General features: G+C 45.4%; 3 protein-coding genes and 1 pseudogene across 5 annotated transcripts in view; 3 read left to right on the forward strand and 1 right to left on the reverse strand.

Moving 5' to 3' along the window:
* LOC136538484 (uncharacterized) overlaps positions 1–521 on the forward strand; it is a 3,491-nt gene extending 2,970 nt beyond the window's left edge. Inside the window, exon 10 of the mRNA XM_066530477.1 lies at positions 1–521. This exon is cut by the window's left edge and continues 40 nt beyond it. Coding sequence (XP_066386574.1) covers positions 1–344 — 344 coding nt within the window. The 3' untranslated portion in view covers positions 345–521.
* Positions 522–2,177: 1,656 nt separating this feature from the next.
* LOC136538385 (phosphatidylinositol 4-phosphate 5-kinase 1-like) lies at positions 2,178–15,120 on the reverse strand (annotated as a pseudogene).
* A 23,442-nt stretch (positions 15,121–38,562) lies between these two features.
* Positions 38,563–48,124, forward strand: LOC136538585 (probable ethylene response sensor 1). Its single transcript, XM_066530564.1, has 6 exons — positions 38,563–38,770; positions 39,166–40,111; positions 40,729–41,097; positions 41,427–41,693; positions 47,419–47,546; positions 47,748–48,124. The coding sequence occupies exons 2-6, from the start codon at positions 39,206–39,208 to the stop codon at positions 47,989–47,991; spliced, it is 1,914 nt and encodes a 637-aa protein (XP_066386661.1). The 5' UTR covers positions 38,563–38,770; positions 39,166–39,205; the 3' UTR covers positions 47,992–48,124.
* Positions 48,125–49,062: 938 nt separating this feature from the next.
* On the forward strand, positions 49,063–53,566 carry LOC136472240 (uncharacterized). Of its 3 annotated transcripts, none has more exons than XM_066469984.1 (7): positions 49,063–49,521; positions 49,941–50,055; positions 50,187–50,392; positions 50,497–50,524; positions 51,186–51,294; positions 51,681–51,802; positions 52,601–53,566. In XM_066469984.1, exons 1-6 carry the CDS (start codon positions 49,231–49,233, stop codon positions 51,760–51,762), a joined length of 831 nt encoding a protein of 276 aa, XP_066326081.1. In that variant the 5' UTR covers positions 49,063–49,230; the 3' UTR covers positions 51,763–51,802; positions 52,601–53,566. The 3 variants fall into 3 exon arrangements, with proteins under 3 accessions (XP_066326081.1, XP_066326075.1, XP_066326069.1); XM_066469978.1 differs by lacking the exon at positions 52,601–53,566 and adding an exon at positions 51,942–52,107; XM_066469972.1 differs by lacking the exon at positions 52,601–53,566 and having other exon boundaries at positions 49,064–49,521; positions 51,681–52,107.
* The last annotated feature ends 18,349 nt before the right edge of the window (positions 53,567–71,915 follow it).

Here is a 71,915-nt window from a genome sequence, read left to right on the forward strand (position 1 = left end):
CTCAGTTCCAAAAGCAAGTTGAGGAGCAATATCTCTCAAATGTAGAGAGGCAGTTGGAGAGGATCCAGAATGCCCGGAATGCTCGGAAGGCGAACGGGCCTGCTAACTTGCAAGAAATGGACAAGGAGCTGGACACACACAGGGCAGAGCATGGTCCGAAGACTCGGCGAGTTCCTGAGGAGGGCGGCAATGACGATGACGAAGATGCAGAGGATATGGCTGCGGAAGACGAGCTGATGGATGAAGTTCTGGGCATCAACGATGGAATCAATGAGGACCCATCCAAGCGGTCCGAAGAAGCCACTACTGAAGGCGGTGAGCCTGCACTCGAGGAAGCACAATAGGATTCTTTGTTCACACAAGCTAGGCACACATAGGCGTACCATTCCGTATGCTTAGTTGCCGTCTTGTTGGGAACTGCTTGTACGTGTATTTTTGTTAGACGTTCCCCACTGGTTAGGTTATGTGTTTTAATATTGCTGTTTTGGCTTTTTGATGTTGAGATCATACAACTTTCGATTATTATCGGTTTTGGCTTTTTTATGTTGAGATCATACAACTTTCGATTATTATTATCTTATAGTTGTTGTAAACATACTATAATTGTTACCATGATTTGGTCGTTGCTGGCGTCAGACGTTTATTGCCAACAGGATCTGTTCTTCACTACCCCGTGCTGCTGCCACTGTTGCTAGCGCAGCTGCACGTTTTCTCTTGTGAATCTATCTGTCGTTCTTCACCCTTTTGTGCGAATTAGGGGTGAAAATGATATGGATATTTTTCGACCATATTCGAGACCGAATCCGTTTAGAGGGTTCAGATATGTCTGTATCCGAGTCTGGATATTCAACATCCAATACCGTATTCGTATCTAAATACTTAAATCGTATATTTATGATGTTGATATCCATTCGTATACTATCCGGCATGGTTGACACTATTCATATTTAAATCCGAATTCAGATAGAAATATGAAAACAAATGTAATATCAGTGATATCCGTCCGTATTCGATCGTCAGATACTCAGATGGGCAATCCTCCAACAATAATGCAAAAACTGGCCCCCGCACCGACTGCAAAACTCGCCCCCGCATCGACTGCACCGAATCACTGCGAGAATTCTGGATCCATTTATGTTAGCACCCGCCTCCCCCCACCACTTGTTGGTAAGAGCCGTTTTTCTCTCTCCTCCCCAAATAAACGTGGACCTTGTTGGTAAGAGTTGTTTTTCCTCTCTTTTCCTCAAATAAATGTGAAGAAGAGAAGCCATGATTTACGGCTCGGTTCCGACTTACGACTTTTCCAGGACTATAGCGCAGAGGACTCCTTCGGTATTGCAGCGCGGAGCCAGAGTACTGCAGCGCGGACTCCTCTGGTACTGTAGCATGGAACCGCAGTGAGTCCATACATTATTAAATCTTCTCCGAACACTAAGAGCAACTTCAGCAGACTACCTTTGTCCTCAATTTAGGTAGCGGGAGAAAAAAAAACTAAATTTCTCCTCCCACTACTCATGTTGGGCTAACATACGCTACCTATTTTCTCTTTCGCTTGTTTCTTCCCCGCGAGTCTTCCCTCCGCCTGAGCCCAATGCAGGAAGCCCGACGTCGGCGCAGGACGTCCGACGCACCACAGGGTAGCCCGACGCCACGGCTGCCGGCCCTTCTCCGTCAGATCTGGAGGCTAGATAGTATTGCTGGAATTAGGAGCAAAGTATAGGTAGTATAAAATACCCAAATAGACATTTAGGTAGTCTGACTTAGGTAGTACTCCTGTGGATGCTCTAACCCTCATGTAACCTGCCTTATTCTTCTCTGTTAATCTACCATCGACCGTAAACTCTTCTCTCTGTTGAATCCACATCGATCAACTCTTAATATTCAGTTGTCTGTTATTTAGGCGCCAATTGAGAGTACGTGTCGTACATGAATCATGAATGCTGGATGTGTGGTCATAAGTGGTAACTGAAACACCACATTTATGGCCATTCTAAAATTATGTGCGATCAATTTGCAATGTTTTGCCGTGCAGAGGTGGACCACCGCTTGACAACTAGCACTAGATTATATATACTATGTATCTAGATTAGCGTATATGTAAGTGCAAAGCAAAAAATATATCTAGAAAAGCCAAAATATCATATAATTCGAATGGAGTAACAAATAACACTTGGAGGTGCATAGAAGCCGTCGTGAATAATTGAGAACATGTTAACTTTTTACATGATACAATGAGCACAGAAGTGCTACTCAGTCTTGTTCAGGAAAAACACTCTCAAGGAATTTTACAAATCGTTTTGAGTACGAATTCGGATCAACAGCTGATATTGAAAGGGGATCGAACTTGAGTGATTTGACTGCGTGTTCGACCCTTTTTGACATATTGTACTCCTGTAATATGTCTATAATACCAAGGTAAAGAACAACATCGTACTCCTCAATGGTATTTGGGTTTTCAATTTCCGTGTTCATGTCCTCATGCACTTTCCGAGCTCGAGCTGGCATATTCACCCCTAACTGCACACGAAACCTGAAAGCACAGTACAGAATACGTACACATGAATCAGCAACATAATTCATCTTGTGTAACTTTAAGGTGCAAGAATGCAGAATTCATCTTCCTTAGGGCTAATAACTACCCAAGTATATTTGACCATCATGTTTTTCATTTAAATCAGCCATTACATTTTAGAGTTAACGGACTTCTGAGTTCCGGCTGGCTAGTGGAAAGTTTCTCCCCTCGCCAGTAAACCCCAGGAGACTCCCTAATTTAATATAGTAGTACGTGTTCTAGTACTGCATTGCAGCATCTAGTGTGAAGCTGGATCATCAAATGTTTTGGCAAAACTGAAGAAAATGTACCGTCCGGTGCCTGGCAAAACAAGATCAACTTCTTCATAACCAGCTTCCGATGCTCTAACCATGCTTCCTCTTATGTGGGAACCACCAACTGTAGTGCCTGGCTCATGAGCAACAAGCAAAAATCCCTTCCACGAACTTTTTTCCTCATATTGCAACAGTTCACTATCTGGTCAAGGCAAAAAGAAGCAGTTTATTACTAGGTAACACAGTCAAAAGCTGAAGGTAAGCAACCAGTTATTCAATGCCCAATTGCTGATAGAATAGAACTCACAACATAGAATGTAAAGGAACATAGCATAAATAGAAGGGAAAATTTGTTTATAGCGCTTGGGTGAACCAGTTTTCCTTGGCAATTCTGCTCTATATTTCACTCTAACATTACCTATATTTTTGTTGTGACCCTTTTTTGCCATTTTGGATCAGCTGCGTAAGTTGGCTGTGATACCATTTTCAAAATATCGAGTAAGATTTTTAGTAGTGTGAATAGCAGTATAGCACTGATACTTAAGGTGGTCCTTTTGTTTTTTAAAAGGATATCATGGTCATAGCAATAGTGTTTTGTCATGATTTGTTCAGTTATAAGAGAAAAGTACAAAAAAAAAAATGAAACCAGCTTAAGGTTGGGTTCATGCAATGTTACAATTACAATGAATACTATACCTGGAATTCCGCATCTTTCAAGACTGCTCTGATGTGATGAAGATGTCTTCAGGTGATAGGGAGCTCTAAAATGGATCCCCAAGAGCATGCTATAATCGATGATAGACTGGGATTCCAAGAACATACAATCAAGTGATATTTGCCTGAAAATGGTCCGCAGAAACGATTAGAAGTTACCACTTATCAAACCATATGAGAGTATAAAACATTTGATAGGCACTGATCTTGGCCTAAAGTAGAAATCTATCATAAGTATATTACTTTCTACAGTTTGTATTTATCATTATTTTTACTTTCTTGTATTTTTTATTGTGAGAGTACTTGTGACTTCATAAATAATGTCAGATACTTTCTGTAAAAAAGGGTCAGACACTGAAGACTAGTAGAAATACAAGTATATACTACCAGAAAAAGGTGTTTAGAAAAACAAAAGGAGCAGTTGATCATTAGCTTACCTGAAAAGGGCGTCCCGCCATGGTTTATCCACATGAAAAACATATGAAAGGTCAAGGTCCTTCAGTGTTGTGTTCTCATTATATTTTGCTTTTTTGTTGATCGGCCTTGTGTTGAACCCTTCAAGTCATACTTACGATGAATTCGCAGCTCAGTGCAGAACATATTTCCCATCACAACAAAGCGAACCTGTACAAAACCATAAAAAAACCAAAACATATGACATGCATTTACAGACTAAATAAGAATAATGCAACAAGAATGTGATTGTGCACCTTTCTGCCGCCTTTCAGAGTAATCCAGTGCACGCCAAAAAAATTTGTAATGAGCGTATTATCATAAGCTCTGACATGACTGTAATATTTTGGAAGCATCTTCAACAGTATCTGCAGCATGTATTACATCAAACCAATCTGCAGTAGGCATAACTTATCACTCAACAACGGTATAAATTATTTTCATCCTATGATTTTTTTTGTATTACATAAAACCAATCTGCAGTAGGCATAACTTATCACTCAACAACGGTATAAATTATTTTTATCCTATGATTTTTTTCCATATAAATGTTAACTAATATTAAGACCATAAATCTTATGTGCAACAAATTTTTCCTGGCTGTAAATATATCAACAACTCATCCACAGACTAAGAACAAGTAAAACATCGCTTAAAAAAAAAGAACAAGTAAAACACAACACACTCTCATAGAAAGCCTTCGAGGTGATACCTTCAGCTCAGCTTTTCTCAAGGTTTTTATGACAAAACGTTCATCCTGTGAAAAATAGAAAATACTGCCACTTTTCCCAGGTGAAGAAAGCTCTTTCAGACTGTCATCACCACATATGGACATCATGTAATCTGCAGCATCAATGTGGAACATTTCTCGAAGATTCCTGAAATCAATGAGTCAATTAGCTATGACAAAAAGATGAATTGAAGAATCTGTAGAAAAATCCAAGCCAGTGGGAATTCCTCTATAATATGTATGATCTCTTATTAATTGTTGAACTATAACCAATTAAACAATATTTAAATAGGAGAACATAGTAAAAACAGAGAAACATGACTTTCAGGAAAAAAAAAATTCAAGTTGAGGCTTTGAGCGATGCTATGATGGTTATGGCAGACTCATTCTAAATCAGACAAACTGATTCAGAGGTGATCATAAGATTCTTGCTAGTTTGTAATTTATTCTGAGATACAATCTTCTGCAAGTAAAAACATAGGCAATCTAACCAACACATTACCTACTCTTTTATTAAACAAATCAGCAACGTCGCATTCGTTCAGTTGATACTTGATATCTTCTATAGTTAATTAGATGGGTGAATCATAATAGACCAACATAGTTAATTAGATATAGATGAACCATAGTTTAAATATCACAATCAACAATACCCCCCCCCCCCCCCCCCCCCAAAAAAAAAAAGTGTCACATTCAGCACTAACAGAACAATATGCATTCGAGAAAAAACAACAGAAAAGTATGAAACGCTAAATTCTTATACAATTAGCAATCAGGAAAGAGACATACCGGAAAACCATAGGGCAATAATCCTTCCAAAAGAAATTGACAGAGTGGTGTGGAGGCGTATACTGCGAGCCTTCAGTAGGGAAGTACATTCTTATCCGTGCTCGAGGTCCAAAATCATTTGAACGGACTTCACGCAAAGGCACAGGGGTGATTTTACCTACTGTATACCTGGATAGCAATATCACGGGGTGGTTAGAAAGGACTGTGCATAGCTGAATAGCAATAGGGAACTAGTTACCGAAGTGTGGACATTCACTAGATTAACTTACTGAGGTACACCATGTTTGAATTTAGTATAGTCATACAATTCCCTAAATAGATTTTTTTTTAAAGCAATGGCAAGAGCTCTGCATTTCAATTAAGTAGAATGGAATTGACTGGTTTATAAGGGAAACCGGGCCTGAAAACCATACGGACGCGCGGTTTATCAGATGGAAAACCGGCAAAAACCCCACCACAACAGCCCAGACGACAATCCCTAGGCAACCCACTTACACAACAATGACACCTGACGAAGCCCACCACACGTCATCGTTGCCGAGCTTACCACAAGCAGCAGTAAGCAGCTCTGACTTCCCACGGTGAACATCAGCCAAGGACCTAACACACCCGACAGAGCCCACCACACGTCATCGTTGCCGAGCTTACTACAAGCAGCAATAAGCAGCTCCGACTTCCCACAGTGAACATCAGCCAGGGACGCTGACACGCCGCCACATACTTGCAACAAGCCCTGACCTCCCAAGAAGTGAACGCGGCGTGTCATCGTTGAAGAGCTTCGTTGCACCCAAAACAAAAAAGCTCTGAGATATCACAGGCACAAACAAACAATATAGTAAATTTAGGAGATATAAGGGTGTGTGTGCAACCCATGACCCAAAGAGGGGCTAAGGATCATTAGTCACTCAAAACCATGATGTATACCATTGCAGGCAGAGGATCTAAGAATTGGTTTGGTGGGGAAAGAAAAGTTTCTGACTCCAAAGCAATCCAGGATTTAGCTCCAAGAGAATAAGCAAAGCAAAAGTAGCACCTCTGTGTCATGCTGGCACATGATAAATGGGGCAGAGTGTTATTGTTACGGACCAGGGACCGGAGAGCGTAAGAATGCGAGGTGGAAGGTCGAGGCTTGAAGGATCGGCGACGAACTGGCGGAGCCGTCGTCACCAGATGGGTTTGGACGGGGAAGAGGAGTCGCTAGGAAGCAAAGGGAGATTAAATCTCAACCCTGGCTTATCTCTTTCGTTAAAGATTTGCAGTACTTATACAACCCAATCCTAACAAACTCAATAACAACTAAACCCAAATATCTTTCCTAAACTCTAGGACTCTGATAACTGATTGGCAGTAACAGCGCACTGGCCCTTGGCCGACTCAGCCACGGTGCCTGCGCTGGTACACATTGCCGGTCATGACATCTCTTCCCTCCTTGGGAAACAGCTCGTCCTCGAGCTGAAACGAGGGAAAGCGAGCGCGGAAGTCGTCGACGGCCTCCCAAGTTGCGTCGTCTTCAGGCAGCCCTTCCCACTGGATAAGCATGTGCCAGACACCGCGACGAAGCTGACCACGGAGCGCCCGCACAGGTCGGTGAAGAACTCGGCCATTGTGCATAGGTGGCAGAGCAGGTGTCGCTATCGGAGGAGGGCCCCGGAATGGCTTCAAGACGCCCACAGGGAATACATCATGGATGCGGGCGCCTTCGGGCAGCCGGAGGCGGTAAGCTGCTGCACCCACGCGCTCCACCACCTGGAAGGGTCCAGCATAACGCGGACTGAGCTTGCCGCGGAAACCCGGAACGAGCGACTGTGCTGGCCGATGAAGGATGCGGAGCAGCACTCAATCGTCGACCTGAAACTCCAGCAGCCGGTGATGTGCATCATAATGTTTCTTGGCATACTCCTGGGTCTGCAACAGACGGTCGCGCACCTCTGCCAGGAACTCGTCGCGGTGGCGCAAGTGGCCGTCCACAATCTCCGTGCGTGCAGTCCCTGTTGTATATGGCAGCAGTGCCGGTGGAAGTCTGCCATACACGACCTGAAATGGTGTCGTCCCCAGCGAAGTATGGTAAGAAGTGTTGTAACAAAATTCCGCCCAAGGAAGCCAATCCAGCCATGAACGAGGGCGATCACCACTGAAGCAGCGAAGATACATCGCAATAGTGCGGTTGACGACTTCGGATTGCCCATCGGTTTGTGGATGGAAGGCGGTGCTCATCCGCAATTTGACCCCTGCTAACCGGAACAGATCACGCCACACATTCCCAGTGAATACCGGATCGCGATCACTGACAATCGAAGATGGAAATCCATGCAGACGAACAATGCCCTCGAAAAAAGCCTTGGCCACCGAGGCTGCTGTATACGGGTGACTGAGAGCCAAGAAATGAGCCTGCTTCGAGAAGCGATCAACCACTGTCAAAATAACACTTTTGCCATGGACACGGGGCAGACCTTCGACAAAATCCATTGCAATGTCGGACCACACTTGAGTAGGCACATCGAGGGGCTGCAATAATCCTGTTGGGTGCAAGTGTTCAGTCTTGTTACGCTGGCATGTGACACAAGAATTGACGAAGTCACACACCAAGCGACGGTCATGATCCACCACAAAATCCTGACGAAGGCGATGCAAGGTTTTCTGAATGCCTTCATGTCCTGCCGTGTGAGCCAGCTCAATCACCGTGGGCAGTGCAGCCGATGTGGGTGGCACATAGACTTGTGAGCCACGCATGATGAGGCCATCGGTGATGTGCCATGGCTCCCCGCGGTCTGCCACCACGGAGTCACGAAGGGCGCGGAGTGTGGCGTCCTGCTGGAGTTCCTGACGTATTTCGTCGAAGAGTCGGAAAGACGGCCCAGAGAGAGCGTTGAGGTGGGCAAGCTGACCCTCACTGTCCCTCTTTCTGGACAGGGCATCCGCCACCACATTGAGACGTCCGGGCCGATATTCCACAGCAAAATCATATCCAAAGAGTTTACTGACCCACTGGTGCTGAGGGACCGTTGATAGCCGCTGATCGAGTAAAAATTTGAGGGCATAATGATCTGTCCGCACCAAAAACTGTCTTCCCCAAAGATAAGGCCGCCAATGGCGAACAGCCTGCACTAACCCGATCAACTCCCTTTCATAAGCTGCTAACTTGAGATGGCAAGCTGCAAAAGGCCTGCTGAAAAATGCCAGAGCGCCTTGGCCTTGATGAAGAACCGCACCAAACCCTGTCCCCGAGGCATCACAATCAACCACGAAAGTGTTATCAAAGTTGGGAAGCTGAAGCACTGGAGCTGTCGAGAGAGCCTTCTTGAGAGTTTCAAAAGCCTCGGTAGCTTCTGGTGACCATACGAACGCCGCCTTTCGGAGCAGCGCGGTCAGCGGCGCCGCAATAGTTCCGTAGTTCTGGATAAAACGGCGATAGTAGCCGGCGAGCCCCAGGAACCCCCTGAGGCCCCACGGTGACTGAGGCTGCGGCCACGACGAGACAACTTCCACTTTGTCCTGATCCATGGCCACACCGTGGGCCGTAATGACATGGCCCAAGTAACTGACTGAAGAAGTGGCGAAGGAACATTTGGAGCGTTTCAACTTAAGCTGATTGTCGCGCAGTGCAGAGAGGACCATGTTGATATGTTGCAAGTGCTGTGACCACGAGGGGCTATATATCAAGATATCATCAAAAAACACGAGGACAAACTTACGCAAAAACGGCTGCAGGACGACGTTCATCAAGCTTTGAAAAGTTGCCGGCGCGTTTGTAAGCCCGAAGGGCATAACCAAGAACTAAAAATGACCTTCATGTGTGCGAAAGGTTGTCTTCTCAATGTCATCAACATGCATCCGCACCTGGTGATAACCGGAACGCAGATCAAGTTTGGTGAAAAAGCGGGCGCCTTCCAACTCATCCAACAGCTCCTCGACGACCGGAATTGGAAATTTATCTTTCACTGTTTGCTGATTCAGGGCACGGTAATCTACACAAAAGCGCCATGTGTCGTCATGCTTCTTAACCAACAGGACAGGGGCCGAGAAGGCTGAGGTGCTGTAGCGGATGACGCCCTGCTGTAACATAGAGGCGCACTGGGACTCAAGTTCATCTTTCTGAAGCTGCAGGTAACGGTATGGCCTTACTGCCACTGGGGCTTTATTGGGTAGCAAATGGATCCGATGGTCGCACGGTCTCGCCGGCAGTAGCCCTTGCGGCGTGGCAAAGACGTCCTCAAAGGATTGCAGTAGTGTGTCCAAGAGGGTCGGCACCTTGCTGATGGTATTAAGACGGCGGGTGGACTGAACATCATACCGTGTTGAACCAATGCCGCGCCAGAAGACGCGACGCGCCCCGCGCGTGAAAGCCATGCATAGATCATCAAAATCCCAGAGGATCGGGCCCAAAGTGCGGAGAAATTTGATGCCAAGCACCATGTCCCACTTGTCCAGAGGTAGGGAATAATAGTCCACTGAAAAGACTTCGTCGGCAATGCGAATGCCAACATCGTGCGCTAATCCGCGGCACTCGACGCGGTCACCGTTGGCAACTATGACTCCAGCGCCAGGGCACGGGGAGAAGTGAAGACCAACCCGGCGTGCGACGTCCCCGCGTATAAAATTATGAGTAGAGCCGGAGTCCAAGAGCGCAACACACTGCTCATTGCCAATCTGGACGTACACCTGCATGGTGTCCTCCGTGCAGATGCCGACAATGGCGGCCAAGGAGATCTTAGGGGATGTTGTATCATCGGCTGCAGGCTGCTCTTCATCATCGGAGTCGCTTGGCTCTTCCACCAGATAATTTGATACTTCCAGATAGAACAGCCGGGCGCACTTGTGGCCTTGCACGTACGACTCATCACAATTGTAGCATAATCCCATCTTGCGGCGTTCACTCATCTCGGCCGGAGTGAGCCGCTTGAACAGACGGCCCGGAGATGAAGACGAAGATGCCGTTGAAGAGCCCGAGGACGCCGTGGATGAACTTGCCGCTCCTGGGGCCGGCAGGGCTGAGTAGCCCAGGTTGCCGTGACGCGGCCCCCGGTTCGGAGGTGCTGGTAAAGCAGGCGGCGCATTCCGGCGTTCATAGGCGCGCGCCAAGCGCATGGCGTGGTGAAGATCCTGCGGGTCATGCAGCTCAACATCGACCCGGATGGAATTGGGGAGACCGCCGGTAAACAATTGTGCCTGCTGCAACGGATCCAGCCTGCCCGCATGAGCGAGCCGCGCCTGGAACGCGGCCATGTAGGCGTCGACGTTGGAGGAGAATGGCAGCCAGGCGAGGTCGGCCAGGTGATTGGTGGACAACGCCGGTCCGAAGCGCTGATGGCAGAGTAGACGGAAGGCGTCCCACGACGGCTGCCCGGCGTCACGCTCCAGCACGTGGTACCACTGCTGGGCGACGCCTGTCATGTGGAAGGAAGCCAGCCACACTTTGTCAGCCTCCTGGGTGAGTTGGCCGCGGAAGGACTCGCAGCGATTCAACCACCCCAGCGAATCCTCCATGTCGTCATAAGTCAGAAAAGAGAGCTTGTGGAAGCGAGGGACCCCTGAACTGTCCTGTTGTTGTGGCAGATGGTGGCGGGGTGGTGGCGCGTGCACCACAGTCGAGGACAACATGAGCAGAGCCTTCATGATGGACGAGAGCGACGGGACCGGTGACGGCGAGTGGGGAAACGGGATACTCTGGATGGGTAACCCCGTGATCGGCTGGAAGGACACCTGCCCGCCGGCCGAAGTGGCAGTCAAGGACACCGGCGGCGAAGACTGCACCTCGGAGATTACCGGGGACGATGCCGGAATGCCACCAAAGCCCGGCATGCCGCAGGTCAGGAGCAGCGCCTCCGAATACGGCAGTGGAGCCGGTGATGACGATCCAGGACGGCCCTCAAGGGCGGAGACGCGCAGGTCCTGGGTGGAGACGCGCAGCGACAGGTCGCCGACTTGGCGCTGCAACCCCTGGATGGCGGTCAGGATCAGGTTGAGCGGGTCGGACGATGCAGGGTGTGGTGGGGGGGCGGCGGGATTGACAATGGGTGCGGTGGTGGCAGGCAGAGTATCGTCGGTGGCGGTGGTGGGGACTCCCGATGAAGCCATGGTCTCTGATACCAGATTGTTACGGACCAGGGACCGGAGAGCGTAAGAATGCGAGGTGGAAGGTCGAGGCTTGAAGGATCGGCGACGAACTGGCGGAGCCGTCGTCGCCAGATGGGTTTGGACGGGGAAGAGGAGTCGCTAGGAAGCAAAGGGAGATTAAATCTCAACCCTGACTTATCTCTTTCATTAAAGATTTGCAGTACTTAAACAAGCCAATCCTAACAAACTCAATAACAACTAAACCCAAATATCTTTCCTAAACTCTAGGACTCTGATAACTGATTGGCAGTAACCGCGCACTGGCCCTTGGCCGACTCAGCCACGGTGCCTGCGCTGGTACACATTGCCGGTCATGACAGTTATTGTGAGGAAACCTATTACTTGATTTAGTATGGGAACCATCGTTCACTTTTCTGAGAGGAGCTACGGATTCACCAAATTTTGCTAAGCTTGGGTTTACTACTGGAGACTTCCTACATGGCCTTTTAGATCTGGAACCGCGTACATGCCCTAAGAGTTTGGAGTACAATTAGTACAGGCAGCGCCAGAAATATGCCATGGCAACTATTTCTGTATGTAGATAGTGGCACATGATATCGAACATCACAAATTTTCATCCTAAAGAAAGAAAATCATAGTTTTAGCATATCAAAATTATTCTTGAAAAGAGACTTTCACTTGTCATTCAAATAATGGGAGGTTTCAAAACTACTTTTTTTATGCAGTAGGTTAAACACAATTTTCCCTACCCACTGCTAATAAGTCTTACATAAGTAATACTTTGCTCATAAATAATGTGAGTTCTGTGTCTGAAAGCTATGCATATGCTTCTTTCAGATGTAGCATATCTGTGTGGAGAGTAGAACTGTCCTAAATAGATACACAGTATAAATGTAATGATACAGAAAAAGAAAACAACTACAAGAATCTATTCTTGACAAAAATGAATTAAGATGACACATAATCGAAGACATCATTACAATTAAGCACTTACCTAATGCCAAGTTGCAAATTAAGCATTAGGTAATAGCTCCTGTGGCCTTTGAAAATAGTCTCCATGGGCCCTCCAGATTGCTTTTGCCAGGTATGCTCCTGTGTTTTACCGCTATCCAGCATTCCGGAATCATGGCATTTTGGCTTTTCCGAGATAAGTACTCCTTGTACATATTCTCTTTCATAGACCAATACTTTATCAACTCCACTATCTTGGACACAATTATCAGTTGCCAAGGGCTCAGTAGATGAATCTTGTGACAAATTGTTTCCAGAATTATCATCAAAAACTGGTGTGGTGCCATTTGAAATACGTCTGGGCCAATGGAAAAGGCTGCGTAGTCTCCATGCGTTGCAAAGTTCTTGGAATAAAAATAATAAGCCACTATTGATATTTTCATTACCAGAGCTCGAAGAACTTGAAATATCGTGATCTGTTACACACTCAGACACTTCAAGATTACAAGGCATTTTACTTCCTGGTTGATAAAACATACCATGTCCATCCTTGAGTCCCCTGTCCCATGTACCAATGTAACATGCTCCTGATGTATATTTACAAAAACCATTTCCATGAGCCAGTCCATTAAGCCAATTACAGTCAAGAGTATCGCCATTTGTCCATTGCGTCACTCCTCTGCCATTCATTTTACCAGATTTCCAGCCTCCAATGTAGATGTTGCCATCAACCCATGTATATTTACCAAATCCATCTGGCAAGCCCTCGTTCCATAAACCTTCGTAAGTATCACCGTTGGCATAAACCATTGTGCCCATTCCATGTTTTTTGTTCATCCTCCAAGAACCTTTATAAACAGATCCATCAACTCCTTTGAAAGTGCATGTTCCATCAATGAAACCTCCACAGAGATCTCCATCATATGAAGTACCTGAAGGCCACTGAATTACTCCTCTGCCAGTCATCTTGCTTGTATCCCACTCGCCATAATAAAGAGTTCCATCTGTCCACATATACTTTCCAAATCCATGAGGAACTAAACCAGCAAAGTTGCCAACATAGATGTCACCATTTGGAAGGGTATTCCCCCTAAACAGAAAGACAAGATAAGGCTACCAGCACTCACAATTTATACTAGAATGCCTATATAGTAGTGCTTCCAAGATTTCTGACAACCAAATTGCAAAATATATTTTTTATAAGAATCTTGAAGTAGCACAGTTAGCAGTGTTTAGTTGTTGTTGTTTTTTCTTTTTTTTTTTTCTTTTGAAAAAACACTGCATAGCCTTCCATTAGACATTAGAACTAAAACAAAAGAAAAGGCATGTTTCACGGTAAAGATGAGATAAGCACACCTCTGGGCTGCACTTGTCTCGGCCATGCCAAGGTTTACCAGGACGGCTCAAAAACCACAAAATTCATTCAGCAAGATCTGAAACAAGATCAAAGGTTGTTATACACGATGGACCGAAAATAAACACTCACTGAAAGGAAATACAGACTTGATCCCAACGAGATCCACTCCTGATGGATTTCCACTGGAATTAACCCTCGTGCTAGATTACTCCACTGAATCATTACCATGAAAGTAACTTCAAATATATTATAGTTCATATTATACAAATAGAAGAAGGGCGGACCTGGCGCAAGCGGTTGAGTCTTACCCTCGCATTGCCCAGGCGAGGGTAAGGCTTCCACTGACACCCTTCACCACACAGAGCGGGAGCTCTGGTACGTCCTTTTTCTTTATAATACAAATAGAAAAGCATGGCCTTGAGCACAGAATTTCAGCGAGCATGGCACGTGGTGGGTCTCCCTTCAGTAGAAACTGACAACTCATGAACTAAAAAACATTATCTCTACGTGGAAAAGATGCTTTTGAAAAAAAACACTTTAATCACATAGCTTGGAAACTTGTAAGAACTGCTCGAATTCCACCAATCCTATCCTAGGTGCTTGAGTTTCCGCGCAACTGGTTGCCCAGGCAAGAGCATCTCTAAGCCAAGCGAAGCAAGCAACCATGGACAGGTCTCGCAAGCATCATACCTCATAAGCAGCAGCAGCAGCAGCAGCCGGAGCTCATCGCCACCGAAGGAGATGGCGCGGAGCCAACCACGTATCCATCCAACGCCCGCGCCTCAGGAAGAGGATCACAGCTCCAGGTAGAGAACAGAAGAGAGAGAGGAGGGAGGGAGCCGGAGAGGAGGGGAAAGGGAGCAGGAGATCGAGGGGGACAGACAGGCAGGGCGAAGGGGACTGGGGCCCGGTGGGGGAGGGAAGGGGAGAAGGACGGCAACCGCCACCACCTTGCCCCCCGCTAGTGGCCGAGCTGGCGCCGACCAATCCCAGCGCGCGCCACGCCCCCACCCGGCCCCGAGATTTTTTTCTCTCCTCCGTTTCCCTCGTTCCCCCGTCGCCTGACGCCGAAACTCCCCGCCATTGGGGTAAATTCCCTCGGTCTCTCGGCCTTTCGGCGGCGGCGTCGATGATGGAAAGCGACGGGACGGATGCGCGGGCGGCTCGATCCGCCTGCCAGGTGGGGAAAGTGTTGGCAGCGCGGGCGCGCAGTGCCGAGCGGCCGTGCGGCGTGAGCCGTGCGCAGACGAGAGGATTTCCCGTCCCGTGCTTTTACTGTATCCGGGGCTCCGGCAGGGCGCACGTGGGCGGTCGCGGCAGCGCGGGGCGGATGGCGATTTTTTTTTTAATTTTAACTCTTTTTTAATTAAAGATATGAAGACACGCCCAATCGGCGGCCTTCTAAGATGTCCACGTAAGTCTTTTGTATTTGGTGCGTTAGATCGAAATTCCACGGCTCACATGAAACGCGTCTCAACCGGCTAGGTGAGGCAGTAGCAGGTGACATGCATGGCCGGTGCCTAATGCGTACATGCATGCTGCTGGGGCCGTCATCGCTTTGCATGCATGCATCACTTGTAGATTTGTGTACTGAAGCCATCTACTAGGCTGTAAGCGGTCATGTCACTAATTTCTACCCCCACCGTCCACCGTCCACCAGCCACTGACATTGAATGGAGCAAGTGGACAGACAAATGAACAATAGGTATTTACATGTAGAAATTTACTACCAGTAAATTTGAAAATAAGACGCCACGTCCAGAACATGCAATGCCCTTTTCCCATTACATACAAGAATTGACTATCAGCCTTTTCTCTTTACATACAAGAATTTACTATCAGTAAATAAGTGCATACATAAATGAACAGAAGGTATTCACATCCAGAACTTCACTCAGTAAATTTGAAAACATATCGCCACGTCCAGGACCATAGTATTAACAACACATGTGGATAGATCAATGGACAACAGGTATTTACATACAGAAATTCACTACCAGTAAATTTGGAGACATGACGCCACATGCAGAACCATAGTATTAGCAACACATGTAATGCCTTATTCTCTTTATATACAAGAGTTTACTATCAGTAAGCAAGTGGACAGATAAATGAACAAAAGGTATTTACATGCAAAAATTCACTCAGTAAATTTGTGAGCACATTTAATGCCTCTCCTCCTTACTATCATCACATCAAAACAAGTTGGGCAAGTGAGCACATTTAATGCCTCTCGTCCTTACTACTCTCTCCATGTATGGACGGTGCACATTTCTCTATCCAAAAACAATTCGCCACTTCCAGGACCATGCATGGACGGTGGACATTTGTACTTGCACATAAAAAACTTCCAAAGTGTTGCTTCAGACAAGAATTCGATTAAAAAACTTCACATGCGCCGCGTAGGTCAAAAGTAGGTGGACGCATTTAGTGTCTCTCCTAGATGAAAAATAGCTCCCACTTCGAGGAACATGCATGGTCATTTGTACTCTCACATGCATCCATGCGTGCAGGATGCTTAGGTTGGGCCCCATTGCCATTAATGAGCTCCTTGCACCCGGTGGTGGCAGAGGCGCCCATGCCTCCTTAAGTCTCCAGCTCTTGCCTATATAACCATGTGGTGTGCCATCCATTGCTTCATCGCCCTCCTCTCGGTGCTTGCTTGCATGTGCCCTCGTTTTAGTTCCTCCAATATATATCCTTATGTGGTTGCGGTCACCTTCCTGGGTGAAGTAAGGCCCATGTATAGGTGGTTTGCTTATATAGTTTTTATGCAGAACTATTCTTGGCAAGAGATCAAGGTCTGCTCGCAAGGAACTATTCTCTAGGCAGAAAGACAGGGCAAGGTAGCTCCTTCGTTCTTTTACAATTTTATTGTCTGGGTTCCATCAGTTGGGTGACAAAGTATTTCCACCTTGCAGTTGCAGTGGCGAGTAAGCCTACATCTGTGGTCTCCACCATCAAAACTACCTATCGCTACACAGCTTCATCCAATAGATCTGATGCTATTCTATGCGCCACATGTTGGTGCCATAACCGGTGTTCCAGTTTTAAGTCTGTCAAGTAGTGAGTAGTGCACCGTTGTGCTATATCCTTGGCCTATGAGTCCTTGCTTGTGTTGGCCTTTGGGGGTCCCTGGGCTATTGTATCCACGAGTCCACTTTGCCAGCTTAGTAGATATAAGGATCTTTATGCCTTACTTGTGTTGCCCTTTGGAGGTCTCTGGCCTTTGGAGGTTCCTAGCCTTTGGAGGTCGGCCAGAGTGGCTTAGCAGTGTGTTGGTACCAGCCATCTAAGTTACTGAACTCAAAGAAATAATTTGTAGGCCCCTGTTTGTTTTTGCCCCTGTGTATTCTTTCCTCAGTTTGCTTAAAGTGTTTCATCTAATTTCCTTCCACGTAGGCATATCCAGTGCCCTGTACAATACGTGAATATCTATGTGATGCGTGCACTTCCAATTTGACTCCTATGTGGTAATAAGTTTGTGCAATTTGGTTCACTTGAGAATTGTAGTGCTGTGATGCGTGCACTCCCAACTTGACTCCTATGTGGTAATAAGTTTGTGTGATTTGGTTTGCGTGAGAATTGTAGCGCTTGTCTGTGTAGAGTCTGGTTGGAGAATGCCAAAAAATGCAAAACAACAGAGTGCCGCCATGGAGATTGTGGAAACCAGGATGATGCAGTAGGGGGCGCAAATGCTGACCTGATTGCTTTCCTACTTCTCCCGTTCAGCAGTTTGCATGAACCAATACCCCAACATTGGATACAAGTTGGGTTCCTGAAAAAAAATATACTGCCGTTAGCCTACCAGAATGCGTGGCCAAGACCGACAGATTGGAGGAATCAAGAGGATGCACTGACCATATGCCGTTGTCACTTTATCAGGATAACAGGTTGTGTCATGTGGACTCTTAGGTTGGAAGAATCAACAGGATGAACTAATCTGGTTGACTGCCTCCGCCTCGCACCACTGCAGCCCATGTTGTTTGCCTCCCTTGGCCACGCAGGATATAGTAGCATCATGCTTCTGTCCACCTGACCCGCACAAGACACGTGCACAGCGCTGGCCTAGCTTAGCATCGCCGGTGCCGCTTCCAATTCAAACATCGTGAGTGGCGGACCCATGATTCGATCATGACTATGGCCTGCACTTGGCACTGAGAACTGTCAATTGTGTTTTTACTTATTGTAGAAAACGACCCATTACCGTCAAACCAAAAATTAATTAAAATGAAGGTGAAATGTCTAATCAATATGATGATTGCACATTACTCACCTCCAACAGAAATCGCCCCATATGGTAGTAGCCAAGACCTGCCCAACATCTCATTCACCTCCTGTAGCAGCATCAAACCATGAATCAGGACCTTCATTAAAATTTAACCCCTACAAAATTTCAGGGTCAAAGACTGAATTAATGAAAATATGCAGCGTTAAACTAATTTTGTTTGGGATGCCAAGCTCAATAGAAAGATTGAATTAAGCGTTAATCCATGTGCTTGTGCACAGCCAGTCTCTATTTATGCAAAACAGTGCCACACTCTTGAAGCAACAAGTCAGCCATTAATGAACTAACAAAGCAGGCAATGAGTGCCATAGCAATAGAACATATAGCAGCTACTCACTTAGTAGTTCTTAGTACACATACCAAAGTAGCATTTCTTTTCCCCATTAAGAGAGAGTTACAGATTAGTACAAAAACAATTAACTTGTGGTGCTGGACTAGTGTAAAGAAAACTGAACTTAGTAATAAATCAGATTAAGAATGTGTAGAGAACTAGCATGGCCAAGTAACAGTTAACTTGTGGTTTCTTTAGTAGTGTACTTCTGAAACTAATCTAACTCCTTACAAGCACATTATGAGAGGCATCAGCATGTCCGTTCCAGTTGACGTAGATGGAAATTCATTGTAAAGTCCCTAATGCCATTGTACCATGTAGCAGCAAGAAAATGGACATTAGTCGGAGCTTTGCACGGAAAGTTTTGAGCATAACCTAGAACCAAACTCTAAAATATGGAGTACGTGCTAACATTCTAGGTGCAAACACAAAGAGAGGAGGGCAGGGAACCTTACATATTGGAATATGCATTCGACAGAATCATTGCCACTCCAAACTCTAGCAGGACAACAAATTATGAGATTAGCTTTTCAATTACCTAAATATCTCTGAGCACCTGAAGTCCTATTCACGTTTATTGACCTTGAGAGCAAGGCTTGCAGTGCTGCAGGTGACCAGTCCCTCCAGTTTGTTCTGCACAAGCGTAGAGTAGAATCAGACAAAAGCCCATAGCTAATTGAAGTTTTTTAGTAATAGTACAACACGAAGAGAGTTATGTATCATGTCCATATGTTTTGTTTTTAGAGATACTGCAATGAGTAAGAGAAGTGCATTCCTATAGTTACTGTAAATTTCAATTGATGATCACTGAGACAAATTGAATTCTGCTATGTAGACATGCTAATGAAGTAATGCAAGTATCACGAAATATCAAAGGAGATTGAGTTCCAAAAAAGGCACTTGTATCCACTCATTTGGAGGCAAAGAAACTGAATATTAGGACAAAGAAATAAGTCAAGGAGCTTCTCCTACAACCAGTAATAATTTGCAATGATCACTCAGATGAGTAGTGGGCATATTATATCCCTGTAATATCAATCAGCCTCTTCTAGCATGGCAGGACATCAAACAACATTTGTCAATTACGATCAAACTTGCATATCTTCATGGTCCCACAATCAAAACTCCTAGAAACATATATGGAAAAGGTTCAAAGGTATAGAAATAATTAGCAAGCACTATATGATTGCTCAATCAGAAGATAACATAAAGAACAGAAAATCAGAACTATGCATCTGTTGTGTCTTTTGGTTTTGTAAAATTGGAACATTAGAGAATAGGAGAAATTTTCATAACTGCAGAAATAATTTTCTTGTGACTGCTTTAAAATTGATTCCGTTGTTAAATTTTCAAATGTCACCGGTGGACAAAATCGCGTGCCGTGTAGAGATATCGCCATGTAGCTTTGCATCAATTTTTTATGCTTTGAATCTGTTACAAAGCTTTGTAGACCATGAACATGTTTATAGTTCAGGCATATTGGGTATTGTGGTCCGACATTTTTCCCGAAAAATATAATGTTACTCAAATCAAACTTCATAGAATTAAATGAAGTATCAGTAATACAAATATGCTAAAGAATAACAACCTCAAGTCAAGGTGAATTACTTGACAGAAATACGATATGCGATAAAAATTCTAAACAAAGTTTATATATTTTTTATCATATCAGATCAAAAATGGATGTGATCAAATTCGAAGACATGACCCACATTCTTCCTCATTGGGACCTAAATAATGTTTCAAACAACCTGCTGATGTGATATAAAACACTGAGAGATCAGTAATGCTCTGTATGCATCTACAACTCTTCACATATGCAACCGAATGAAGTCCAGTTCCTTGTTCCTGACACTTGCTTTGCTTTATTCTGCATGTGAATGGTTAAATGCATGGAAAATAGAAGTTTTTGTCCCTGGTCAGTTTAACCCTATCAAGACATACTAACCGAATCCCAAAGGAAGCACCCCACAAAATTGGACCTTTTTAGCCAATCACCACAGAAGGAACATAATCACAGAGAGGATGGAGATATTCTTACCCCACGCTAAGGCCAGTGGGGCCAATAGATGTCTGAAACATAAGATTGAACGGGTAGGGATCAGAAAGCGGATTCTTTGTATCAGGGGCAACAATGCCGTATTCCTTAATCTTTGCACCAAGTTCCTCTGCCGAGAAGTCATCCAAAATGGCAAGAATACGCTTAAATTCATCAGCCTTCTCTTGGGGCAAGGCAAGGTCTTTCTCAAGCTTCTCCTTGCAAAAATCTTTCAACAAGTGGTCAGCACTGGTACCATGTGCCTGTCTTCTCGTCTTTAACCATGAGGTCAGTAAACTTCTCGACATGGCCTGATGCCTTCAAGACAACCTCAGGCGTCACACAGGGGCAGTCCACCTCCAACATGTTCTCTTCCAAAACGAAGTGCTGGGAGAGAAATTAAGAATCTTGGTAATCTTAGCAAAGAAGAAGTAGAACAAAATGAATCATCAAATACAAGAAATAACTATACTGTAGGCAGTTCCAATACAAACTAGTAATTCATATCTTAAACCTAGAACCAAAACTAACAACACAAAGTACACAAGGAAGGCTAAAAATTCTAATTTTTCATAGCGCATTTTTCAATTAGTAAATTGACATGAAAAGGTTATGATAAGATTACAGTCATCAATGTACAACTAAACCATGGAAAAAATTATCAACTGGACCAATGCAACACTCCTGTCCTAACAGAAAATCGTTGTCATAATCCAGATTATAGATACAAACCCCCAGGGGAAAACAAAATTCTATACATCAGTTAATTAATGCTTAAAACAAACCATTTTCCCGCATCTGAAGGCCACACATGTCACAATCGTTGACACGCAGCAACCACGCACATCAGCTAAGACGAAACTAAAGGGCGTACCAGTGCAGAGAGCTCCCTCTCTGTGCGGGGTCTGGGGAAGGGTGTCAGTGGCAAGCCTTACCCTCGCCTGTGCAATGCGAGGAGACCGCGACTCGAACCCGGGACCTTCCGGTCACAGGCGGTCATAGGCGATAAGACTACCGCTTGCATCAGCTAAGACGAAACTACAGGCAAAAAAAATCTAAAGCATTCAGAGACAAATCGCGGCGTCACCTAGCGCCAGAAGGAAAGCACGTTGGCCTTGACGCGGCACCCGGGCGGACCGTAGTCGTAGAGCCCCACGACACCACGGTAGATCTTGAAGGAGGGTATGTAGAACAGCTTCCGCTCCAGCGTGTTCACCACCGCCTGCCGCAGCTCCTCCCTCACAGCGCCACCCGCGCCCGCCCCGAGCGCCTGCTGCAGCCGGCGCGCGGCGGCGCCGGCCTCGGCCTTGAGTGCCTTCAGCGCCTCGACTGCGGCGTCCACGTCGGCCTTGGACGCGCCGCCGCCGGCCTTGAGCGCGCGCACGGCCTCGGCCTGCGCGTCCGCGGCGGCCTGGCGCTCCGCGAGCGAGCGCCGCAGCGCGCCCTCCGACGGCGCGGCCATGGAGGTGACGACGGCGGCTAGGGTTGCGGCGGGCTGGGTTCTGGGTTTAGGCGTGGAGCGGGAGAGTGAGGAGAAGATGAGCTGGGGGCGGAATCGCATAAAGACCATTGGTGGATGCGGCCGGGCAACGAAACTGAGACGCACAAAGATCGTTGAGGAATGTGCATTTGAACCCTCGCATTTGTTGATTTAATATGAAAAGAGCTCATGGACCTATACGAATACGAAGGTTTCACAGACTTCTACTGTAGTTTATTATCTGGTCGACAGAAGGAACGTTGGTTCAAAATTTTATTTTACTTAACTATAAACATTAAAAAACCTTTTATAGATCGACAGCGTCAAATTAGCAAAGATAGATTTGTTTAAAATGGAAACCGGTTAAAATTGAAATCATTTAACTTCTTAAAAGTAAGAATTACTTTCCTTTTAGGACGGATGGTGTAGTATTTATACAACCCGTTCGCTGGTTGGTTTCTGGGCTGATAAGCCCGGCTGGTACTGGTTTGTTATGAGAGGAAAAACACCGTTGGCTGGCTAATAAGCCCTGGTTGAAACAAACAAGCGGACAGGCTAATAGTACTTAGTAATGTTGCCATTGGTAGCAAAACTGTGGACCACCCATGCAAACTCTACAATTTTTAGGCCTGGGGAAGAAAATAGTTAAAGGTAATAAATTAGAGAAGGTAAGCTGGGCTTGCGTATGATTCGACAAAAAGATGATGAGTCAATTGACCTGGTGATTACAAGACTGCTCATTTGACTCCGGTCGGGTTTTGTAGTTCTTCGTTGTTAATTTCCCCTTTGCAATGAGTGGAGCTTAAGACAATTCTTTCTTTTGAGGGTGTATCTGAAACATTGCCAGTATTCTGGGTCTCATCTGGACGGCGTGGATTTGGTCCCGGAGGATGGGAGCACACGTACGCGGGTCGCTGTCGGGAATAAAATGGCCGGCAAATGGTTAGGAGGATCTCATCCCGTCTCTATCCAATGTGATTCGATGGCCTGTTTCTCTCGCTAATCTCTTTCTTCTCATCGGTGGATCCATGGATGACTGGATGCAACTCGGCGTCGTGTCTATCTGTAATTTCTGGACTCCTTCTGATTTCTTTTTTATGAGACGCGCACAAATTTAAAGATTCAGACACTGTAATATCTGATCAACAATTATCTTTTTTATCCAGTTATATACCATTCTCAGATGGCAGAGGCCGGAACTTTGTTTCCTTATTAAAAAATAATTATTTTTATGCAAAATTTTGTCCTATGAAAATTGTTAGTAAAATTGAAGGTCAAAATATACTTAAAAGACCGTGCTCATGGCTTATACTGTATCTTGAAAAGAATCTAGTGTGGATTATATCTTAGGACTCCTTTGGAACATTCATTCATTCATTCCCCATGGTAAACCTCGAAATATCTTGTCAGCGTTGACAATCATAGGACAAGAACAACTGATTGCAATAGGATTGAGTTAATGATTATTCTCTTCATGGCTTTCTCTGTTTGTTTTGTTTGTCCATGTTCTTGACACTGGCGAAGCTACGTTGAAGGTTGTGGGTGCCCAGGCACCCATAGAAATTTGAAAAACCACTATTAAAAACAAATTTTCATCATGGTTGTAGATCAAATTTTTACACATATAAGAGAAAGGCACCCCCTCTAGTTTGCTCTGGCTTCGCCACTGGTTCTTGAGAAGATACATTTCACAATATTTGTCCATTATTAAGAATGTCAAGGTTGTAGAAATTACAAATTGATGGTCATTGGCCGCTGATTGTTTAGCAAGATGAGCTTTACATGTCATTTGAAAAATTTAAAATATTGATTTTCAAATTATGAAAACTTAAATCACAGATTTATGCTGCTGATGTTGCAACGGAGCAAGCCTTCATGCTGCTGTCTTCTGTGGCTGTGTCAGACTCAACCACTGCTCGCACCCTGCAGTTCCAAGGCCAGCTGCGCGGGCGCAGTGTTCTCATTCTGGTTGATTCTGGGAGTAGCCATTCGTTCCTCAGCGCTGAGTTTGCCTCCCAGTCAATTCAGCCTCAGCCGCAAGATGTTAAAGAACTCCGCAGCTTCTTAGGCCTTGCGGGATATTACCGTAAGTTCATCAGGAACTTTGCTCTCCTAGCATGACCACTCACTGATCAGCTGAAAAAAGGAACACTGTTCGTGTGGACTTTGGCTCATACTGCTGCATTCAATGCGCTCAAGACAGCGTTGGTCTCGGCTCCAGTTCTAGCCATTTCAACTCCAAACAGATGCCAGTGATTCTGATGTTGGTGCTGTCCTGCTGCAGGAGGGCCATCCGCTTGCGATTGTCAGTAAGTCTTTGGCCCCCCACACTCGGCTTCTATCTATATATGAGGAGTACCTTGCCATCTTGGTTGCTGTTGAACAGTGGCGATCTTATTTACAACATGTCGAGTTTGCCATCTACACGGACCAACACAGTCTCATGCATGTCATCGACCAACGCTTACATACTCAGTGGCAGCTGAAAATGCATCACAAGTTGGCTGGTTTGCAATACAAGGTCATCTATAAGCCAGGGACCTCCAATTCTGCTGCTGATGCTCTTTCACGACACCCGAGCCCGTAAGGTCAACTGCAGGCTATCTCAGCCTCGATAAAAAAAAAGTTGCTGTGCCATGAGAAATTGGTCTTCTTTCTCTACATTAATGAATTTACTATCAATGTATACTAGCAATAAATTTCCATGCTGACATATGGCCTCAGGGGCAGGGGTGAGTCGACCCATCTCAGATAAAGGCAGCCACGTCAACTGAGCCTACGAGTCAACTTCTGGCCCAACAGTACCACAGGCCCCACGGCAAATTAAAAAACGATAAATAACGTGGCATTTGTTTCTCCCATCCTACTGCCTAACTGAGTACCAGCTGTAGCAGACAGACAACGGTGTATGCAGTACGCGGCCAGCGGCGCAGGCGCAACAGCCAGTAGTGCGCGCAGCGTGCAGAGCAAGAGTGCGGGGCCAGTGCATGCATGCGTCAGCTGGGTGTGGCATGCGTGAGTCTTTTTTTGGTTTTCTATTTTCTATTGTGTTTGGTTAAAAAAAGGTCATTTTGTAACTTTGTCAGAATATAGACATTATGGATCTCATTTTGTTTAGAAAATTATTTCCAACAACATAGTACAAACGCATATAATTTGGACTTATGGTTTGAAAAATATCGCAGTTTAAAGTTTGAATGCTAAAAAGATTCCTTTATATGCAGGTGGGGGCCACATGTTTCATATCTCAACACTAGGCATGCAGATGGGTACTGTACGCAGCAGAGCCCACACCTGGCGCGCGGACGCATGCGTGGGCACCCACGGGACATATATAAATGTGTCTGCTAGGTTGTGCTTGGCAAGGTAAGCCTCGGTAGGTATGCAAAGTTGTAGGAGGAGCGGGCGTCTCTGCGCGTGTGAAAAATCTTTGCATGTAAAAGAGAGGCATTAAATGTGCTCACGTGTTGGTCATACATCATATTTTGGATAATCATTATCTTGTTGTTTCTCCATTGCCCTCGTGTATCCTGACTTCTGGACTAAGCATTGGTTATACTAGGTTGCTCTTAACCATGTAACTTTAAATCCCGTTGTAATTTAGTGTTCGACGCCGTGTAATCTTTCATGTAGTTTAGATTTACGAAATATGTTGTAGTATCATCTAAGGAGAGTGGATCCTAATTCACTCTTTTGTATACCCTCGCGTTATGAGGCGTACTTGTGTTGTAGTTTTTGCTCTTTCCACCTGTAATGTAATCCTAGCCAATGTTGTGCTTTGAATCTAAGTGTGTTAGTTGCTTGAGCCTAACTCCATCAAATACTTCTTTCCACTAACATGTCATTGATTTGCTGGCCTAGAATATGCACCATGTAATGACAACCAACCTCTATGTTGGTTTACAACATTGTAATGAAAAAAATCATGTTACCTTTTCTTTTCATATTTTCTCATTTAATGTACCAAATAGACCAACTTTTTATAGCAACGTGATGAGAAAACATATTAGACATATGAGCCATATTTCTCAAGATTTTTCCTATACCAAAACATCACCCGCAGCGAAGCGCGGGCAGCAATGGCTAGTATAATTTTAAATCTAACACTGACGATTTTTTTTAAAACTAACATTTTTAGCCGTGCCTATTGTCCTGGCGTTGCCAAATGCCTGTGCCACGCCATGCATGCTGGCGCGGCAGAGGGTTGATGTGGCGACGACCCAGAGCGCTGACCGCTGACGGGGCAGGGCTCTGCCGCGCCACTGATCTTGACGCGGCACTGCCGCGCCCTGATCCATGGCGTGGCAGAGCCGAATATAGCTCCCGCCGCAGCCTTCCTCCTCCCGTGCCCGAGCAGCCGCAACAGCGCAGCGCCTAGCCGCCGCGAAGCAGGCCACGCCCGCCTCCGCCCGCGCCAGGCCGCCACCGAGCATGCCGGCCGCCACGCCCGCCTCCGCTCGCGCCAGGCCGGTAGCCGCGCCCGCGTGCTCCCGCGCCAGCCAGCGAGCCAGCCGCGTCCGCCCTCTCCAGGCAGCCCATCGCCGAGCACAACACGGACGCCGCGCCCGCACGTCGGCGCGCCACCCCCTCGGGCCACGGCACGGCACGGCCGCTGCAGCGAGGTACTCCCCTAATATAGTTAATAAAGTTAGTTAAATTATTAAAGTATAGTCAGTATAGCGAGTATAGTTATTAAACTATGGATATTACGTACGACGATTTCGATGACTTGATGAAGTTTCTGGAAATGGTCTTGCAGATGGATTGCTGTGTTAGAGTTTTGTATGGAGGAAGTGTTAGAGAGAAGATGGTATGTTTGAGGATATGAAAGAAGAATTGGAATGATTTGATGAACCTCCTAGCTTCAACGACCTTTGTGTCCGTTTGAATAAAAAGTTTGGCGGTGATTTCACACTAAAGGGGAGGTTTGATACTGGGAAGACTAGGGCACACTATGTCATTATGCCCTTGCGTGACCCTGCTCACTGGTCCCGCTACAATAGGGTTCTCCAAGGTTCTAATATGCCCATAGCTAAGGTGGTGGTGGACAATGGGTACAGGATGCAGGGTGTTCATGACGGCCCGTCCGCTGTTGGTTTTTGAGGCAATGACCAAGAATTAGGAGTCGAAGGGGAAGCAGCTTAGGATAACATGGATTTAGATGGTCAGTTGACGCAGGAGCAGTTTCATTCAACTGCAGTTGGTTGTATAAGCAATGACTTCGATGTGAATGAGTTTGAACGAGAAGAGGAGGAGGAGGAGGACATGATCGGTGATGTAGTCAGCAGTGATTCAGACGATTATGATGAGGACCAAGGAGGTACAGATGCTATGCCAACATCACCTGATGCCATGGCAGTACCTGTTCATACTATGCCATTATCAGTACCAACTGAGGTTTTGCATGGTGCCTAGGCTCAGGGTAGACTAGTCACATATTTGGCTGCAGATGATACCCCATATGATTTATGGGCCAGAATTAGTGAAGCGCAGCAGTATGTTCCACCACCACCTTACACAACGATTGAGCTTGAGCAACTAAGGTCGAACAACGTACCTTTCAGGGGCGTTCCAAACTATAGGGATGTCAGCATGACGGACATGGCAGTTTGTGACACCGGTCTCCAGATGTGTAGAAATTCATTGTACAAAACCATGAGAAATAAATCCTTAGAAAGGGGATGATATTCAACACAATGTCAGGGATGAAACTCTTCCTTCAGGATTATGCTGTGTACCACCATAGGCCGTACACCGTGACTCATTCGAACCAGGAGTTGAGGTACCACGTGATATGCAAAAACGGTTGTCTGTGGAGGTTAAATGCACGAAGGAGACAGAGTGATGGCAAGTGGAGGATAACTAAAGTTGTTGAACCCCACACTTGCCTAGACAATAGAGGAAAGGAAAATCATCAGCAGCTCACTGTACGTTACCTTGCCCGTCATATATTGGGGCTCGTTGATGATAATAACGACATCTCAGTGTCTTCTTTACAACAGTCTATATCCGGATTTGTTCAGTACGATATGACGTACGGGAAGGCTTGGCGTGCTAAGCAAATTGCTTTGGCCATTAGATGGGGTACTTGGGAGGAAGCGTACAACAGGGTGCCCCGCATCTTATGTGCAATGCATTACTACAACCCTGGTTTGAAATGGTTTGTGGACACCGGAGGGATATTTTTTCGGGACCCATTGAGGTATGTCCTGTATCGTGTGTTCTGATCGTTCGCGCAAACGGAACATGCATTCCAGTTTTGTCGGGCAGTCATACTTGTTGATGGCACTTTTCTGACAGGAAAGTACAGGGGCACCTTGATGATGGCTGCTGCTGTTGATCCTGAGGACCAGATAGTACCCGTTGTATTTGCTTTGGCAGAGGGAGAGAACAATGAATCGTGGTCATGGTTCATGCGGCTTCTTCGTGTGCAAGTGCTTGGCCCAACTCGCACTATATGTTTGATTTCCGACTGTCACGCAGGGCTTATTAATGCTGCAGCTGAGCATATAGATGGGTTCCCGCCTCTAGTACATAGATGGTGCATGAGACACTTTACCGCTAATTTATGATGACGTCAACAGAAGCAGGAGGTATGTGACAAGGTAAAGGCTCTATGTTGTGTACATACAGAGCACCAGTTCAAGGAGACAAAGAGAGAACTAAACAAGATGGTAAATGCAGCGAGAAAGGCCTGGTTAGAGGCGCAGATAGAACAGAAGGCTCAGTGGGCGTTAGCATATGACGAGGGAGTTTCAGGTATGGCATCATAACCACTAACTCCTTTGAGTCCTTCAACCGTGTATTCACCGGAGTACGATCGTTGTCTGTGTCTGGAATTGTTGAGTTCTCCTTTTATAAGTGCAACAAATATTTTTTGAAGAGGTGGGAACTTGCACAGAGGAATATAGCTGAGCAGGGGCGTTTTGGAAAGGCCAGAGCTGAACATTTGAAGGAGCCTGAGGAATTGGCCAAGCAGCACACCGCCAAGCCGTATGGACCCCGCCGTCATATCTTTAGTGTACGGGGCAAGGGTGGCACAAGCTTGGGTGGCGAACGTTATGGTGGACGAAACTACCGAGTTGATCTTGAAAAGGTAGAGTGCAGTTGCAACATTCCTCAGATCATGCATGCCCCTTGCTCTCATATGATCATGGTCTGCAGGGTTCGTGGGTACAACTATGAGGATCTGCCATATATGTCACCCTTGTATCTCCATTCGAACACCGTTAGTATTTGGGAGATGAGCTTTGAGACATACCTTGACCCGACACAGTGGCCACCTTATAATGATTATGACTACATGCCGCATCCAGATCTAATGAAGGTAGGGAATGGTAGGAGGAAGAAAAGGCGACTTAAGGGGGACATGGACACTATGAGAGGGTACAGCGAAGATATGTACGGTGGGGGAGACTTCAACGAGACCCGTGGTAGAAATCTCTGCTCCGTTTGTAAACAATCTGGTCATAAGGCTAGCCACCATAGAGTACGAGGGCAGCAGGTGATTTTATATTGTGTTCGTATTGCATAACAAGCACTTCAAGTTTGGAAATGGCTACGTAATGTTAATCTGAATATTGTTAATTTGAATACTCTAACCCTTTGTTTATCAAATTGTAACAGGCTGGCCCGTCCCACGCCGCACCAGCTGTACCACCTTCTTGAGGTGGAGTACGACGACCACCTTCTTCCATCGGACGATGAGGTTTCCAAGAGGCGTTCGAGGGATCCTTACATTTTTGGGACTTAGTTCATTACGTCGAACTTTTGTCGAATGAATATTATCGCCAAAAACTTGCAGACTCATAAACCATTGAACATGTTGTGTGCGAACTTGTGAAAGCTCTAGTTTGATTTTAGTGAATTGATAAAACCCTAAGTGCTAACCTAGTTTATCAAGAGATCATGAGATAGGTAGCACACTTCAAGTGGTGAAGCAAATGAAGATCATAGCATGATGATGATGACATGGTGATGATCAAGTGCTTCGACTTAGAAAGAAGAAAGAGAAAAACAAAAAGCTCAAGGCAAAGGTATATTTTGTAGGAGTTATTTTGTTTTAGTGATCAAGACACTTAGAGAGTGTGATCACATTTATGTTTGATAGGCGTACTATTAAGAGGGGTGAAACTCGTATCGGAATGCGGTTATTAAAGTGCCACTAGATGCTCTAACTCATTGCATATGTATTTAGGATCTAGTGGAGTGCTAACACCCTTAAAAATATTTGTGAAAATATGCTAACACATGTGCACAAGGTGATACACTTGGTGGTTAGCACATTTGAGCAAGGGTGGAGAAGTTAGAAGTGAAAAGAAGTTGATCGTAAAGACGCTGGCGTCGGTCAACTGACCGGACGCTGGGTCTAAAAGCACCGGACGCTGGCTGCTTGCGTCCGGTCAAACTGGTAAGAGGGCATAGTGCCTAAGGTTAACCACCGGACGTTGGACTGTATCCAATCAAGGTGGACCGGACGCGTCCAGTCGAAGAAATACGCCTCGGGAAGCTTACTGGAAACGACCGGACGCTGAGGGCTAGCATCTGGTCAGTTTTGCCCGATCGTCCGGTCAGCTTCGTAGCCGTTGAAATTTGATGAACAGCGTTTAAAGCTGGTGACGCTTGGCGTCCATCAGGTGACCGGACGCTGAGTCTAGGGTCCGGTCAGTATGACCGGAGCGTCTAGTCAGAGCGTAGTGTGCCCAGTGAAGAGGTATAACGGCTCTATTTCGTGAGGGCTTCTATTTAAGCCCCATGACCAGCTATGGCTCATATCTTTGGCTATTTTCATTGACATAGCAACCTTGTGAGCTAAGCCAAAGCCCTCCCACTCATCTTCATCATTGATTCATCATCATAGTGAGATTGAGAGTGATCCAAATGCATTGCTTGAGTTATTGCGTCTATAGGCACTTGGTGTTCGTGTTTCGCTACGGATTTCGCTTGTTACTCTTAGTGGTTGCCGTCACCTAGACGGCTTGGAGCAGCAAGGATCATCGAGCGGAGGTGGTGATTGTCTCTAGCTCCGAACGTGGTGATTGTGAGGGGTTCTTGACCTTTCCCCGGCGGAGCACCAAAAGATACTCTAGTGAATTGCTCGTGGCTTATGTGATCCTCATCTTGTGTTGGTTGTGTGGCACCCTATTGAGGGTTTGACGTGTGATGTCAATTAGCGAGTGAACCTCCAAGTGAGTGTATCGCCACAACGAGGACTAACTTGCCGGCAAGCAAGTGAACCTCGGTAAAAAATCATTGTGTTCATCATTGATTCCGAGGTGATTGATCTTCATTGTTATTCATCTTTGTGATTGATTGGTTCTTCACCTATACGGTGGTATAACCTTCTTGATCACTCTCTTTACTTTATCGTAAACTGGTTGTCAAGCTCTTTAGTGTAACTAGTTGTGAGAGCTTGTTTACTTGGTTAGTGTGGCTCTTTAGTTAGTCTTTGAGAGCACACTAACATAGAATAACATTATAGTTATTGTGTGAATAGATACTATCTAAACTAGAATTGCGGTAGGTGGCTTGTATTTTGAGTAGGCTAGCGCAACACTTACTTCGCCTTATATTTGTCTAACCATTTTGTTAAGTGTTGTTGTAGAAATTTTATTAGGCTATTCACCTCCCTCTAGTCATTAGGACCTTTCAACTTGTTGTCCATTTATTTGCTTCGTGTTCGTTTCAACTTGCGCACGATCGCGGCCGAACCAGTGGGCTACAGCGCTCTGTTTGAGATAATTTCGATCAATTATGTTCGTTTTACAAACCGAGTACATAATACATGGGTACAATAAATCCGTGTACATGACACATGGGTACAATAAATCCAAGTACATGATACATGACGGCATAATAAAAAACCCCCAGTCAGAAACAAACTGAGTAAGCAACTCGTCATCCGAGTACCAATCCTCAACCACAACTCTGTTGCTGTGGCTAGGCTCACCTGCATTGCCCTGATCTGCCTTTTGCCTGTAGTAAGCAGCCTCTGCTTCATCTGCGGCCTCTGCAGCCTGAGTGAAGAACGCGTCGTCATCCTCCTCCGCCTGCAGGCTCGCCTCTGCTAGAGCGATGAGCTCGCTCAGTCTGCCAGTGTTGTCATCAGCCTCGTCCGCCTGCAAGCCTGCCTCTGCTAGAGCGATGAGCTCGCTCAGTCTACCAGTGTCGTCTTCAGCCTCCTCCGCCTGCAAGCCCGCCTCTGCTAGAGCGATGAGCTCGCTGAGTCTGGCAGTGTCATCCTCATCCTCGGCCCCCTCATCAGACAACACAATCGGTGATTGAACGATGCGACCAGCTCGCTTTCTGTGCTCATCTAACTTCTTTTTCTCGTACCTTACACGAGCCACCTCTATAGCATGTTTCTCACTGCATCCAATCCCTTCATGTATAAAATGCAATCAGTTAGCAACGTGACTGTATTACATTTAAAATCAGACAACGAAAAAAAAAGATTCCAAGCACTCACTGGCACATAATACAGCAACATGCTCGTTCAAGACCTACATGTGTACTCTTGTCTCCTCCCTCTCCGCCTTCCTTGCCCTCTCCTCCTCTAACATCATCCGTCTCTCCAATCTCTATTTGTTAAGCCCAACATCGATCGAGTTACAAATACCACGTTGTCTAGCAAACTCACGCATCTTGTTTTTGTGATGTTTAACGAAAAGGTTGACATAGTCAGGTCCATATCCCCTCTTTCGTGTAATTACTTGCTTCCCCTTCAGTTCATCCAAGAACTTAGCTTGACCATCATAACATTTTCACCTGCATTTTCTAGTGCTCTGTTCAAACGAAAAATTATATCATATATGTCTTAGCAAAAGAAACAAATTACGATTTCATAGTAACTACAAAATTAAAACAACCTCATCGTAGTCAACCATATGGCCGCAATAATGACCTATTCCAAGCTCCGAAGGGACTAAACCGTAGTTGAATTTAACACCGCATTCGCACTTGACTGGCGGTGCTTTGTAAATTAACCTTTCTTTCTTCTTTTGCTTTGCTTTTGGAGGTTCTTCGGCCCATTTGTTCTTAGGACCATACAACCACTCCTTGAAATGACACTTCGCCATTTGATACACCTGAATAAGATGACATTAGTACATGACACATATAGCTCAATATTTTAACAAATACAATTTGTACTTACTTTATGCTTGTTTGGACACACAAACTCTAACGTATTGTTAGAGTTTATCACGACTCGGTCCCCGCAATGGCACAGAGGAGGTTCCTCGAGTCGTCTGACCGCGGCTAAGTACTTCTCCTTAGCCATCATTGGAGGGGGGTTAGGGGGAGGTGAAACCCACCACTAGAAGTGCTCTCGTGGATTTCGCCCCTCCATCAATCGTCGAAAAGAAGGTACATGGGGTCAAACTTGTCTGCACCGTCGATCCGCTAAAAGAAAAAGCACCTCTCATGGGCCTACATAATAAAATTCAAACAAAATATTAGTAACCTAATAATACAAATGAAGAAAAAAACATATGGAAACAATTACTTACATTGAAACGACTGCATGTGTAGAAGCAACGAGCCGCTGTGTCCGGATGTCTCGATTGAAACACGTCGGCCGGACGCCCACAGTCACAGTTAGGGACAAGGAGTTTAGGAGGAACGGGGGCATCTTTACTAGAAGCGTCGAGGTACAATTCTCTAGGACGACCTCGTTTCCACCATAACTGCTCCCGAAACATGTCTTCCATCTAATACAACAGTTCAAATTAAATATCAATCAAAACTATGAAGATTAATATAAAATATAATCATTTGCAATGCAACTAAAATAATATAACCGACAATTATAGCAACAAAAAAATACATGACAAATAAACTTCTAACTAAATAATTAACCTTAACATTGACAAAATCAAACTAATATCTTTCTTCATACATAATCTTTCTCCTAACCTTAACTCCCATTCATAATATCCTATCCACCATGGTGCCACAAACGAAAATAAAATATGCACCATTACCTTAAACGAAGACGAGGAGGGAGGGAGGCGACCGGGGAATGGAAGGGAGGGAAGAGAGGCGGCAATGGAGGACCGGGCGGAGGGCGGGCTGTTGGCGTTCGTGGCGCGGCGGCCTGGCGCGGGCGGAGGTGGGCGTGGCGGTGGCCAGGCGCTGCTGCGGCTGCTCGGGCACGGGAGGAGGAAGGCCGCGGCGGGAGCTATATTCGGCTCTGCCGCGTCATGGATCAGGGCGCGGCAGTGCCGTGCCAGGAACGGTGGCGCGGCAGAGCCTTGCCCCGTCAGAGGTCAGCGCTCCTGGTCGCCGCCACGTCAGCCCTCTGCCGCACCAGCATGCATGGCGCGGCACAGGCATTTGGCCGCGCCAGGGCAATAGGCGCGGCCAAAAGTGTTAGTTTTTTTAAAAAAAATCGTCAGTGTTAGATTTAAAATTATATTAAAAAGGGTTAAAATTAAAAAAAAATCCGGGTGGCGGGGTGGGGGTGAGGCGGGCGGCGGTGAGCCGTGAGCCCGTGAACGACCCGAGCCCGCGCGGACGAGAGGATTCCCGTGCGCGCATGTGGGCGGTCACTTTCGGCGGCGCGCAGTTGTTCGCGCGCGTCGAAGGAGGTTGGAGTTTTTTTTCTACTACACGACCATATATTTTACTCTCAACACATGAATTTTTTTTAGTATCATATGATTAAGATCCAACAGCCTTTACCCTTCTTTTACTTCCTGCCTCTAGCTTTTTTCTACCTCCACACAATCATAAATCACAATATCACATATCATAAAAAATATTTTTTTTTCTATAGAAGGACAAATCATAGATCGTAGAGGTGTTTATGTGTTCGTTATGACATGTGGGCCCCAGGCATCATAGATAAAAAATCTTCGTAGAGGTGTTTATGTGTTCGTTATGACATGTGGGCCCCAGGCATCATAGATAAAAAATCTATGTTTTTCTTTGCTAAAACAAATATATGTTGTATAGCATTTCTATTTTTTTTTTCTTTTTTTTGCTGGCGGCTAGGTTTGGAGTTGCCGGTGGGCGTGCGAGCGAGTTCGGTCACGGTTAATCACTTAATCGGGGAAGTGATTCGGAGTGTTGATGGCCATGTGAGTAATTGAGTGAGGTCGATTATCTTTCTTGGCACAGGAGAGCGACGTAGGATGATTCCTTGAACAATTCCTGTTTTTATCTCGGTGCGCTGACCCATTGGACCACGTTTCTTACGGAGGCATGAAAAATGGTTGACTTCGACGGTGGAAAAAGGTACTACTGTACAAGCACCAGAGGTCCATTGTTACGCATGCTTATCTGAGCAATAGCTTATATAACTAGCATATGCTCCCTCCGTCCAGAAAAGAATGCAACTGCGTGTTGCGTGCTGCCAAAAAAAGTTTACGTTTGACCAAAGTTTTAGTGAATACTATTTATATTTACAGCTCCAAAATAATTTATTATGAAAATATATTTCGTAATTAATCTAATGATATTTATTTCATACCATACATATTGATACCTTTTTATCTATAATTGAACGAAGTTAAGATACTAAACCATGTCACTGTGCTAGAATTGCATTCTTTCATAGACGGAGGGAGTATTATGGGCCTGTTCGGCTGGTATTAAAGCCGGCTGAAGCTGTTTTGTTGTGAAAGAAAAATACTATAATTCTAGCTGATAAGCCGGCTGATAAGTTCAAGCAAACAGACCCTATATATATATATGATATGAATCATGGGTGGTGTGGTAAAACACCACCTTAAATGCTAACCCCATGGATGATAAAAGTGAGCTTATATTCAATTCTTGTTTTCTAAAGTTGTAGTTTCCTGTGAGATTACAACAGTTAAATTCTTGCGAAATGGTCATCACAAATTGTATCCAGCTACATTATTACATCTAGTCGTAGGATTGCAAAATCATCTCATAAGAAACCAATCATATATGATTGCTAACCTGGGCTTATTTGGTTGGAGAAAGTTAATATTTTGCTTAGTCAGACAAATATGGAGAAGCTATGTTTAGTTGATGTCTGGGCTCTAAAATGTTAATGGCAGAAAAAACATCATTATTTGTTCTATTTTTACGAATACATTAAGACAATAATTTGTTGAGCAATAAATTTTTCGCCTAGCCTTTCCCTAAAAAAAGTACATTTCACTTAGCCTTTTATCCCTCCACTTTAAATTATAAGTCGCTCGTATTTTACTAAGTCAAACTTATATAATTTTGATCAGATTCATAGAGACAATATACCAACATATACAATACCAAACAAATGCAATATCAAAAAAATATTTCATAGGAAACGGTATCTAACGAGTCTAGTTTGATATTGTAGATAATTATGCGTTTTTTCCTGTAAAACTATAGAAACTAAGGAATTTTATTTAAAAATAGTAAAAGGTTAAAAGGACTCCCGAATTGGAAAGAGGGAGTGTATTCAAATTTAAAAAAACAAAGATAGATTTAAAAATACATAAATTTCATTAGAGTATATAAAAAGGTATGCATATAATCAGAGACAAAAAAAAACAAGGTCATAACTTAGGCAAGTCTCAATAAGAGTTTCATGTGAGTTTTATTTGCATTAAAAAAGTTGCCACATAGACATTTTTTATGACATGACAATATATTTAAGAAAAGAGAGAAGAAATGAGATGAAACTCCCTTGACACGATTGACAACTATCTATGAGTCATGAAATTAAATGCATATGGAACTATAGAATAAAACTTTGCATTGAGAGCGAGTGTTTCATCCAAGTTTCATTGTCTTAGAAACAACGCCATGAAATTATCCACTGAGACTGACCTTAAAGCCGAGGACGGATCTAGTCTTGGTTGCTGGGGTCAACCGACCTCAATGAAATTTCTTATTTTCTGTGAAAAAACAATTGTTTATAGCAGCTAATGACCCATATAAGATCTTCTTTGAATGCCCACGTATTCACGTCAATTTACAAGTATTCAGGTGTCGGGGATCTAATACCGGGGTACCTAAGGAGGTGGAACTAATAACCATCGAACGTTAAAAACTCTCGGACGGACAAGGGCGCTACTACGCTTCTTGCCCGAATGACGGGAGTTTAGCTCCGCCTCGCCCGAGGGCTAAGGGCTAGAATCCGTCTCGCCCGACGCCCGTGGGCCAGCTCCGCCTCGCCCGAGGGCTAAGGGCTAGAATCTGCCTCGCCCGACGCCCATGGGCCAGCTCCGCCTCGCCCGAGGGCTAAGGGCTAGAATCCGCCTCGCCCGACGCCCGTGGGCTAGCTCCGCCTCGCCCGAGGGCTAAGGGCTAGAATTCGTCTCGCGCCGACGCCCGTGGGCCAGATCCGCCTCGCCCGAGGGCTAAGGGCTAGACTCCGCTCCGCCCGACGGATAAAAGACTGGCTCCGCCTTGCCTGACAACCACTCCCCGCTCCCTCGTGATGATAGGTACAGGGTAAGGCAAGACGTTCGGATCAAACCGCCGCGTCAAGGACCATACCCTGCACCCCTGCAGGAAAGTACCATCAGAGCGTGACGGGATGGGCGCTTAGACCCCTCTAAGCGTGGCAGAGCCTGAATAGTATTGCGGGCGCGTGCTCTTCGCCCTACAGTGTTGTAGGCGCCGCCTTCAACCCCCGGGCGAAGAGCCCGACGCGGACATACGACAACCACTACGTTCCAAGCAGGAACTCCCGACGGGGTCCACAGACTCTACAGTGACAAACAAGCAGTCACCGCGCCATCCGCTCCCCAAGGGGTCGGAGATCGACAACCCCGTCCGACACGCCGCCCGCAGGGGCGGGATGGGACGCACCCACTTGCTACAAGAGGCCAAGGCATGGCCTACGAAGATCAACAAGCACATCGCTCCTGACACGGTCTGTCAGGTTGTACAGGGCAGGCGCGGGAAAAAGAAAGACCCGGCTCCTCCTAAGGACCTTCTATACCCTTGATATTTTTTTTCTTTCTCTCGTCTGTAGCCCCTGCTCCCCCCCTTGGTCTATAAAATGGGAGGTCAGGGCTCCACTAGAAGGGGGGGCGGGACTTTTGACGAACAACACACATCACACACAGTCAAGCTGCTATCAGGCTCTTGACATCCTTTCGACCCTTCCATCAGAGACCTGGGACCAGTCCCTCTCTCGACCGTTTGTACCCCTACTACGAACCATTTTCGGTGCTTATAACACGAGCAACAACAGACTGGACGTAGGAACATTCAGCCCGAACCAGTATAAATCTTGTGTCCATTAACGCACCATCCGGACCTAACGTGCATAACTATAAATTTACTCGTCGGTGCTTATTCGAAACACCGACATCAGGCGAGTTAGAGTGTAAATTAGTTTAGTTTTCACGTCAAATCCATCTCAACGCACGTGGAGACAACCCTGGTCATCTTTTTGGCCTACCTTCGCCCCTGTTTACAGCCTGATCGTGATTTTTCATGCTGTGGTTGTAGCCGCATGATCTTATAGATACAGTACCAGTCAATGTAGACACAGTGGACAGTGCTTAACTACTCCACTGCAGAAGATAGCGTTCAGATCCCAGACAGAAGCAAGTGTTCTGAACGCGAGGGTCTAACGCTGGGTGGATCAGAACCAAAGCAAGACGACCTAACCAACCCGAACTGCCTTCACCCTGCCTTTTTCTTCCCCCGTTCACCCCGCGTGCCTTTTTCTCTTCCTCGTGGCGACGACCGGGCGACCGCCGCCGCCGCCCCCGCCGCCCCCAGGTCTTCGTCGGACTACTCGCCGGCGACGAGCAGCCACCAGGTATGCCGCCCCCTTCTCCTCCCTTCCTGATGTTCGAAACCGAGCACCCAAACCCTAACTTAAGCTATTGGGCTATTTGTATTCGGATCTGATCTAATTACAGGTATATACATGTATTATGCCTACTAACTCCGATTTTCGTGGAAAAAGTTATCGGGTGTACACATGTACACCCATGTCCTTTATTGGGTCCGCCCTTGGCGGAGGGCCGTTTGGAATTGGAAATGGGAATCGAAGTGGTGAATGGCACATCATGTGCGATTTGCATGCTCTGCTAGTATGCGTGCCGCGTTTATGGGCTTACTATTCAAATGCAGATTGCTATGCATTTTCTGCTACTTGAGATCCCGGAGATGGTGTGGCAAAAACAATTTATCAATATGTTTCTTCTGCAGGAAATGTTGTGAGGACTGATGCAATAACTAAGCTTGCTGGATGGACGGATGTGATTGCATCGAGCCACTATGGCCTACAGATGATCTTCTCGTCAAGTATCAGTACATCTCAGATTTCTTCATAGCCCTCGCGTACTTCTCGATTCCATTGGAGCTCATATATTTTGTGAAGAAGTCATGCTTCTTCCCGTACAGATGGGTCTTGATCCAGTTTGGTGCGTTTATAGTTCTTTGTGGGGCAACCCATCTGATAAACCTGTGGACTTTCACCACACATACAAAGACCGTTGCGATGGTCATGACCATAGCAAAGGTTTCTACAGCAGTTGTGTCCTGTGCAACTGCTTTGATGCTTGTTCATATCATCCCCGACTTGTTGAGCGTGAAAACTAGGGAGTTGTTCCTGAAGAATAAAGCCGAAGAACTTGATAGAGAGATGGGACTGATAAGGACGCAGGAGGAGACTGGTAGACATGTTAGGATGCTCACACATGAAATCAGAAGTACACTTGATAGACATACAATTTTGAAGACTACTCTTGTTGAGCTAGGAAGGACCTTGGGTCTGGAAGAATGTGCATTGTGGATGCCATCTCGAAGTGGTTCAAGCCTTCAGCTTTCTCATACTTTGCGCCACCAGATTACTGTCGGATCATTGGTGCCCATTAATCTTCCTGTCGTCAATCAAGTGTTCAGTAGCAACCGGGCAATTATAATACCCCACACATCTCCTTTGGCGCGGATTCGACCTCTTGCAGGGCAATGTGTTCCGCCAGAAGTGGCTGCAGTCCGCGTACCTCTTCTACACCTTTCAAACTTCCAAATAAATGATTGGCCTGAGCTTTCAGCGAAAAGCTTTGCAATCATGGTTTTGATGCTTCCATCTGATAGTGCAAGGAAATGGCATGTGCATGAATTGGAGCTTGTTGAGGTCGTTGCTGATCAGGTTCGTGCTATCTCTTGCTATGGTTACTATAACATACTACCGCCATCCTGAATAGGATATAAATTTACTTGTGTCTCTATTCCAACTATCTATACTTCGATTAAGTTTATAAAAAAGATTATCAATATGTATGGCATTAGATAGGTGTATTTTGAAAATATATTCCATGACGAATCTTACAATACTTATTTGATAGTGTAAATATTGTTATTGTTCTTAAATAAATTTGGTCAAACTCAAGACGGTTTGACTCGGTACTATGCTAGAATTACATTCTTTTCCGGATGAAGGGAGTACATGCTTGTAGGAGAGGAAAAACGTGTTTACATCTTTCAGATTCATATGATACTGCTCAGTGATCATGATCAGTCATCTAAGGCATCCATTAATTGAACAGGAAATTATATTCACAGGTGCAATATAATGATGACAAGAATACCTTCAAATCAATACATAAGTTCTTAGAAAGCATAGGATTCTGAACCCAACTACCCAGCTGCAAAAGAGACATGCTGTTGCTTGTTTATCAATGTCTATACCTTTCTGGAAGTTAAAAGTTTAAATTGGTATTGCTAGCAGATCTATTGTTTATGTTCCTTTTTTTGTTTCTTCATCAGGTAGCAGTTGCACTATCTCATGCGGCTATTCTTGAAGAGTCCATGAGAGCACGTGATTTACTAATGGAGCAGAATGTTGCCTTGGATTTAGCTCGAAGAGAGGCTGAGATGGCTATCCGTGCTCGCAATGATTTCCTAGCTGTTATGAATCACGAAATGAGAACACCCATGAATGCAATAATAGCCCTTTCCTCCTTGCTTTTGGAAACTGAGCTTACTCCTGAGCAGCGTCTAATGGTGGAAACAGTACTGAAAAGCAGCAATCTGTTAGCAACACTCATCAATGATGTGCTGGATCTTTCCAAGCTCGAGGATGGAAGCCTTGAATTGGAGATTAGAGCATTCAATCTTCATGCTGTTTTCAAAGAAGTATGCACCATCAGTTTTCTAATACTCTTTCCGTTCCAGGTTATAGGTTACTTTAGCTTTGCTCTAAGTCAAACTTCTCTAACTTTGACCAAGTTTTTAGAAAAATATGTCAACTTCTACAAATTCAAATAAATGCACTAATAAGACATATTTTATGAAGAATTAATGAAACTAATTGATGTTATTGTTGGTGTATTTTTCTATAAGTTTGGTCAAAGTTAGAGAAGTTTGATTTAGGTAAAGAAAGTACCCTATAATTGGTAACAGATGGAGTATCAAACATCAATATACACGGCACCATTAACTAAAATTTCTATTTGATATTACAGGTGATGAGTTTCATTAAACCAATTGCATCTATCAAGAGGCTATCTGTATCGGTTATGTTGGCACCAGATTTGCCGTTATGTGCTATTGGTGATGAAAAGAGACTCATGCAAACTATTCTGAACATCTCTGGCAACGCTGTAAAGTTTACCAAGGAGGGACACATCACGCTTGTAGCTTCCATTGTGAAGGCTGACTCTTTGAGAGAGTTCAGAACCCCAGAATTTCATCCAACTGCAAGTGATGACCATTTCTATTTGAAAGTTCAGGTAATATTCTAGAAAGGCTTGTTTGAATAATCTATTTGTATGCATTGTTCTCTCTTTAATAATAATAATAATAAATTCAAAATTGACTTGTATGCGCTGTGCAGAGCTCCAAAATTCAAAAATGAAACTGGAGCCATTCATTTGGTTGTCCCAAGTAACAGTTTCATGGACCCTAATTGCAGCCTATCAAAAATCTCAACTATTTCATTGTACAACATTTATATTCTGTTGTCTTGTCTCCTTATGTGCAACTGAATTTCTCATGTACTCTGGTTTTGGATCCACTATATTATCCTCACAATGAAGTCTTTAATGCTATTCAGTAGTAAAAGACAGTTTTTCTTTTTCTTTTTTGAAAATCCTGATTAATATGTGCATTTTCTTGTATGAATTGTTATCTGTTCCTTTTAACCATGTGTCTTGGTCATTAATTGCACATGCATCGTTAAACTTGGCTAGACTCTTAAGTTGCTTGATAGTCCATTTGTCCATAAACTATGTGGACGTCAGCTCTATGTAGGTCCATGTACAATCGTCCAATTCTTCCTACCAAGTTTACAAAAATAGGCGGTACCTGTTCAGCTGTAGCTGACTATTAGTACCCTGATGGGTACCGATAATGTTAGAACCAAATCACAGGTTTGGGGCTGGAATTTCTATTTCATTAGCCTTACCACAACTATGGCAGGTTGGGGATACATATAGGGTAACTTGCTTGCAACTTAAGAAAGCTACAACATATTCTACAGATGCTAAAGTAAATGCTAAGGATAAAGATAAGGGCTGACACAGCCACCAACTACTCTAGATAAGTATCCTAGGTAGATAAAGACAAGACTTATAGCTGTCATTCTCCCCGTAAGTCTTGTGTGGCGCCTTCTGGGGAATTTGAACCATCCCAATCCTGGCGCGAAGCTCCTGGAACTTGACCCGCCCAAGGGACTTGGTGAGAAGGTCGGCGAGCTGATCCTGGGTGTTGATGTGGCCGGCCTTGATGCTCCCCTCATCCAAGCAGCTCCTAATGAAGTGGTACTTGATTCGGATATGCTTGCTGCGCTCATGGAAGACGGGGTTCTTTGCCAAGGCCAAGGCGGACTTGCTGTCCACCCTGAGGTCCACTGCTTCTACGTCTCTGCCCAGGAGATCTCCCAGCAGCCGAGCCAACCAGAGAGCTTGAGTCAAAGCGGTTGTGGCAGCGATGTACTCCGCCTCGCAACTGGACAGAGCCACCACTTGCTGCTTGACCGACTGCCAGCTGATCAGACACTTGCCGAGGAAGAATAGCGTCCCGCTGGTGCTCTTGCTCGTGTCGATGTCACCGGCGAGGTCGCTGTCGCTGTACCCGATGAAGTGCTCCGCTCCGGGACACCTCGGGTAGTGCAAGCCGTAGTCGGCGGTGCCCTTGACGTAGCGGAGGATCCTCTTGACAGCCTGCTGATGCTCCGTCGTCGGTTGCTGCATGAACCGACTGACGTAGCCAACAGCGAACGCCAGGTCCGGCCGCGTGTGGACGAGGTAGCGAAGGCTGCCCACAATGCGCCAGTACTGCGTGGCATCGACCTCTTTGGCCGTGCTATCGTGGCTTAGCTTCAGCCTCTCCTCCATGGGAGTGTAGGCTGGGTTGCAGCCGGCGAGCTTGCCCAACTCGACGATGCGCTTGGCGTAGGCGGTCTGGCGAAGGGAGATGCCGGAGCTGTCCTGGTGGACCTCGATCCCCAGGTAGGAGAGAAGGCCCAAGTCGCTCATCTGGAAGGTGGCCTTCATCTCATCCTTGAAAGCCTCCACCTCGGCCTCCTTGGTGCCGGTGATCACCAAGTCGTCGACGTAGACGCCTACCAACAGGGCATTGCCACCCTTGCCCTACCGGTAGACAGCAGCCTCGTGAGGACTCTGCTGGAACCCCATTTGCTTGAGGGTGGAGTCCAGCTTGGCGTTCCAAGCTTGGGGCACCTACCGCAAGCCGTAGATGGCCTTGCACAGGCGAAGAACCTTGTTCTCCTTGCCAGGGATGACGAATCCCGGCAGCTGGTGGACGTAGACCTCCTTCAGGTCACCGTTGGGGAAGGCGGACTTGACGTTCATGTGGTGCACATGCCATCCTTCCTGGGCCGCCAGCGCGAGGAGACGAACGGACTCCATCCGCGCGACGGGCGCGAAGGCGTCATCGAAGTCGACATCCTCCTGTTGGACGAACCCGCGCGCCACCAGGCGCGCCTTGTGCTTGATCACCGCCTCGGCCTCATCCTTTTTGAGCTTGTAGACCCACTTAAGGGTGATGGCGCGGTGGTCGGCAGGAAGATCCGCCAGCTCCCACGTTCGGTTCCGCTCGACCGCGTCCATCTCCTGCTGCATCGTGGCGCGCCATGCCGCGTCTCCCTCCGCCTCAGCGAAGGAGCGGGGCTCGCCGTCCTCGTGCGCCAGGTGCAGCTCCGCCTCGAAGTCGTGCATCGCCAGTCCAGGGACGGGCTGATCACCGAAGATGTTGTCCAAGGTGCGGTAGCGCAGAGGCTCGTCGTGGTGGTAGGCATCGACGTGATCCTCGTCGTCGGACAACGGAGTGGCGAACTCCACCGTGTGCTGCCCGTCACGAACCGAAGCTGCTGGTGCTGATCTCGGAGACGTGGGCGCCGGTGCGGGAGAGTGAGGAGCCGGTGTAGGAGAGCGGGGCGTAGCCGGTGGTACAGGTGGTGGAGGACCCGCTGGTGGTGTAGGCGGTGGAGGACTCGTCGGAGCTGATGGCGAGCCAGGAGCTGAGGTAGACGAGCTCGGTGAAGATGAGCTGCTAGCTCCCCCAGCTCCCTCGAAGTGGACATAGTCGACGACGAAGTCTCTGAGAGTCGAAGTCGAGCCGTCGTCCACCGCCTTGTCCCAAGCCCAGCCTCGCCCTTCGTCGAACACGACGTCCCGGGAGATGCGGGCGCGCTGTGTCGCAGGGTCGAGGATGCATTAGGCCTTGACGCCCTCCGCGTAGCCGATGAAGACCCCCGGCGTGCTCCGGTCGTCGAGCTTGCCGACGTGGTTGAGCTCCTTGGCGAACGTGAGGCAGCCGAAAACGCGGAGGTGGCTGACCATCGGTTTGCGCCCGTGCCAGGCCTTGTACGGCGTCTTGCCGTCAAGGGCTTTGGTGGGCGAGCGGTTGAGGAGATGGATGGCAGTCATCACCGCCTCCCCCCCAGTAGATTGCTGGCATCCCTCTCTGCTTGAGGAGGGCACGGGCGGTGGCCACCACGGTCTGGTTGCGGCGCTCAACGACGCCGTTCTGCTGCGGGGGTGTACGGGCTATAAGTCTTGTTCTTATCTACCTAGGATACTTATCTAGAGTAGTTGGTGGCTGTGTCAGCCGTTATCTTTATCCTTAGCATTTACTTTAGCATCTCTAGAATATGCTGTAGCTTTCTTAAGTTGCAAGCAAGTTACCCTATATGCATCCCCAACCTGCCATAGTTGTGGTAAGGCTAATGAAATAGAAATTTCAGCCCCAAACCTGTGATTTGGTTCTAACAGATAATACTGTAGCTGTTGGTGGGGGGTGTTTCTTTAAAATCTTTTTCTTTGTTCCTATAATCTCATGGTGTAGAATTTCTACTGGTTGGGCCTGATGATTTTGGAATCTGATTACTTCTTTACACCATTGCGACATTAGTTGACTGTAGTCATTTGTTGCTTTATTTGAGTCGCTTGGATTGAATTAGTCTCAGTACTGACATGGGACCTAAGGCCGCCTTAGCCAAAGATAAAATAGTCTAGGATTAGAAGTGTTATACCAAATCTTCCATGAACTCTAGACCAGCCCTGAGCCTTCTATAATGCTAACACACAAAGCTTTCGAAAAAAACAATCCTAGGTCAGCCAAATCAAGGTATCACAACATTTACTCAAACAGTCAAACTATATCACAAGGCAATAGGCGGGTGAGAATACAGACACAACCTTTCAGTTGGATAACTCTTTTGATGACACCAATAGGCGCTTTGTGTGGAGAATCCAAGAATCTGAGGTCAGAGGCGTTGAAAAGGATGAAAGTAGGTAAGGTGATGGGACCGGATGGTATCCCAATCGAGGTGTGGAGATGCCTTGGGGACATAGCTATAGTATGGCTAACCAAGCTGTTTAACCATATTTTTCGATCGAACAAGATGCCTAACGAGTGGAGAAGAAGTATATTGGTACCGATCTACAAGAATAAAGGGGATATTCAAAGTTGTACTAATTACCGGGGAATTAAGCTGATGAGCCATACTATGAAGCTATGTGAGAGAGTTATCAAGTATCGCTTGAGAGCAATAACGCGGGTCTCTATGAACCAATTTGGTTTCATGCCCGGAAGGTCAACCATGGAAGTCATTTTCTTAATAAGACAAGTTATGGAGCGGTATAGGGAGAAGAAGAAGGACCTACACATGGTTTTTATTGACTTGGAGAAGGCTCATGATAAAATATCAAGGAATGTTATGTGGTGGGCTTTGGACAAACATAAAGTCTCAACGAAGTACGTTGGGCTCATTAAGGACATGTACAACAATGTTGTGACTAGTGTTCGAACAAGTGATGGAGACACGGATGACTTCCCGATTAGGATAGGACTACATCAAGGGTCTGCTTTGAGCCCTTATCTATTTGCCTTAGTGATGGATGAGGTCACAAGGGACATACAAGGGGACATCCCTTGGTGTATGCTTTTCGCGGACGATGTAGTGCTAGTTGATGAAAGTCGGACATGAGTGAATCAGAAACTGGAGTTATGGCGGGAGACTTTGGAGTCCAAAGGTTTTAGACTCAGTAGAACTAAAACTGAGTATATGAGATGTGACTTCGGCACTACTACTCGGGAGGAGGAAGATATTAGTTTGGAAGGTCAAGTAGTGTCTAGGAAGGATACCTTTCGATATTTAGGATCAATACTACAGAGAGACGATGATATTGATGAAGATGTTAGTCATAGAATCAAAGTAGGGTGGATGAAGTGGCGCCAAGCATCTGGTGTCCTATGTGACAAAAGGGTACCACAGAAGCTAAAATGCAAGTTTTATAGGACGGCGATTAGACCTGCTATGTTGTATGGTGCAGAATGTTGGCCTACGAAAAGACGACATGTTCAACAGTTAAGTGTCGCGGAAATGCGTATGTTGCGTTGGATTTGCGGTCATACAAGAAGGAATCGAGTTCGGAACGATGATATACGTGATAGATTAGGGGTAGCACCAATTGAAGAAAAGCCTGTCCAACACCAGTTGAGATGGTTTGGACATGTCTAACGGAGACCTACAGAGACACCGGTGCGTAGTGGAATCCTAAGCCAGGATAGTAACGTGAAGAGAGGCAGAGGAAGACCGAAGTTGACTTTGGTAGAGATAATAAAAGGAGACTTGAGGATGGAATATACCCAAAGACTTAGCCTTCGATAGGAGTGCTTGGAAAACAACTATTCACGTGCCTGAACCTTGATTGCTTCTGCTGGGTTTCAACTCTAGCCTACCCCAACTTGTTTGGGACTTAAATGTTTTGTTGTTGTTGTTGTTGTATATCACAAGGCACATATGCTTATATAAATTCCATTTTAGTTGATACTATTGGTCCTGGGTTTCATGCTTACAGCTGGAAAAGGGTTTTATATTTGCGGATTATGAACATGGCATGGACACATGAAGCAGAGTTTTACTTCTATGCTTAGCAATTATTATCTGTTGCGCTGCTTTACATTCTCTGTTACTTCACTCTTTTGCAGGTAAAAGATACAGGCTGTGGAATTGGTCCTCAGGATCTACCTCATGTATTTACAAAGTTTGCTCATCCTCAAAGTGGAGGAAACCGAGGGTTGAATGGTAGTGGTCTTGGCCTTGCCATCTGCAAGAGGTAGTTCGATCCTACAGCTCCTTTCTTGTAGTTCCTTCTGAAAATGGTGTTCAGGTGTTGTTTTTGGCGACTCAACTTCCTCCTACGCAGCACAATTATTTGTTTATTTTATGCATTGCCACAGGACTAATTAGTGATAACTGTCATCAATTCTCATAATCTCATTAGAACTGATCAGCATCTCTGCAAAATTCTGTGCAGGTTTGTTAGTCTCATGGGAGGGCACATCTGGATCGACAGCGAAGGAACCGGAAGAGGTTGCACGGCAACATTCGTCGTCAAGCTCGGTGTGTGTGACAACACAAACACCTACCAGCAGCAGCTGATCCCTCTAGTCTGGCCAAGCAGCGCAGACTCGGATTTGTCTGCTCCGTCTGCTCCGAAAGTGCTTCCTGACGGGAGAGGATCTACTTCCCTGAAGTCTCGGTACCAAAGAAGCGTATGAGCTTAGTGTAAATGATTGACGGCATATCGCCAAGTAGGGGCCCGATTAGTGCCATCTTCTAATTTTGTTTGTAACCCTGTCATACCAGGCATATAATGTACAAATAATGTAAAGCAAATGGAGACTGCGGCTGTGTATCTGGGTGGCAACGCTGACTTGCTGCATTGAGTAGTATTTCCTTCCAGCGGATTGAATTGCTTGTTCTGGGGTGAGCCGCGCGCGCCCGTGTGCGACCCCCGTAGCTCGTTGCTTGTTCTGTTGTAACTTGTAATCCCATATTCATCGTGTAATATGAAATTCAATGCAAATTCACGGTAACAAGCTGTTTTCGGCGCCCTCGCTCCGTCAGTTGGTTCAGATCGTGGATGCCAGTTTGATTGGTCTTGAAGGCTAATTGTCATGTATACATGAGGCTAATTGTCATGTATGCAAGTACATATGAGTATTTATCTGTGTGTTCGAGCGGCTAATTCTCATCGTGGATTGAGATGAATAATTGAATAGATATGCATCTAAAGAAGTCCTGAGGCAAAAAAAGAAAAAAAAAAATGCAAACAAGATCTCACATATAAAGGGCGTACCCAGTGCAGAGAGCTTCCGCTCTGTGTGGGGTTTGGGAAATGGTGTCATTGGCAAGCTTTACTCTCGCCTGTGCAATAAACAAGATCTCACATATGTGAAGGGAAAATATTGCTGAATGCCAGTTATATGGGACAAGCTAATTGACATTATTCAATGAAAATCGACATAATTTTCTTGTTCTTAAAATTGAATTGAAGGGACCTATATTTTGTATGCATGAAGATCATGGATATGCCTTGCATTTTTGTTTTAGCATGTGGATCGTGGATTATAAGCTTGCGTGTTGTTACAATCTGCAAGTAAAGTATATAGTTCCCAGATTATAACATTTGCTTGTTAACATAAAGACTTTAAAATATACTTTGGACGTAACACCTTGGTTACGGATGAAAGACGAGGTCAAAATCCGGTGTCTGAGTAGAGACGATACGGGGGGCCCACCTAGACGTGACTGAATGCACAATTTCTGTTCTTTCGGCCAACATAATCCTCTGCTTCCCATCAAACTCCTCGTCCACGCCTACTCGGCAAGGTTGCGTACGGCGTGGCCCTAGGGTTCATCTCGTCGCCTCCCTCCACCTCTCGATTCCGTGTCCCTGGAAGGCATACCGGCGAGATCAAGCGATTTTGCTGGCCAACCGATCGGTCAAGCCGACGATGACGTTGGCATCGGCGGCGCACAAGATCCCGCTGGAGGTTGCGCACACCGTCGTCGAGATTGCCGAGGTCGCGCGCTACGCCTACCACCACCGCCCCGGCCACCCTGCAGACCACGACGGGGACCCGACTGCGCTGCCCGCGGGGGCTGATGGCGGCGGGGGCGCCAGCGAGGAGGCCGCGCGGCTGCGGGAGGAGAACGCCATGCTCCGCGCCCGACTCGCAGATGACCTGGCGCTCCTGCGCGAGGTCCACGGCGCGCCCTGCGTCTCCAAGGAGTGCCCTCCTGATGTAAGCATACTTTTATGTTGGTGTGACTGTTAGTTTTTTCCCCTATGGAAGCTGGCACTAGCTTATACAGTTATTTGTAGTTAAAAAGGAATGTATGTCGATAATTGGACCCGCTAGAACTAAATCATATCCCAAAGGGTGTGGATCTTATTCTTCTCCCAAATTAATTCCTAGTGTATCTCGAAACGTAGATGTGATATCTGAGCCTCGGAGGGTTACAATCATCAATTCATCATGATAGATTAACCTTATTGTGTGGCACTTTCTAATATATCAACTATTGCAGATAAGAGCAAACAAAATATAATCAAAATTCGTTTTGTGTATTCTCATGCCCTGTCCACTTTATAGCTACATGTTTCTTATATATTGGGTTGATTTTGTTGCTCATGGATCATGGATGTGATTTTACAATTTAGCTGTACAACCGACTGATGGCGGCGGTCAACAATGCTAGCTTCCTTTCTCATCTCGAGAAATTACAGGATGAGTCAGCACGTGAACATAATGAACTATCTTCTGGCAACATGACAGGTTCATTCCTCGCTAAGCATTGTGAAGTTTGTTTCTAGGCTATGTTTTATGGTCACTGTTGGTTCTTCTAATACATTCTGCAAAGTGCGAGGAAACTAACTCATTTCCAATTTCTGCTTGAATGGAACTAGAGGTGGAAGTTGCAGACATTCCAGACAAAATGGGTAACGGGAAGAAAGGATCGTGGGTCTTGGTTGCTTGTGATACTGCTGGGGCTAATTTGGAGGAAATTAGTGGGATTGATGATGAAAATTATGTCATAATCAATGAAGACGACATAGTCGATGGTATTGCCACCTTTGTTGCTAGGTGCATTCTTGAAGATCCAAAATCCAAGGTACTTCCTTCTTTAAGAGTTTGTTTAGACGCTACCAATGGTTGATGAGCATTCTCTTCAGCACTTCTATGATGTCTAACTGTTTCTCATTACATTTCCTTCAGTCGTTATCGCCAGTGCAGCTCCAGAAGGGTACGTCTATCCTCCATGTGACCATGCTGCACTCAAACATTGCACCACTAAATAGCTGTCCGGGTTTCTGGGGTTCATCATTTCTGAATAGTTACCCACAATTCTCAACTCTGCTACTATATATCTTACTATTACTATGCATGGATGATGATCAGACCCTTTTGGTTTAGGGATTTATCTAGTTTCTTGATTACTTGAGGACATATGAGATATAGTCATATATAGGGCATTGTAAAAGATGTCGATCTTTATGGTACTTGAGAGTGTACACCTATAGTGTATGATGCACACCATTGCTAGCAAAAGCTACTGGCTTATAGAGACAATGCCTTTGCTAAAGTAGATATCACAGTTTAAGGATCCATTGCTGCTTTGATGAGGTTGTGTATGTGAATTGTGATGATTGATTAAATTGGTTTTCAGATTGCTGTTAGATGAACTTGTACTGGTGAAAGATATGTTGGGTACTGTTTTTTTTTCTTTTCAAATTCTCATTAAATTAACTTTATAGATGCTCTGGGTGGTTTAACATGAATGTTAGACAGTATCTATGAGATTGAACTTGCTTTTTTACTTGCCTCCGTCAGTTTATTATTTGTGGATGGGTTTGAGCTATCTTCTTGTGCAATCTGATATGTTGTTGGATTTAACTTGTAAGCAGCTGTTGCAAAGGCATTAGATAGCATGAAAGCTCGGTGGAGATGGTCAACCTTTTGGGAGGCTGGACAGATTATTTATATCTTGGCCACTTGGGGAATCACATTAGCAGGGTAAATCTCTCATCCTGTTTGCAGTTGAGCTTCAAAAGTTTACTCCACTCTACCTCTTTTGGATTTTGTTGTATCCTTGCTCAAAACCTATATTTCTCGTTGTTCTTTAGGTATATGCTAGAGTATTTTTGCAGTGCTAACCTTCTACTGGTAGTTTGGTACTCGTTAACATTTGTGATGGAATTTAGGTCAACATATTGACCTTTTTATTGGTTATATCATCATACTTTGCCTTAACTGCCCTTTAATGTACTACAATTATGTCAAGATTATGCTTAAGTGACTGTGTGAAAAAAAATACTTTCTTTATTATCTACAAATGTAAATAATGTGCGTAAAGCATGTTTGATGGTTCTTTTCACTGTTACCTTTTGAATTGGATGCAGGTTGTACAAGAGCCGTCATGTCCTGAAGGTGGCAGCAAAGGGTGCTGCTGCGTCTGCCAGATTTGTTATGAAGGCCCTGTGAGTGCAAAAGGCCCTCATGCGGGATCAGCAAGTTGCAAAATGTAAATACAAAACTCGTCCCATCTGTTGTACATATGTGGTTGTAATAACATGTTTTAATGTTTTATCATGGTTAAGTAATGATTGCCATTCATAAAAAAACTGTTTCATTTATTTTCGTTGACGGTGTTGTAATTGCAGAAAAGCAATGGGTAAGATGATCCCATGCACCAGTTGTACATATGTGATTATGTGTAGAAGCGATACTCAATAGTTGTGAGTTGCGACCAAACAAGTTTATGGGTTTATCTCGACATATGCCAGAGTTGGGGGAGTAATTTGGACTGCTTTAATTTATAATATGGAAAATTCAACATATCTGTTTTTTTTTGTCTGAGTTGATATACTAGTATTAGGGAAGCGTGTTCCCTCGTGCTTGACAGATTTCTTATACGGCCTGTTTGGTTTTCTCATCCTAGCCTGTTTGAAAATTGTGATGTACATTTGGAGGGAGGGCTTGGGCATGTCCGCGTGTGCTGCTCGCATATTGTGTAGACATGGAGAGTTGCTGACGCTGTGCCTTTGATTTCTCTAATCGGGCTCCGTGTGATAGTTACTGTCGTGTTAAAAAACGTGATCATATGGAGCACCCTTATTTATCACTATTATGTGTATTTGCTTGGTCTCAAGAGATAAAAACATGATCATATGGAGCATCCTTATTTTATCACAATTATATGTATTTGCTTGGTCTGAACAGATGAAGCCGGGTTGTTTCCATTATTTATAGAAAAATATGTGTTTTCTTGTAAATATAAAACACTAACAATTTTAACATGTTCACTGAGAATTTCTTTTAGGTAGCACTGAGACTAGCCTGGGTGACAATTTCTTAGTTTCAAGCTAAGCAGGCCAATGCCAGCGATGGTGCTAGGCCCTAGAATGTATAATTGGGCCAAACCGATTGGGCATACGCGGAGGATGCAGTAGGCTAGCTCAACACAATAAGCGGGTCTTCCCACTCCTAGCTAGGCCCACGAACTTATTTTGCCTCTCCAGTCCAGTTTCCGCTAATCGTGCGCCTTCCGTTCGCAAACCCTTTTCGCCGCCTTCTCCAACCACGACGACGCCTGCGGCGGCGGCGGCGGAAAAAATTCCCACAGCGATGGCCAACGAAATCCCAGAAGAACAAGAAGCCTACTACTGCGTCGAAGCCGTCTATCAACCCCAAGTCCCCATCCTCCGGCAAGAAACCCAAGCCCCCGAAGCCCACCGAGGAGCAGCCGGAGCAGGCGGCGGCGGGAAAGAAGCGGAAGCCGCCGCAGCTGGAGGAGGCCTATGCCCATGGGGACAGGAGGAAGAAGCCCAAGGAGAGGGCCGAGGGGGGCAGCAGCAGCAAGAAGAAGAGCAACAAGGCGCCGGGGAGTAAGGGCAAGGGTCGGGTGGCTGACGACGACGACGAGGAGGAATTCGAGGAGAAGCGGCCGCGTCGGCGCACTGCGGACGGGCTCGCCATATACTCGGCCGATGAGCTCGGGTTCGGCAAGGCCGACGTAAGGAGGCTCGATCGAGGTATCCCTCAGGAGATGTTAAAGGAACGCGGTAAAATTTATATTAAGATTTTATATTAACACATCTAGAGTATGTTGATCAGCAGTAGCTAAATTCCTAGTTTCAATGCATCAAAATTTGCCAAGTATGTTATAATGGTGATCCAAGAACTAGAATAGAAATAGAAAGGTGTCTTGCGCGTGTTTTTGTGGGCATTGTATCTGACAAGCTCGATCTTTTCCCCAGTGTGGTAAATGAGGTTATTTTCCTTATTTTGTGTGGCTGAAGAACTACACAAGATCTCGTGCGATGTTTTCGTTTATTTTAATTTATTCTCTCTCACAGAACACTATTGAATCATCCAGAATTATCCAAAATTCACTGTTGAGACCACCAGCCGAACGCCTTGTCGACTATATATATATATATATATATATATATATATATATATATATATATATATATATATATATATATATCAGGGCCCAGGGGAATGGAATCATGCCCATGCCCTTCTGCTTCTCGGTGGGTCTTTCTTGTTGGCTCTGTCGATACAGGATGTTGCTTAATGCTTACATTCTTTTTGGGCATGCCTCAACTGATGAAAATTTGGTATGCGTTTTCTCACGCTGTGAAAATTGAAATTAGGCAGAAGTAAGCAACACCAATAAACTTTGCTTATTGTGTGGTAGTATCAGCAATACCTATACAGATCCACTCATTCAGCATGGAGAAGATAGCAGCCGTATACTCCCCAAACTTGCCCATAGTGTTCATGGAGGCGCTTGGCCATAATTTTTTGCAGTATAATGCGATTGTTGTTCAGTCTGGTGTTAGGAACTGTAGATCGTACTAGGGATAGATCCGAGGGGCTACTTGCTGTTGAAAAGTATCACGAATCCTAGAAACGCCTACTATAGCAGAAACAGTAGGTAGAAGGAGAGAAAATGAGAGGTAGAAGATAGACACGTCAAACCTGACACCGCTATGGAGGAAGATCCGGTCGCATCCGTCGTGGAGTCGATGTCTGCGCTAGGGCGACGACGGTCAGTGAAGGGGTCGGTGATGCGCGGTGGCAACCGGCGGTAAAGGCAGTGGAGTCCGGTAGCGGCACCGCTGGTGACTTCCCGTCACTGGTTGCGTGTCCTCTAGATCGGATTAGGGTTTAGATGTCGGTGGGGAGCTCGGCTCAGGTCAACCTCGTGATTAGAGCCGCCGGTCCCCACCTCTTTTTATAGCGCATGGTGACAGGGGTCCTCCAGCCATGGTGGGCTGGACGCCCCCGATCAGGGCACGAATCAAAGGCCCAACTGGGCCGTTGTATCCAGTTAGGATTAGAGATCAATCTAACAATCTCCCCCTTGATCTCTTTTCATCTTTTACTTTTATATCATTTACTTTTGTTTATTCCATTACAGATTAGCGCATAGAGCATGTCTCATCATCATGGTCCATTGCCGATAGATTTAACAGCTACAACACACCACTCTGTTATGAAATATATACTTATCTTTGGGCCTTCTTTTATCCAGGAATTATAGGCTTTCCCTTAAACCCATGCCGGCTACATGTTCTCTAAACACGTTGTGTGGTAAGCCTTTTGTAAGCGGATCCGCGAGCATCTTTTCGGTACTTATATGCTCAAGACTTATGACTTGATTCTGGACTTTATCTTTCACAACATAATACTTTATGTCAATGTGTTTGGCAGCACCACTCGACTTATTGTTGTGAGCATACTGTTGAAAGCATCTAGGCCCCTTAGTTGGGTTTCAGTGATTAATGACAATACAAAATTATTATGACTAACGTGTGTTTTGCAGAGGCAAATAAGTTAGGTCATGGTAATGGAGATCAATTGGGCAATCAAGGTTGTCATGTCTCTACGATGGAAATCGTTTCGGTTTTCAAAGGATTGACGACAAGGTTAAGGATGACTAGTTCTAAGTGTCGATTGGAGTTGGAGAGACACTTAGAGTAGTTTAGGACTTTGTTTTTCCTTTGGCCGTACTATTAAGGGGGGTATGAACGGGTAGCTTGACCTAGATGAGTCTAGTGAGTTAGGTGTGGTGCACACATGTTAAAACTAGCACTAGGTAGCTCCACAACAGCCCTATGATCCTATGGAGCAAACTTCATTCACATATGTTTGAGAGTTGGAAGTGAATAGAGGATCAAATGCTGACTGGACGCTGGCTCCGGTGCGACCGGACGCTGGTCGTAGGGTCCGGTCAGTTCATTTGATCAAGTGACTGCGTTCAGTGCGACCGGACGCTGGAGTGGTCAAGTGACCGGACGCTGAAAGGCAGCGTCCGGTCGACTCCAGTAAGGTTCCAGAGAAGGGAATCTACGACCGGACGCGTCCGGTCAGTACTGACCGGACCCTGGGGGTTCAGCGTCCAGTCGAGTACAGTAAGATTCTAGTGAGGGTTTAATGCGACCGGACGCGTCCGGTCAGTGGTGATCGGACCCTGCCAGCGTCCGGTCAACACTTTATCACTAGTTTGCGGGTTAAACTGACCGGAGCGTCCGGTCAACATGACCAGAGCGTCCGGTCACCCCGTAGAAGCTCATAACGGTTTGTTTTTCAGGCTGCCTTATAAATAGAAGCTCCACTCGTGTGTGGAGTTACTTTTGCTCATTCCAACAGCTGAGAAACACGTTTGTGAGTGCCAAGAAGAGCAAGGTCCTAGTGAGGTGATTGAGATTCGTGAATCTAAGAGAGTAGCCTCATTAGTGAATCAAGAGTAGCAAAATGTGCATCCACTGTTCTCATTAGGCTTCGCATGGTCAAGTGAGAGTTCGTGCTTGTTACTCTTGGTGATCGCCATCACCTAGATGACTTGGTGGTGATTGGGAGCTTGGTGATCACCCAGCGGAGCTTGTGGGTGACCCAACTCAAGTTGTGAGCGGTTTTGGGTGATTCGCCACGACGGAGTGTCGAAGAATCAACCCGTAGAGAGCACTTGATCCTTGCGCGGATCAAGGGGGAGCTACACCCTTGCGCGGGTGCTCCAACGAGGACTAGTGGGGAGTGGCGACTCTTCGATACCTCGGCAAAATATCGCCGCGTTCCTCTCTCTCCATTTACTTTGAGCATTCACTTTGAGCATTTACTTTGAGCAATTCAATGCTTGTTCTTATATTCATAGAATTGCCATGCTAGAGTAAGTTTGAAACATAGGTTGCAAGTCCGTTGTACGTTAGATTAATAGAAACACTTTTCTAGGCACAAGAGGTTAATTGGGCTAACCGTAGGATTTGATTATTGCAAGAAAATTTAGAATTAACCCAATTCACCCCCCTCTTGGGCATCTTGATCCTTTCAATTGGTATCAGAGCCTCGTGCTCACGTTTTTAAGCTTAACCGCTTAGAGCAAGATGTCTCACGGGGATGGACCTCCTCCTATCTTTGAGGGAGATGACTTTCCATATTGGAAAATCCGCATGAAGGCGTACTTAGAAGCTCTAGACGTTGGTATTCTTAGAGCCACCTCACAAGACTTCCCAAAACCTCGGGATGCTACTAACCTACAAGGCGATGAGGTTAATTATGAAAAATGGAATGCAAAGGCTCGGAACACCATCTTTAGAGGCCTTTGCAAAGATGTGTTCAACCGCGTAAGGAACCACAAAGACGCCCATGCACTATGGTCGGATGTTTGTGCGCTCCATGAGGGAACCAAGAGTGAGCGTGAGGAACACTATCATCTTATGATTAAAAAGCTAAATTCATTTGAGATGCTTCCCAAAGAATGTGCTAATGAGATGTATTCACGTTTGAATGTTCTTGTAGAGGAAGTCAATGGGCTTGGACTTACTCAAATGTCACCATCCGACGTTGTGAGAAAGATCTTGAGTGTCCTCTCTATTGACAAATATGGGCATATTGTGACCGTGCTACACCAAGGTGATCTTTCCACCGCTACACCGCTACAAATCTTAGGAAAGATCAATGCTCATGAGATGTACATGCATATCACGCCACAAGATGGCTCATCCTCTACCAAGAAGAAAGAGAAGGACTTAGCATTCAAAGCTAGCCAAGACAAGGGCAAAGCAAGACTTGAGTATGAGAGCTCAAGTGATGAAGAAGATGAAGATGAAAACCTCGCTCTCATGGTGAAGAAAGCCGCCAAGATGCTAAAGAAGCTAAATAAGAGTGGCATCAAGTTCAACGGCAAGAAGAAGTTCTTCACAAGCTCTAGAAGAAAGCCAATCTCCGAAATGGATTACTTCAATTGTGGTGAACTTGGTCATCTAGCACATCAATGCCCCAAGCCCAAGAAAGACAAGTTCAACAACAAGAACAAGGGCAATAAAGATGACTCAAGTAATGAAGATGAAGATGAGAAGAAGAAGAACAAGCCATACAAGAAGAGAGATGGCAAAAAGAGGGACTTCCACAAGAAGAAGAAGAGTGGAAAGGCCTACATCGTCGGTGATTGGCTCACGGACATTGATTCATCTAGTGGATCATCCGATGATGATAGTGACAATGAGAAGGTGGCCGCCATTGCTATTGATCTTTCATCTTCACCGCCAACATCGCCATCATCCTCTATACACCTATGCCTTATGGCCAAGGGTGAACGCAAGGTAACTAAGAATGATGATAGTAGTGATGATGAGCAAGCTAGTGATGATGATAGCGATAGCGATGATGATGATTCACCTTCATATGATGATCTTGTCAAAATATTAAGAAAATACACTAAGATCATTAGAAAGAGTAGAGCTACAAATGAAAAGCTTGATGCTAAAAATGATTCACTCTTAGCAAAGTGCGATACATTGGAAAAGGCTAATGATGAGCTTAGAGAAACTAATGATGCTATATCATCCAAACTCAAGGAGCTCAAATCTTCTAAGAAAGAGCTTAAAGATAAACATGATAAACTTAAGTGGGTGCACAATGAGCTCATCACTAGACACAACAAGCTAAAAGATGAATATACAACTCTTAAGATCAATCATGATACTCTTGTTATTGCTCAAGATTTTTTACCAAATGAGCCACATGATGCTACTAACCATGTTGTTAAGATTGATATAGCTACATCATGTGATGATTTGATTGATGAGAGCATTGAGTAAGGATCTAGTGGCAAAGGCAAGCAAGTGGTTGAGTGCAATAACTATGATGAATATGTCAAGCTCAAGAACACAAATGAAAAGCTCATGAAAGATCTTGAAGAAATGAAAAGCCACAACACCGTTGTGCTAGAAACTCTTGATCATGACAAAGAGTTGATCCTTGAGAATGAGAAGCTCAAAGAAGAAAACAAGAAGCTCAAGGAAGAGAAGAAAGATGATGCTCTAAAGGAAGAAAATAAGAAGCTCAAGTTAGAGAAAGAGCATCTCAAGATTGGGTTGAGCAAGTTTGCTAGAGGCAAGCACCTCCAAAGTGAGCTACTTATGAACACCGTCATAAAGATGGATAGAAGTGGCATTGGATATGTGGCAAGTGTAGAGAAGAAGAAGGCTCAAGTTCAACAACAACAATCAAAGCCAAAGCTAAAGCCAAAGCCAAAGAGATGTTTTGAGTGTGGACAAGAAGGCCACTTTGCTCATGAGTGTCAAACTCCACCGCCACAACCCTTGCCCAAGCATGCTAGACCCTTTGCCTTCAATGCTCACTACATGCTTAGAAAGGACTCTAGTGGAAAGATGAAAGTCATGTTCTTAGGACCCCTTAACAAGAATAGGCCTAAGAAGATTTGGGTGGCTAAGTCACTTGTTGAGAAGGTGAAGGGCCCTCAACAAGTTTGGATTCCTAAAGCTTGAATCTCTTGTGTGTAGGTGAACTATAAGACCGGTGAAAGTCATTGGGTTATTGATAGTGGTTGCACTCAATATATGACTGGTGATCCTCGTATGTTCACCTCACTAGATGAAGAGGTAGATGGACAAGAGAAAATACATTTGGAGATAATTCAAAGGGCAAGGTTAAAGGATTGGGCAAAGTGGCAATATCAAATGATCATTCCATCTCCAATGTGCTATATGTTGCTTCATTGAGCTTCAACTTGCTATTCGTTGAACAATTGTGTGATCTTGGCTTCCAATGCTTGTTCACCGAAAAGAAGGTTGTTGTATTCAAGGTAGATGACAATCAAGTGATATTTAATGGATTTAGATACAACAACTTATATCTAGTGGACTTCACCTCTGAAGATGCAAATTTAAAGACTTGCCTATTCACCAAAACAATACTTGGGTGGCTATGGCATAGAAGACTTGCTCATGTTGGGACGAGCTCACTCAAGAAGCTTATGAAGAATGATTTGGTGAGAGGGTTGAAAGATGTGAAATTTGAAAAGGACAAGCTTTGTAGTGCATGTCAAGCCAGCAAGCAAGTTGCAAATACTCATCCAACCAAAGCCTTCATGTCAACCACAAGAGTGCTAGAACTCCTTCATATGGATTTATTTGGACCAACAACATACAAGAGTTTGGGAGGAAATCTTTATTGTCTTGTGATCGTTGATGACTATTCAAGGTATACATGGGTATTCTTCCTTCATGACAAATCCGAAGTTGCATCTTGTTTCAAGAAGTTTGCCAAGAGAGCTCAAAATGAATTTGAAATGAAGCTCAAGAAGATAAGAAGTGACAATAGAAAAGAATTTGACAACACAAACATTGAAGCTTATTGTGATGAAGTTGGGATCAAGCATGAAGTCTCCGCAACTTATACTCCTCAACAAAATAGTGTAGTTGAGAGGAAGAACCGGACTTTGATCACTCTTGCAAGGACAATGCTAGATGAGTACAATACCCCCGAAGCTCTATAGGTGGAAGCAATCAACACCGCATGATATGCATCAAACCGCCTATTCCTTCAAAAGTTCCTTAGCAAGACTCCGTATGAGTTGCTCAATGGGAAGAAGCCAGACGTCTCCTTCTTTAGGGTGTTTGGTTGCAAATGCTACATCTACAAGAAGCGGCAACACCTAGGGAAGTTCCAAAGACGTTGTGATATTGGTTTTCTTGTTGGTTACTCATCAAAGTCTAAAGCATATAGAGTATTTAATCATGCCACCGGCTTGGTTGAAGAAACATATGATGTGGAATTTGATGAATCTAACGGCTCACAAGGAGCACATGAGAATCTTGATGATGTAGGTGATGAACCATTGATGGAGGCCATGAAGAACATTCCGGTGGGAGACATCAAGCCAAAAAATGATGAAGATGATGTATAAATCATTGATCAACCTTCTTTATCAAGTGTGCCACAAGATGGTGAAAAAGATGGGAGCGTAGAAAATGAAGACACCCATGTCTCCCATGAGCAAACGGTGGTACAAGCACAAGATGTTGATGCTCCACAACCTCCTCCTCAGGTGGTCAATAGAAGAAATACACCTCTCCTACAAGATCATCCATAAGATCTCGTCATAGGGAGTCCATCAAAGGGTGTAATGACTCGATCTAAAAAACTTGCTTCATTTATTGCTCATCACTCTTTTGTCTCTTGCTATGAGCCTACTAAGGTAGAAGAAGCTCTTAAAGATCCGGATTGGATCAATGCCATGCATGAAGAGTTGAATAACTTCACTCGCAATGAAGTTTGGACTCTTGAAGAGTGACCAAAAGGTGCAAGAGTCATTGAAACAAAGTGGGTGTTCCGCAACAAGCAAGATGATCAAGGTGTTGTTGTGAGTGTAAGGAAAATGGACCCTAGGCCCATTTACTTTAGATTTTGGTGTTTGATGACCAACACAACCAAATTGGACTAATGAATTTGCGAGTGTTTGTTTTGTTGTCCAACAGGGTGCAAGACGTGACTTGGACGAAGGCGACGTGATGATCCGATGATCAACACTTTAAGCAAGACCTTAGGAGCACAAGAAAAGACCCAAGATATCAAGCAAAGTGCAAGCATGAAGATAGGAACCAAGCCATACGCAAGATCGTGACCAGACGCTGGAAGCGCGACCGGACGCTGGACCGGTGGCTCGGCAGATAGGCGACTAGACGCAAGGACCGGACGCTGGCGGCAATCGACCGAACGTAGGAACACAGCGTCCGATCGATTACAGTAAGGTTCCAGAGCGACACATCTGCGACCGGACGTGTCCGGTGGCAGGCGACCGGACACTGGCCAACGTCCGATCAGCATATTGCCAGCTCAATAGTCAGGACGACCGAACACGTCCGGTTAGGACGATTAAGCATCCGGTCAGTAGCAGTTTCGTGGGAATTTGACCCCAACAGCTACTTTCTCAGTGGGGCTTATAAATACAACCCCCAACCAGCCATTTGAGGTGTGTGAAACTGAGAAAACATACCAAGGGTGTTGATACACCATTTTAGTGATCTCCACATGCATAGTGCTTAGTGTTTTTATTAGGTGATTAGCATAAGTGCTTTGCGAAGTGCTTAGGTTGATTAGACCACCGCTTATGCGCTTGCTCTAGGTTTATGCCTAGTGTTTAGTGAGGTTTGCATACCTCTTGCCACCCCGTGCTTGCGAGCACAAGTGTTGTACATCGGAGGGGCTTGAAGTCTTGCGAGATTACACCAACCGCATTTGTGGTGTGGCCGCCACCGTGTTCCAAAGGGAACAAGGCCCACGGCGTTTCAGCCGGAAGCTTGATAGTGAAGACGGCGGGGAGCATCCGGGAGAGGCTTGCCGGAAGGCACGTCGGAGACCCACTTGCGCGTGGGGAAGGCCCGAGGCTATCCACGGAGTTACCTGACTGGGAGCTTGGCCCTTGCGAGGGATTCCTTGCGAGGGGCTCCAACGAGGACTAGGGGGAAGCTTGCGCGCTTCTCGATACCTCGGTAAAAATACCAGAGTCGTCGACGGGAGTTTGCGTATCTCTACCTTGCTCTTTAGCTTCCGCATTTGCATTGATTTCTTTACTACGTTTACGGTAGAGATAGCAACACACTAGTAAAACCATAGTTGCACATCTAGATAGCTTATCTATTGCATATGTTTTTCTAGGGTTAGAAAAAGAGGCCAAAGTTTAGAGTTAGAGTTTTAAGTTGCCTAATTCACCCCCCCTCTTAGGCGTCACGGTCCCTTTAATTGGTATCAGAGCCAGGTTGGCTCATATTTGGACCTTTGGCTTAACCGCCGTTGAGCCGACGCTATTGTAGAGCGGTTGGGATGGATACCGCTAGGCCTCCTCAATTTGATGGCACTAACTTCCTCTACTATAAGGCTAGAATGGCTTGCCACCTTGAGGCGATTGATTTAGGTGTATGGAGAGTCACTCGTGACGGGATGAAACCCATTAAGAATCCTGAAAAGCCCACAAAGAGTGACGAAAAAGAAATGCATTTTAATGCTAGAGCTAAGAATTGTTTGTTTGAATCATTTAGCATGGATGTGTTTAACCAAGTGTTCACCTTAAATACGGCACATGAAATTTGGTTAAAACTCCAAGAGCTCCATGACGGCGCAAGTAATGTCCGTGAGCAAAAACATTGTCTAGCTAAGCAAAATTATGATTCCTTTGCTATGAATGATGATGAGCTTGTTCGTGATATGTATTCTCGTTTGAATCTAATTATCAATGAGCTCTATTCAATAGGATTATTAAAGCTAGATGATGCGGACATCGTGAGGAAGATCATCTCCGTTCTACCACAAAAGAAATATGCAAGCATCATCACCATTCTTCACAACATGGAGAACTTGAGCACCATGACCCCGGGCATTGTCATTGGCAAGCTAGTGGCATTTGAAATGTCACGTAAGATGGGTCAAGGAGAAGCATCTTCATTAAGCAAAGGCAAAGCTCTCGCTTGTAGCAAGAAGAAAAAGATGAAGGGCAAGAAAGTTGAGTCAAGCTCAAGCCCAAGCTCCTCAAGTGAAGAAGAAGAAGATGAGGATGATGATGATGATGAACAAGAATCAAGTGATGATGATCAATCTTCCTCCTCCACCTCCGACCTTGATGAAGAATCAATCAAACTTATCAAAAAGGTGGAGAAGATGATCATAAGGCTCAATGTCAAGGGTGTGCCCATCCAAATTCAAGACCTCATTTTCACTAATCAAAGAAACGAGCAAAGAAAGAGAGGATGCTATGGATGCGGCGAGTTGGGGCACTTTGTGGAAGTTTGTCCAAACAAGCCCACACCCAAAGCAAAGAAGAAGGCATGCAAGAACAAAGTCCTCACATCAATAAGGTCATGGAATGATTCTTCAAGTGAAGAAGATCATCACAAGAGGCGAGGGCGTAAGCACTCATCATCAAGCTCTTCTCGTGTGTGCCTTATGGCACGAGGTAATGAAAGCTCATCCTCTAGTGAGAGCGATAGTGATGATGATTTGCCTTCTTATAATACAATTATGCAACAAAATCGTAAATATGCTAAAGTTTGCACTAGTCAACAAAAGAAGCTCAAAATTTTAAAAGAAGAGCTAGGTAGTTCACAAGAAGCATACAAGAATTTGCTTGAACAATATGAAAACTTTACAAATCTCAATGTTGAACTATCTACTAAAATTGAGCAACTTGAGGCTAGTGCAACAACAAATGAATGCACAATCAATGATAAGCAACTTGAAAAGAAAAATGAAATTAAAAAAAAAGTTAGCTAGCTCACAAAATGATTATCAAAGTTTGCTTGCAAAATTGGAAATCATGTGCAAACATTGTGATGAGCTAACTAATAAAGTTGCTAATCTTGAAGCCGTCAAAAATATCCCCATCAAGGCACCTAAAAAGAAAAGTTCTATCATTAAAAGGGATGCCTCTACTTCTTGCAATGATTTATGTTTAGACTCACCCTTGTGCAACCAAGTTTGTGTTGAGAAAGTTATTGTAGATACATGCACACAAGAGGTTGCAAAGGAAAATGAGGAACTTAAGCAAGAAGTAGCTCGCCTCACGAAGGACTTGACTCAAGTAAAAGGCAAGGCGACGCAAGCTCAACTTCATCAAGATAACACCATCAAGGGAGTGAAGAAGCTTGATGAAGGACAAACCGTGGTTTGCTATGTGTGCCACAAGGAAGGCCACAAGTCCTATGAGTGCAAGGTGAAGAATGGGGGAGGAGCAAAGAAGGAGGAGAAAAAGCAAACAAGCAAGTTCTCCAACACCTACACCAACATGGTGGACAAGGCCTCCACACCTTATCTCTTGAAGAAGAAGAAAAATGACAAGGTGGTGGCCATGAAGGTGAACAAGCACGCCAACAATGGGGTCAAACGCTTTTGGGTGCCAAAGGAAATCATTTCAAATATAAAGAGCACCAAGAAGGTTTGGGTCCCAAAAGGGAAGTGAGAAGTCCGTCGGACGTCGGGGAATTTGGAGACTTGGCAAAGTTTGAGTGTATTTCATGGGGTGCATCATGATGGACAAAGTCATTGCCAAGTAGGTTAGTGAATACTATGGACCCAAATTCCCCTTCCCATGTTAGGTAACTAGATGTCCTTACTTTCAAATTAGTATTCATTTCAATTGGCTTTGTTTTTCAATTGATATACTCTTAAAGCATCTAGTTACATTTCATGCCTATGATTGCATTTATATGCTTAATCTTTTGTCATGCATTCAATAGGTATATCATATGGTAGGCTTGCTTAGTTTCATTATCAACCCTTGGAGCAAACCTACATGGTTTAAAATTGTTTAGAAGCACGGCACATAGCTTGCTTTACAATTATTTATCAAATATGTGCCAAAGTCCAAATTGTGGATAATCTCTCCCAAATATCATCTTTCAAGTGGTATTTTGTTTCTTAAATCAATGTGCACAAATGGTACAAGTATTCAACACTTGTATGCACATATTTAGGGGGAGTAATTCTACAACTTGGATGTGTTGAGACTATCACTTGTTCAAATGGTATCAATTTTTCAAACCTATCACATGTGTAGTAGTCTCATTGTAAGGAAATTGGAGTCCCCAGAGTTAAGCATCATTCTTCAATTGGCATCATCATGTTGATTTCATTTCATATTTATATGCTTTCTCCATGCATTATATAGATTAAACTCTCTTGTAAAATAAATTGCTAATTATGCATATGCCTTGCTTTCTACCATATGTATGCATATATTGAGGGGGAGCTTAGTCTATATAATGTGAGAGTCAAATTTTATGATCCATTTCACTCTTTATACAAAGGACCACGAAATTTGACCCTCCCTTGTGCTACTAATGTCTTCCTTTTCGGTGTTTGATGCCAAAGGGGGAGAATTTGAAGGACCAAAGGCAAGCATCAAGTTGATGTATACAAGTGGTAATGGTCCGAGAAAGGAAGGAAAGTAAATTATGGATTAGTCTAAGTAATGGGAGATTTTTTTTAAAGCTAGGCCTTAATCCATAATATCATATGGGGATATTCGTAAGGGCAAGATGGTCTTCAATTGGTATCTAAGTAGTATCTTCTAGCATCATATAACCTTGCCCTTTGCATTGCATCCTAGCAAGTAGGTAGTTTTTAAATTTTCAAAATTTTATTATTTGCTTGCTTTTGTCGTGTTGTCATCAATCACCAAAAGTTGTTGTGAGTGTAAGGAAAATGGACCCTAGGCCCATTTACTTTGGATTTTGGTGTTTGATGACCAACACAACCAAATTGGACTAATGAATTTGCGAGTGTTTGTTTTGTAGTCCAACAGGGTGCAAGACGTGACTTGGACAAAGGCAACGTGATGATCCGATGATCAACACCTTAAGCAAGACCTTAGGAGCGCAAGAACAGACCCAAGATATCAAGCGAAGTCCAAGCATGAAGATAGGAACCAAGCCGTACGCAAGATCGCGAAGAAATGAGCTCGCAGAGGCGACCGGACGCTGGACCGAACGCTGGAAGCGCGACCGGACACTGGACCGGTGGCTCGGCAGACAGGCGACCGAACGCAAGGACCGGACGCTGGCGGCAACCGACCAGACGCAGGAACGCAACGTCCGATCGATTACAGTAAGGTTCTAGAGCGGCACATCTACGACCGGACGCGTCCGGTGGTAGGCGACCGGACGCTGGCCAGCGTCCGATCAGCATATTGCCGGCTCAATGGTCGGGACGATTCAGCGTTCGGTCAGTAGCAGTTTCGTGGGAATTCGACCCCAACGGCTACTTTCTTAGTGGAGCTTATAAATACAACCCCCAACCGGCCATTTGAGGTGTGTGGAACTGAGGAAACATACCAAGGGTGTTGATACAACATTTTAGTGATCTCCACATGCATAGTGCTTAGTGTTTTTATTAGGTGATTAGCATAAGTGCTTTGCGAAGTGCTTAGGTTGATTAGACCACCGCTTATGCGCTTGCTCTAGGTTTATGCCTAGTGTTTAGTGAGGTTTGCATACCTCTTGCCACCCCGTGCTTACGAGCACAAGTGTTGTACATCGGAGGGGCTTGAAGTCTTGCGAGATCACACCAACCGCGTTTGTGGTGTGGCCGCCACCGTGTACCGGAGGGAACAAGGCCCGCGACGTTTCGGCCGAAAGCTTGATAGTGAAGACAGCGGGGAGCATCCGGGAGAGGCTTGCCGGAAGGCACGTCGGAGACCAACTTGCGCGTGGGGAAGGCCCGAGGCTATCCACGGAGTTACCCGACCGGGAGCTTGGCCCTTGCGAGGGATTCCTTGCGAGGGGCTCCAACGAGGACTAGGGGGAAGCTTGTGCGCTTCTCGATACCTCGGTAAAAATACCGGAGTCGTCGATGGGAGTTTGCGTATCTCTACCTTGCTCTTTAGCTTCCGCATTTGCATTGATTTCTTTACTACGTTTGCGGTAGAGATAGCAACACACTAACAAAACCATAGTTGCACATCTAGATAGCTTATCTATTGCATAGGTTTTGCTAGGGTTAGAAAAAGAGGCCAAAGTTTAGAGTTAGAGTTTTAAGTTACCTAATTCACCCCCCTCTTAGGCGTCACGATCCCTTCAGTGAGAAACAAGGCAAGACTAGTTGCAAAGGGGTTCTCCCAAGTTGAAGGTTTGGATTTTGGAGAGACCTTTGCACCGGTTGCAAGATTAGAAGCCATCCGTATCCTACTTGCATATGCATCACATCATGAAATGAAACTTTATCAAATGGATGTGAAAAATGCATTCTTAAATAGCTTTATTAATGAACTAGTCTATGTTGATCAACCTCCCAGGTTTGAAGACCCTAGATATCCTAATCATGTTTATAGGTTATCCAAGGTGTTATATAGGCTTAAGCAAGCCCAAGAGCTTGGTATGAGCGCCTTCGGGACTTTCTCATTGAGAAGGGCTTCACCATTGGGAAGGTCGATACTACACTATTCACCAAGAAGCTTGATGGGCATATCTTCATTTGTCAAGTATATATTGATGATATCATCTTTGGATCATCAAATGAAGACTCATGTAAAGAATTTGGTGAATTGATGTCGAAGGAGTTTGAGATGTCCATGATTGGTGAGCTTACATTCTTTCTTGGTTTTCAAGTCAAGCAAATGAAAGAAGGCATCTTCATCTCTCAAGAGAAATACACAAAAGATCTTCTCAAGAGATTCAAGATGGATGAATGTAAGCCAATCAAGACACCAATGCCTACCAATGGACATCTCGACCTAGATGAGGGAGGTAACCCGGTTGATCAAACTCTCTACCATTCCATGATTGGTAGCTTGTTATATTTAACTGTATCTAGGCCCGACATTATGTTTAGTGTGTGTATGTGTGCTAGATTTCAAGCTAATCCTAAGGAAACACATTTAATTGCCATAAAAAGAATCCTTAGGTATCTTAAGCACACACCAAGCATTGGCCTTTGCTATCTCAAAGGAGCTATATTTGAATTAGTTGGCTATTCCGATTCAGATTATGCTGGTTGCAAAGTTGATAGAAAGAGCACATCCGGAGGGTGCCATTTGCTTGGTAGATCACTTGTGTCTTGGTCCTCCAAGAAATAAAATAGTGTAGCTTTGTCCACCGCCGAAGCGGAATACATTGCCGCGGGTGCTTGTTGTGCACAAATTTTATACATGAAACAAACTTTGCTAGACTATGGTGTAGTTCTAGAAAATGTACCTCTTTTGTGTGACAATGAAAGTGCGGTAAAACTTGCAAATAATCCGGTTCAACACTCTTGCACCAAGCACATAGATATCCGCCATCACTTTCTAAGAGATCATGTTGCTAAAAATGATATATCACTAGAAGGTGTAAGAACCGAAGATCAATTAGCGGATATCTTCACTAAACCGCTAGATGAGGCTACATTTTGTAGATTGCGGAATGAGCTCAATGTACTTGATTTTAGTAACTTCACTAAAAATTAAGCTTGTGTTGTCCCTTGCATTCATTGTAATATACAATATGTTTGATTTTTGGTAATGCATATAGGGCTTGTCTAACATGGTTAAGATAACCGCCGAAAAGCGTGTGAAGAAGCTTAACCTTGGATCAAACTTGACAAGCAACTAGATTTACTTACAAGTATTGCATATGCATGGATATTGTTTTTGTCGTTTTGTTCCATTTGCCCTCTTATTGCCTATTTTCTTAAAAAGAGTTATAGCCTAAGGCAAAATATTTTGAAGAATATGAGGGTTTGAGAGAGGTCACTCACATCAGTCCCAATTGGTGTTTATTTGGATCTTATTCAAGTTGGGACTTGATTGGGAATAGGCAGCGTGAAGAAACATTGAAGATTTGCTAGAAAAGGGTGACCAGACGCTGCACCGGACGCTGCTGTCTAGCGTCCGGTCAGTTCACAGGAGGTGAACAGAAGCTGAAGGAGTGACCGAACGCTACGTTTGTGTGTCCAGTCAGGAAGGGATCCAGCGTCCGGTCGATCTACATGGCGTTCAAGGCAACTGACCGGACCCTGCCTGCGTCCGGCCATGGACCACCGGACGTGTCCGGTCGTGATTCTAGAGGAATTGGACCTCTCTGGAATCGACCAGACGCTGGGTGGTAGCGTTCGGTCGCTACCACCGGAGCATCCGGTCAGTGGATCTCGTGCGGCTTTAGGACTCTTTTTCGGTTTCCTTTCTTGTTGCATCGGGGGACCTATTTAATCGAGAGCCGTACCCGTGTTGATCTATTCCGCCACCGCCTAGTCCGCCATTTAGCTCCACGCACCGCCGCTAGCTAGCCGCCACTGCCTGCACCGAGCACCTCGCGCCACCCGCAGCCGTGCGCCTCCTGCGACCGAGCGCTGCCGCAGCCGAGCCCGTGCGCCCGCCACTGCCAGCCAGCGAGCCAGCCTCACCGTGCCACCGTGCTCTGCCTATCGCGTAACCCTAGCTCGCCGCCGCAAGCTGTTCCCCAGACTCCCAGGAATCTCTCGCGCGCCTCCACAGCCGTCTTGCCAGCATCTCTGAGCCAAGTCCTAGTGCTCACGCCACTGGCAGTGTAGTCCACGTCCAGCGTCGGTAAGGCCCTGCCTGTGCCCTAGTATTTTCTTTGCTTGATCCAGATCGTTTTTAATCCATTGACCTAAAATGCAACCAAGGTCATCGATTCATCGTGAACCCTAACCCTAGCGGTCCCGGCATTCCCCCGCGTGTCACTTCTCTTTTCATCGGATCACTGTTTCTTCAGGTAGCAAGCCAGTCGATTCAATTTCATACCTACATTGCTTGCTCTCATAGGGTTTCGCATCTTTGAGATATATGGTATTTACTTGTATATCCATCTATTCCATCGTGCAGTGAGTCTGTGCTGTTGAGGTGATAGGTGCAGTTGACAGTCAACTCGGAGCCAAGCTCGTGAGTACGGATTGAGGCCAAGCCTCGAAAGTGTCAGTGGACAGTTGATCTTGACAGCAGTAGTTTTTCTCTTATCAGATCAGATGGCTCACACCAAGAACGTTGGTGGTGGTCCAGGAGATGACGATCGGAGGCCCCCGCCTCGCTTGCCCGCAGGAACCAAGGGCAAGGCGACGAAGCAGGTTATATCTAAGAAGCGCAAGTACCCCAACGCAGAGACAGCGAGAGCAGCAGTAGTCGCTAAGGCCACAGGGCATGCCGAGAGAGGCGGCGCTCGCAGTGGTGTTGTCATTGTAGATCCACAGCTCACACCAGCACAGAGGGCAGCAGTTGAGGAGGCTGAGCGTCATCATGGTGGTCCACCTGGGACTGTCATGATGGCAGGACGTCGATTGTCTATTGAGGAGCCTCGACCTTATGGGGAGTCCCAACAGGAGCCACAGCAGTAGCCCCCACCAGTAGAGCCTCAGCCAGCTCAGGAGACTCAGGAGGGCCAATAGGCCGAGGAGACCGAGCAGGCACCCTAGCTACGCCACTCTGGTCGTACCAGTGCTACAGTTCCACCGAGGCCAGCTACACAACATAGGGGTTCACGCCCACCGCCTAGACCACATGGTTCGCCTCCAGTGGTACATCTTGACTTGAGGGCTGCCATGGCCAGGCAGGTTCGGTAGCTGAGGTTTGTTGAGTTTGAGGTGTGGTTCCCTCCGAGGAGGGATGAGAGAGCAGCAGAGGGTTTCTATACACTGCTCCAGGAAGACTTCTACAATGCATATCTGAACAGTGGGGTAGTCTTCCGATCTTAGAGAGTCTGCAGTATTAAGGCTATTGTGGCAGCAGTCGGAGAGCATATCTGCCCCTACTTATCATATTTGCCGGGGCTGTCAGATCTGATTGGCCGGACTAGACTGTATGTATCATCTTGGGTTTGGCAGTTCTATGCTTCGCTCTACGTTGACCTGCAGCATAACTTCAAACACTTTGCATTCAACGGCAGAGACTACAGGGTGATGAGTTTCAGGGCCAGGGAGATACTAAGGCTATAGGAGCAGCCTGTCAGATTACATGAGGTATGTTATGGACAGTAGGAGCCTCCCAGGTGTCCTCATAGAGGGATGGTGCCCCCTACAGATCTTGTGCACCATTGCTTCAAGGAGCCCTTTGGTGAGGGGTCGAGGAGGAACCCCAGTGACCTTACTCCTATAGCTTGAGTGCTAGAGGCTATCATCAGGAGGACACTACTTCCCAGGTTGGGATACAGAGAGGGTCTAACTCGCCTATAGCTCTGGCTCCTCAATGCCCTGATGCAGCAGACCGTGTTCGACATTTGGGACCTCCTTCTATCAGAGATGGAGGATACTATAGCTGAGGGCTTCAAGGGTCATAGGCAGCTCCCATATGCACGTTGGATCACTTTCCTAATGCTTAAGGCTATGTAGGTTAGGACCCCTAAGATGGTTGCAGAGTACAAGGGTGCCACCACTGAGTTTCTAGCTTATAACATGGCACAGAGGATCAGGCACAGCACACCACAGGCACTCACTCAGCATAGCCGTCGTCCAGATGTTCCAGAGTCAGCAGCTCAGCAGGACGAGATTATCAGAGGCATAGCCGCTATATTGGAGGAGCAGCTTGAGGCACAGCAGGAGGTGACAGAGTCCAGTGACAGTTCGGATAACGACTATCTGCCGATTCCTCATATGCCTCCACATAGACAGGATGCAGAGGCCGGCAGTTCTAGCTCCACTCCACAAGCACCATAGACTGACCCCGCTTTGATTACCATTCTTGAGCAGATGCAACAGGATCAGGCACGACAGGCTCAGGAGACCGCTGCCAACTTCGCATAGTTTTAGGCTCGTCAGGACGAGTTCCAGTGGCAGCAACAAATCCTCTAGCAGTAGTAGCAGTAGATGCATCAGTAGTAGTTACTCATGCAGCAGCAGCTTATGGGATT

Source organism: Miscanthus floridulus, chromosome 1, assembly GCF_019320115.1.
Source record: "Miscanthus floridulus cultivar M001 chromosome 1, ASM1932011v1, whole genome shotgun sequence".
Lineage (NCBI taxonomy): Eukaryota > Viridiplantae > Streptophyta > Magnoliopsida > Poales > Poaceae > Miscanthus > Miscanthus floridulus.

Bases quoted from the DNA above. Each gene is read 5' to 3' on its own strand.
- LOC136538585 (XM_066530564.1), top strand. From the start codon at position 39,206: ATGGACGGATGTGATTGCATCGAGCCACTATGGCCTACAGATGATCTT. The intron at 41,694-47,418 runs GTAATATTCTAG...ACTCTTTTGCAG, and splicing joins ATTTCTATTTGAAAGTTCAG to GTAAAAGATACAGGCTGTGG. The intron at 47,547-47,747 runs GTAGTTCGATCC...AATTCTGTGCAG, and splicing joins GGCCTTGCCATCTGCAAGAG to GTTTGTTAGTCTCATGGGAG.
- LOC136472240 (XM_066469984.1), top strand. From the start codon at position 49,231: ATGACGTTGGCATCGGCGGCGCACAAGATCCCGCTGGAGGTTGCGCAC. The intron at 50,393-50,496 runs GTACTTCCTTCT...CATTTCCTTCAG, and splicing joins TTGAAGATCCAAAATCCAAG to TCGTTATCGCCAGTGCAGCT. The intron at 50,525-51,185 runs GTACGTCTATCC...ACTTGTAAGCAG, and splicing joins GCCAGTGCAGCTCCAGAAGG to CTGTTGCAAAGGCATTAGAT.